Source organism: Mytilus californianus, unplaced genomic scaffold (genome assembly GCF_021869535.1).
Source record: "Mytilus californianus isolate M0D057914Y unplaced genomic scaffold, xbMytCali1.0.p SCAF_2, whole genome shotgun sequence".
NCBI classification, from domain to species: Eukaryota; Metazoa; Mollusca; class Bivalvia; order Mytilida; family Mytilidae; genus Mytilus; species Mytilus californianus.
In genome coordinates, this window is record NW_026262668.1 from 68,872,097 (window position 1) to 68,944,185 (window position 72,089).

The 72,089-nt window shown below is 33.1% G+C and overlaps 2 protein-coding genes across 2 annotated transcripts; both read right to left on the reverse strand.

Annotated features, from left to right (window-relative positions):
- Positions 1–1,309: 1,309 nt before the first annotated feature.
- On the reverse strand, positions 1,310–5,319 carry LOC127728131 (protein HEXIM1-like). Its single transcript, XM_052235372.1, has one exon. The coding sequence runs from the start codon at positions 5,206–5,208 to the stop codon at positions 4,357–4,359; it is 852 nt and encodes a 283-aa protein (XP_052091332.1). The 5' UTR covers positions 5,209–5,319; the 3' UTR covers positions 1,310–4,356.
- A 22,400-nt stretch (positions 5,320–27,719) lies between these two features.
- Positions 27,720–57,774, reverse strand: LOC127728043 (suppressor of tumorigenicity 14 protein-like). The gene is made up of 17 exons (XM_052235216.1): positions 57,135–57,774; positions 53,799–53,985; positions 53,154–53,341; positions 51,976–52,107; positions 51,208–51,330; positions 49,789–49,928; positions 48,483–48,588; positions 46,228–46,353; positions 44,685–45,086; positions 43,619–43,794; positions 40,848–41,064; positions 38,165–38,275; positions 36,566–36,755; positions 35,773–36,032; positions 30,555–30,694; positions 28,855–28,939; positions 27,720–27,891 (listed from the first exon to the last, which is right to left on the reverse strand). The coding sequence occupies exons 1-17, from the start codon at positions 57,184–57,186 to the stop codon at positions 27,809–27,811; spliced, it is 2,718 nt and encodes a 905-aa protein (XP_052091176.1). The 5' UTR covers positions 57,187–57,774; the 3' UTR covers positions 27,720–27,808.
- Positions 57,775–72,089: the final 14,315 nt, after the last annotated feature.

Below are 72,089 nucleotides of genomic sequence, written 5' to 3' on the forward strand. Positions count from 1 at the left end.
CATTCTATACAACAAATATAATATTATTCAAGATATGGACCTAACCAGGAAAACTAAACATTGTCTAGTGAACTGACAGATGGACATGTACACCTACCAATTATTCCACACCAAACTTCGTTGACCTATTGCTTACAATATCTAAGAGACGGATTTGACTGAAAAACAGATCACTGATCCATGAAATGAGGTCAAGGTTAGGTGAACCCTGATTAATAGACCTGGTGACCTTGCAGGGGTTCCATATACCAAATTGTTATAGAACTCACAAGTGAGAAATTCACAATTAAATATAATCAGAAACATTGGCTAAACCAAGAAAATGAGGTCAAGGACAATGCACATGACAAACACACACAAACCATTATGCATCTATATACAAGATATGAAGTATCCAAGTCTTTAACCTTAGAAAGAATAAAGCTTTCTACAAATTGTTTACACCATCGATGGACTAGCATCTCCGTCATGGGTTTTTGTGTCATTAGATTGCAGACTCATTGACGTATACCCAACATCTCCTTGTATTCATAAGCTTATTGAACAATAAAAACCTTGAGCCACCGGCTTCTCACAATTTTTACATTTCAATCATTTAGCCACGAGATATATTAATCCTGCTATTCCATAAATCAATCCAGTCTAGAGCAAAGTATAAGGAACATAATACCTGTATTTACTGATTCTGAAGCAGTATTTTGGCAGAATTTCACTAGTCTCCCATTATGGCATATATTTTATCACAATTTTTCTAGACTTGTGGCGATAAGAGCATGACATACTGTTTGACGACTGTTCAAGGATGTCTTTTGGGTATTTTCGTTGTTGGATTACTCTCATTGACATATACCCCACATTTCCTTTTATTTATATTTTAAATGAATGAAATTGTCCTTATACATTTTTTTGCCATAGAACTTCTATCAAGGATTAAAAGTTGTGCATCCACTATGCTACCAACATCTTTTCTCCAGATAATTTGGTTTACTAAAAATGACATGCATTGTTTCACATTTCTGATGTTGAGCCTTTTATAGCAGACTACAGGGTATGGGGTTTTCTAATTGTTGAAGGTGGTACAGTGACCTGTACATGTAATTGCTTTTATCTTTGTCATTTGAACTCTGGTGGATATAATAATCTCATTGGCAATCATATCACATCTCTTTATTGTTATATACTATTATTTCAATTAAGGTAAAAAATGGTTGTACATTAAAATAGTTTTTTTTGCTGGATATGGAAATGATATGAAACAAACGCATTCCTTGTCCGTGTCCAATAGGATTCATAAAATAATAACACAGTATTCCTTGGTTATATTATAACTTTATAATAAAACTTTAACAGTGTAAATTGTAAACATTTTGCCATAACAAAAAAGACAAAACATCACAAAAAGGTTGTCATGATGACAGATGGAGGTGCAATGGGTATGTTTTTCTTTCTTATTTACTTCATTTAACCATGACTTAAATAGCTGCCCAAAAAATGAAATGAACATGAAATAATTCAGCAATTATAAGTTTTAAAGAAATGTTCATACAAAACAATGACATTTAAATGTATTGTCCTTTTTTATTTAGATAACAAGTAAGTAAAAGACAGTACTTTTGCATAGATTTTGATTGGCATTTTCTCCCACATTGGGCCTCCATTGAAAACTATTTTTATTCATGTTTGTAGACATCAATTTCCATCCTGGTATTTTTGACATGTTTTTAGTATTATATGTTTAGAATTTGATTCTATAAGTAAAAGCTGAGCACACCAAAGGCAAGTTAACTTAGTTTGTAATTCATACATTTGTACTTTCTTTCTCTTTGAACTTCAAATTCATTATTAAATTTTCTCAAACCATAAAAGCTATAAAATGGTTTAAAATACATGTATACTGATATTGAATTTATAACTGTCAATATCAAGGCAGCTGCAACCTACAGTGTATATCTAAATCTCCCTTACACTGGTGGTGTAATTGGCATTTTTATAAATACAATTTCATGTGTTATGTTAAATAACATGTGAAATTACTAAAATTTTGAATCAAAAGTGATGACAAGTTTAATGAAATACTAAAAATATTTTCAGTTTGTAAATATTGTGATATTTATGAAAAGATTTCAAAATAGGAAACATTGAAGTGAAACAGGGTCTTATTTTCTTTTGAAGGTTTTTTTTTTTTTAATACTAAAAGTAACTTTGTCTTCTGGATGTTAAAAATATTTGAATATCTTTTATACCATGACAGCCTTCTTTTTTATCATTAATCAAACCTTGAGAAAATATCTGTAATATGGTGAATCCTTACACTTATTTATCAGGCTTTATGAAGTTTGTATAGAATATGTTTAGATACATATAAAGTAACCACTTAACTTGCCCCTATTGCAAGTCTGTGAAAAAGTTTAACATGAAGACAGTATGTTTGACATACAGGATGGCATCAACCATAGATCTGATGCTACATGATCATTGATGTTCAACTTCATTCAATTAAAAAAGACATAACAAACAATGTAGTGCAACAAGTATGATATAGTATGTACATGTACAAAACGACATAAACAGAAAATAAACAAACTAACTACAAAAATGTTTTGATTCCCTCTATTTAGATATTCAACTTTTATTAAAAAAAGTTCTCTAATTTTTGAACCAGGAATCCTATTTTAGTTCTAATCAAGAATTTGGTATGTTTATCTTTGTCTTTTAAATGTTTTCCTTTATCATGTTTATTTCTCATGTGTTTGTTTATTTTAAACAATATTTTAAGAGTTACATTTGTAATCATGACATGATATTAATTATCAACCAAACTTGCACAAAGGTTCTAGTACATGTATTTTACCTGGACATTAATTAAAATGTGCCAAATAAAGAAGTTTAAATCAAACTTGACATTAAGAAAAAACGAAATGTATTTTGGGATTTTCTGATGAAAAAAAAACCTCAAGCACTGTACAAGAGACCGCTGTAATATTTTTCAATAAATTTCCTTTTATCACAATCTCTGTTACAAGTTACTTGAACGAAGCCAAAGAAAGTATGCATAATGTAAAATTATTGTTTTTTTTTGCTTTTGCACATGGACAATCTATCACTTTATCCAAAAATATTAACATTATTCCAAATTCCATATTGTAAATTGGCAGGGATATTTTATTACGTGATGACACCAGCCAAAATGATAATTCTTCCACTAAAAAATCAAATAGTCATACATATATGTATATTATTTTAAAAAAAATAGCTATAAGAAACAAGGTCAAGATGTCAAGAAACTAATAAAAAAAAAATCGCATACAAATATGTTCATGGACATGATTGAAAAAGGAAAGACTAAATGGCAATGTATGAGTACACAAATATGTGCGAAAATATATAAAAATAAAATTTGTCAAAAGACAATAAATGCAACACCTAATAATTTTTCAAATTTAAATAACAATCTACATGCACATGTTTTAAAAAAAATGGAATTCTAGGAATTATTCCAAGATACATGTATCGCAATGTAACTCAATTTAATTGTTGACTCAGTTTAATTTGTAATTGTAAGCCAAAAAATTGCATTTTAAAATTTTGCTGAGATTTTTTTTGTAAGCATTAAGTACACACTTATTTTTAACATTTGGGAAGATTATTTTTTACATTTGGGAAGAAAAATTTTTAATTCAAATATTAACAGAGTCAACAATTTCAAAATTGTAACTACATTGATGGCACTATTTGCTGGATCATTATTATTACCAACTTTCCCTTTTCAACATTTTAGTATATGTATATACATGTATAGTAATGCCCATATAATTTAAAATAATAAAATAATAAAACCCCCTTTGGACTAGATTTAGCCCTAAAGAAGCAATATTACATGTACAAATGTACACATCCATATGTATACACATCAAATAAACAATATTAAACTCAATAAAGCATCATACAATAACATGTTATAAGAGTAAAATCTTATCTGAGACAGACAGAGTGAACAGAATTTTCCAATAGTTACTAATTATCATTTTAAAAAATTGAACACCTAATTTGTTTCCATAAATTTTAAAGTAACTAAAAATTTCTGAAGAAATTTTTTTTATTAAAAATGTTTCAATCTTTTACCATTGGCATTGCATTTATAGAAAAAAAAGCTGATGAAACAAATTTTAACATAGAAATATATCGGCAATATTTTCTAGTCATCTATGTCTGAACTTATCTATTTAAAATTCAAAGATAATCGTTAAAAATTTGATAAAATATACTCAAAAGAGGAAAATCTACAAATTTATACATAAAATTTATCAGCACCTCGAGAGTTCCTTCTTCTTAACTCACAAGTCAAAATCTTCAGTTTTAATTAGATCCATGATCTGATAACTTTCCAATTTCTTTTTTTAACAGTTCATTTTCTTCCTTTAATCTTCGGTTTTCTTCTTGAAATTTTTTTACTTCATCAAAATCCATAAACTCCTCTCCCCCAGAACTGAGCGAACCCGAACTTTCACCACTTTTGGAACGCATCTGACGCCTTCTGTACCTTTTTTCCAGTCGATCAAGTTTAGATTCAAGTTCAACATAATCTTTGATTAATTCATCTTTGCTCATATTTCTTAATCTTTCTGCTGCCATATTATCATATGTCTCAGTGAATTGATGTTCCTGATAAGAACTGTCGTTTTCAATTTCTTCATCTTCTGTAGAAGTAAATGATTCTTCGGAAGAATCAGTGCCCCCACCGGAACCTTCTCGTGACTCTCTAGAATTAATTCTATGACAGTGTCCTTCTAAATGCAAATCTGGATTAATTTCCTCATTTTTAATATGATCCTCCATTAAATATTGGGTAGTATTGTACGGTGCAACTGGATGTCCGTGTTTAAATGCATCCTCCCTTTTCTGATTTGCACGAACTGCTTCCTTTTCTTCCAAATCCCGTCTTTCACTCCAACTTAATTTGTCATAAGGTTTGTATTTCTTATGTTTCATACCACCCTTCGGACGCCTCCTTCGTTTCTTCTTTTTCTCGCATATGTCAATATTTTCAGAGTGGTTCCCGTCCACTGCCCCAACTCCATGGGGCGCCCCACAGGAGTTTCGATTTTCCTTTTCCCCCTCTGGGACTTCTCTTAGCGGATTTATTGTTTCCATTTTTTCGTCACCCCGTGAAAAGTCCGCTTCCATCATCGCTGAGCCGTTGACATTCATAGACGTAGAGAATTTTATCAAAACTAATAATTTTAGAAAAGTCAAAGATCATATTAGCGTGAAGTTCTTCGTCTGCTGTCTACGCGACAACTACCCGCTGATCAGCAACGTTGATATTTATATGAGTCAACAAAATATCCATCCGATATAAAATGTAAATCTTACAATCTAATTATCGAACGATTTCCCTATGAATACGTTTTATTTTGCAACAACATATATTCCTCGAGATTAATTGTCAATATAGGAACAAAGCTGCTACAATGATTACTTAAAATATCAATTAAAATCTGTATTCCAGAAAAAATCTGTAGTGTTTATTGTTGGAAGAAAGTAGTGCAAAAATATATACGCGAATGGATATCATTGAGGGGAGAACACTCTAACTCGTAAACAACTAATTTGCCGTTTTATGGAAGGGAGTGTCATTTTCTTATTTTTTTATCGGGAGTTATCTTTGGGTCAGCTTAAAACCCTTTTAAAACATATTTTTTTTAACATAAATACAAATACTGTATTTGTGCAACCTCACAAAAAAAAGGTATATATGTCGGGATAATAATTAAGACAGGTCTATAGCACATACTTGTCTAATATAGCCAGACACGGTACATGACAATATATCATATTATTAAAATATTTCCGATCTTATTTAAAGGTTATAGAGAGAAGAAGTGTCTGGTAATTGGACAGAGAACAGACCAAGTTTCACTTCGTTTTAGAACATACTGAGATAACTAGAATAGTTCAGGAATTTATAACGACTAACTTGACAATAAACTTACTATTTTGAGACACTGAGAGCGAGGGACCAGTGATTATTTATAAATACAGTAAAGTATAAACAAATATCGACTTAGTCTTCAGGATCATACATGAAGTTGACACAAGTTAACTAAATGAATCATCTGGGACTAACACACGAAATCATGTATTTACACTCCAACGAAACTAGTAGAAAGAAAGAAAGTTAGCGATATGTATATATATATGTAGGCCGACTCGGAGGTGCGATGGGGACACTGAAGTGCGATGGTCACGCTGAAGTGCAATGATCCGCGCCGAAGTACGATGGTCCTTTCGCTGAAGTGCGATGGTTTGCATGACGCTTGAATGATGTGACGTTTTCAGATACAACGTTTCTTTGAATACAACCTGAATTCGCGACAGGAGGATACGATTTTGTAAATAAAGATTTCATGCAAACGAAGGATAGGAAAGGAAAGGAAAAAGAAAGTAACGAACGATTCAAATCCCGAATAGTTATGAGCAGTGCATGCAGGTGGAGGTTACAAAAATATTTAAAACCAAGTCAGGCAGTAAATCGTGGGGAGCAAAGCGGCTTAAAGATGAACTTGGTCTGCAGATGGGCTAACCAGTGTCCGGAAGTATACCACAAACTTTTTGTACGACAAATAAATTATATTGATCTAAATATAATTATTGACTTCTCTTCAAGTATGCTTCACATGATTTTATGTGGACATTTAGGTAATAAAGTTAATAATAAGCAATGTTTTTGTTATATTAAGTTGATATAATTTTGTTTTATCCCTGAGATAAATCCTGCTTTGTAAGAAAACCGGCACTCTAGCCTAATTTTATTGTGGTTACAGTGTTTATCTCCTACCACTAGTTAACTTAGGCCGAAATAAACCCGACTAGTCCCTACTTGTACTTCCCAATTTCTCCTGCTCAGCGTAGAAGCACCTAATTTTTAAGTTTTCGGTGGAACACGTGACACGTCTCGACATAAGTCAAGCATAAATGTACTTGGCGGTTTTTCTCTCTTGAAAACTGTTACGACATTAGATAAATGGACGAATGATTGTTGTGAGTAATTTCTCAGCTATGACATGACGAAAACAAGTTACATTTGATAAAATGAGATGGACCCTGCTTAGTACTATAGACCGACACGCTTATTTTTTTTACCGCACTTGAACACTCAATATAAAGACATGTCCTCCCAGTCGAAGCCATTATACTTAATCTGAGCCATCCAGTCTATTTTCTTGCTCCATACTGCTGCATGCTAGGTGGAAAATTAGATAATTTAAGTTTTAAAATCTTTGGTTTCACCTGACCAGAAATCAAAATCGACCTTCCAAATGCGAGGCTAACACGCTAACCACTACACCACTACATTAAATATGTGGTTCTTACTTCAGACCATTGCATTTTAGCTAGTATACACCATTGCACTTCTTCGTAACAATCAACGTCAACGTCACAGTTAGACCATCACACTTCAGCGTAACAGCGCGGACCATCGCACTTCAGCGTGATCATCGCGGTTCGGAGTACCATCGCGGTTCAGAGTCCTACATATATATATATATATATATATATATATATATATATATATATATATATATATATATATAACCAGTCTTAAAGGGTACAACATCACCAAAAAATGACAATAAACGAACAAATGTAACTATAAATATTTCGGATAACAGATATCCTTCATCAGTATGAGCACGATGTAAAATGAATCAGATCAATCTATTCTGATTATTAAACTATAGCAATCTTGAATTATATACAATAAAAAAAAGTGAAACAGTTTCACCCGAACATCATATGTAGAGACGCTAATAAACTTTTAAAATTTCCAAAAAACGACTCAAAGACATGCCTAAAATGAAAATAGTAATTAGAGATATGAACTGGCACAACTCTAAAATTCCAAAAAAAAAAACAGCACTGATCGATATAAGCTGGTAAAATATGTCAAACAGAGGCTTTTATCATCCCAAATAAATAGCAGTTGTATAATGAAAAGAAAAAAAAATAGTAAATTTGGGATAAGGTTAAAAAATTGGACGTGGATGCGTACTTGTACATCCCTACCAAATGAAAAGAACCCTGGTATTTAAACTAGTAAAACTCAAAAAATTCCAAAAGAATCCTTAAAACTGTAAGGGTCAAGTAAGGAAGCCGGAGTAACTGGAAACAAATGATGTCAGGAAAAGAGTGATGGTAGGGAAAATTAGTGACTCATTCTATGTTTTTTCATTAATGCCCTCTGGGGAAACTGTCCTTAGCTTTCTTATCCAAAACCTTTCCCGAGCAAGTCTTTCGGCCCCTGACCAACCCTCGTTGTGGTCTATGATTGTGATTGTAAGGTTTTTGAGATCAGCTTGGGCGTGCCCAGGTGATCTCAAATGACGACTTACGGGGAGGTCGGGCTTGCAGGTGTAGTCACTTCGATAACCATTCATGCGTTTGTTGAATGGCTGTTCTGTCTCGCCAATATACTGCATGCCACATCGACACTGAAGAAGGTATACAACATTCTGTGTTTTGCAAGTTACATTATAAAATATAGTGTACACAGACCCAGTGGAGTGGCAAGTAAATGTTTGAGTATTCAGTATTTGTTGGCAAGTCAGACATCGTCTGTTACCACACGACTTGCACCATCCTGCAGTTGAACAGCTTTTATTAGAAGAGACGTCAGCTTTCACAAATAAGTCTTTCAGACTTGCTGGTCTCCGAAAAGCTAAGACAGGAGGATTGGGAAAGATCTTGGACAATTTTGGGTGCTTGGCAATAGTTTGCCAATTGGCACGGATCAAACGTGAAAGGTTAGTAAAGGCGGGATTGTATGTTAAAACAAACGGAACTATTTTGCTGCGCCTCTTCTGTTTGTACTGTAATAGGTCATTGCGGCTGTTGTTATTAGCACGCGCAAATCCCTTATCTATGTCCAATTTCTTATAACCTCGTTTGGTCAAAAACCGCGAAGTTCCTGTAACCGTTTAGTGACAGCCTCCTCAGAGGAGCAAATCCGCTTTACTCTGATATATATATATATATATAAGCAGCATTTCCCATTTACAGATAGTCATTGATCTGTCAATTGTGCTATATATTCTCTTATTATACATATCATTTATAGTTTGACCAAAAACAAAAAATTCAAAACAATATATCATGAAAATTCGTTTCAAATGTAAATTCACATTTCAATCTCGTTTTTATCGCTGAAAAAATATGGAAAGCCGGGTTTTCTGTTGATAATAGTCCAATTACCGATTTTGTTAAATTTGTTTTATTCATGATAGAAATTTAAAAAATGCTTCTGATATGAAAAATGTGTTTACACTATTAAATAATTTTTCATCGCAAGGCTGTACAGGCAATGATTTTGGAAAGATAACTATACACAATTGGTTTTACAGTAACATTGGTTACAGCAGAATGCATTGAGTGTAGGCAAAGGTAGAATATTTGGTTAGCTTGCTTGCTGAACCGTGAAGTCATTATTAGGTTAGGTATACTACCCTCCTTTCGGAGTAGTCTAGTCCTACAGACAGATAGATTGGTTATCTGTCGGATAGTCTATTCTTAAAGGAGGGTAGTTTACCTAACATAATAATGACTTCACGGTTCAGCTAGCAAGCAAGCTAACCAAAAATATTACCTTTACCTACACACTCAATGCATTTTGCTGAAAATGTCTAATGTTGCCTATTTTGTCCAATATTGTCTATGATTACACATCCTTGCATATCGTTATTTTGCTTTTAAAGAATGAATACTTATTACGATAATCGGAATACCAGACAGGTTGAAGTTGTCGTGTTGTTTTACATTTACACGCACGATTTTGCGTCTGAAGTGCGAGACTATTATTGATAAAATAAACACAAAACAACACCAGAGTAGTCATTTTCGAGGTGTTTAACAATTAGGGGAATAACGGGTCGAGAACACAGGGACTCGGTTAGCAGATTAAAAAAAAAATTAATCAATGTTTTTTAATTTTTTTTCAGTATTTCCTGACTATTTGCATTACTTTATTTACGTATTTGACGATAGCTTCAATATTTCTTTGTTTTCTAGCAATGTGCAGTTTACTATCCATATCCGTATACTGAAACATCCTATGGATAGTGAACTGCACATTGCTAGAAAACAAAGAAATATTGATGCCATCGTCAAATACGTTAATAAAGTAATACAAATATACAGGAAATATTAACAAAAACTTTAAAAAAACATTGATTGAAATTTGTTTAATCTGCTAACCGAGTCCCTGTGTTCGGGAACAATAAAAAATATTTCTTCTCGCCATTAAGGTACACTTATGATATCAACTTGCACAGCCGAGGAACGTCTTGACCTTCACAGTGCAACACATCAGATCATTATTGAAGATTTTCAAGTAAACGTTAAGATGAAATGCAGCAATAAAATCGTTGTTTATTTTACAGTATTTTATGCATGAGATCACTGTTTCGTTTACATTATACTGGTTACCATAGGTATAGGGCCAAACAATCTCCATGGAAATGAGATGTGCCCAATATAAAACATATGCATGCAAAATGTCAGTGACCTAACACTAGTGGTTCCCCCTAAATTAACCTTATCACAAACTAATACATGTAAACTGAGCAAAAGTTTCAGTCAATAGACCATGACTGAGGGGGCGGGGTCAAACTATCTCCTTGAAAATGAGTTGTGCCAATGTTAATACAACTGCATACCAAATGTCATTGACCTACAACTATTAGTTCCTCATAATCTGACCTAACCACGAATTAAAACATGCAAACTAAGCAAAAGTTTCAAAGTCAATAGACCATGACTGAGGGGACTGAGCCAAATAATCTCCATGGAAATGAGATGTGCCAATGCTAATACATGTGCATATTAAATATCATTGACCCACCACTAGGGCCAAAAAAATCCCATGGAAATAAGATGTGTCAATGCTAATACTGCAACTGCATATACCAAATATCTTTGAATTACCACTAGTGGTTCCTCATAAACAACATAATCACAAACTAATACATTGTTGATGCCGCCGACGCCACCGACACTGAAAACAGCATACCGGGTAAATATATCTGGCTTTTTTAATTGACTCTAAAATAATAAAATTAATAAATAGAATGTTTACATCTATAAATAAATTGACATAATCACCAGCTGCAATATATTTCAACTATATGTGTATGTATATTGCCACAGGGAGGTCATGTGACATGTTTCATATCAATTTGGTGTTGTTTAAAGATCAATCTACTTTATCCGGGGCCTTTTTATGGGTCCATGACACATTCTTTACTATCTTCTTTTCACGTTATATGGATGGCACATGTATTGATTATTATGTTGTTTTGGCTAATTTCTATAACTGTTGATTAAAATCTGTCCCATTTCTATGTTCCCTTTCCCAATGATTATTCAGTATCGATGACCCGTGACAGATTGTGTATAAACAGCTTTCAAAATACAGTTACGAAGTGTTAAACATTCAGCGGACATCAAACATATTTCAACACTGACATTAATGCAACAAAGCTAGTCATGTAAAACACAATACACTTCCATTATACCAAGAAAATATGTAAGGTGCCATGAAGGAGCATTCTCGCAATATCCTCATACGATGACAACTCATGCGATGGTATCTGTTGCCACGGACCATTGCAACCGCAGTTGTTCAGGAGGATCAGTGCTGTGGAAAATTTATGTAATCAAATAAAAAGCGACATACAAGAGCAGCTTGTGGCAGACATTCAAGTCTGTGAAATGTTTTGGTGTTAGAAAATAGTGCTATATAACTTATATTTCCCTGCATACCAAATATAACTAGCCGTTTCTTGTTTAGACTATTGTTCATGCTGTTGGGTAGCTGGACTGTGCAGGTTTTTAAAGTGTATGTTTTTATAACACACTATCTCTCTCCCTTTTGATCCCTTAATTGATATACAATTTTTTGTATTTTTATTCAATTGAGTACATCATTGTTATAAATTGATTTTTGCTATTCATGGACCCTTTCGGTTGCAATAAAAGATTCGTTACGACATATGGTTAGATAAGAGGTTTGTGTGCACAAAAAACTGGTTTACTCCCACCACATTTAGAGCCACCTAGTGACCAAGTCAGACTATATATACGGACCATGTTTGTTGTTGTTGTCTTTAATGTTTGTATGCCTATGTCGGATGTTTTTAACATTTATTTGGTTGGTGTGGAGGTGAAGGTCCAATAGTTTCGGCAATTCATGTTATCCTCTTTATGTATTGTATCAACAAAAAGTCAAAATTTATGTTTTTGGGAGGGGCCTGAAATTATTATTGATTTTCATTCAGAATATATTATTATAGAGAGGCGAGTAAGGGAAATTTCAAACTCTTATTGAATTGTTAGCCGGAAAACTTAATAAATAACACAATACCAGAATAACCGAACAAGGCTCACGATAGCAGTCAATTTACCGTCGGTGACGTTTGTAAATATAATATATATCAGATTCTATTTGCCATGATTTGAATTATTCCCCATTATGACCCTCGGTTAATAAATGCATCGAGCCCCACTTGACACCTGGTCATTATATCTTCGGCTAGTGTCCTTATGCATTGCGAAAAAAGAATCACCACCCTTCTCCTTAAATGGAAAGCAAGTTATGTTAAGTGTCTCATATATATCTTTACTGTTTTCAAAACATAACCACGTAACTGATCTTGACCTCAATTATTATTTGTAAATAGAATCAGGGTACACCGAGGGGAAACCTTTCCCACTTTCTGTGACAAAAACTATGAAAAACATAAAACTGTCATACATGCAAACTGTTGTGGTATTATTTAATGTTTTTATTTACTTCTCTGTTGTACAGAAGAAACGAACGATATTGTTACATGTGAAAACATGTGGCAACCCAAACATTACCCAAGAAATAAATCGGTCAACGTATAGTTTGTTCTCGATAAACCATGAAATAATACCTTCCGTTTCATGAAATGTTTAAATAAAATATATACGCAATGACAGCCATTAACTTGTCAAATTTATTGCCTGTATACGTCCGTACAGTTAGGCCATTTTTGAGATAATGATGAACAATGCATAACATACTTAAAATGACATGTGTTTACATTAAATTATTGCATACAGGTATTATTTATGTTGACCCCTTATTAATTCATAAGCCAACAACATAATATCCCCAAAAGGCGCTCGAAGTGTACGTGCGTATATACGATGTTCAGCAATATGTACATATCTTTACCATTTGCCCCTAGTAAGCTGTGTAATTAAACACGTACGGTGTTTAGGGAGCTACCATTTGATTTTTATGGGGGGGGGGGGGGGGGGCGGGCTAGGATGAAATTTGAAAAAAAGGCAGGACAGGAGTTTGAGTAAAAAAAAAGGCAGGATGAGCAACTTGGCAAAAAAAAAAAAAAGGCAGGTGTACAATTTATGTAAAAAAAAGTCAGGATAAACTAATAAAAAAAAAGGCAGGACCGAATAGAGTGAAAAATAAAAAGGCAGGACAGAGATTACAACTAAAAAAAAATGCAGGACAAAATTTTTCATCCTAGCCCCCCCCCATAAAAATCAAATGGTAGCTCCCTTAGCAATATGCAAATGTCTATGCCATATGCAAATTAAACAGAGATTATCAATTAAATAACAGATCTAAATGAAAAGTTAATTATATAATTTGCTTGGAGAAACATGGTTTTTGAGGAGATTTCATGTTATTCCGAGCCAACATAATCAGGAATTCATTAAAATGGGACAGACTGGTTTGATAATGTCTTTGTGTTCAAATATTTTACCAATCATGAGGTATTTGTTAAATATATAATAATTGATCATAACTCCCCCTAAAAGCAAATATAAAAATAGTGTTATAAAATTATATAAACTGTGTAACCTCGATATTGCTACCAATTGTGAAACCGCTGGTGGTGGATTGTTAGCCGGTCCCCCGCGTACTCAGTCCTGGTACATCCGGTTTTCAATAGGTACTAGCAATTAAGATCTAATTAATGCATCTTGTTTCAAATGAGGTAAAGCCAACTTTTCCTTATTTTTTTTCAACTACGGATCAAAATCCGAAATTTGTCAAAACACTTTTGAAATTTGAATTTTATAGTATACTTTAATTCTTTTGTAACCATTTACATGTCCATTCAACCAAAGTGTTATTCTTGGCAATACATTGCTGTTGAAGACATGTTGAAGACAATTTTGACAAGATATTTTATAAAATTGAGAATGGAAATGGGGAATGTGTCAAAGAAACAACAACCTAACCAAAGAGCAGAAAACAGCCGAAGACCACCAATGCCGGGGTCTTCAACACAGCGAGAAAATCCCGCACCCGGAGGCGGGCTTCAGCTGGCCCCTAAACAAAAATGTGTACTAGTTCAATGAAAATGGACGTCACACTAAACTCCAAAACATAGAAATGAACTAAATTAAAAAAAAAACATACAAGACTAACAAAGGCCAGAGGCTCCTGACTTGGGACAGGCGCAAAAATGCAGTGGGGTTAAACATGTTTTGTGAGATCTCAACCCTCCCCCTATACCTCTAGCCAATGTCGAATAAACATGTAAAATATTCTATCGAATTATGGACAAAAAGAAATCACGTGATAAATTCTTAATAATTAAAAAAAATATGAAATATAATATTTATGTTTCTCTCAGGCTTAACTAAATGATACCCTGAAAGTTGCTCGTGTCCTAATGGGAGTTGCAAGTTTTAAGTTATCTAGCTGGAAGTTGAACAGGTGGTTATCCAGTTATAATTTCTAACCTGTCCTTCCGCGAAATATGTATATGCTTTTAAAATGTTGTATTGATTTTCGAAAATTTGCCATGACAATTAACAATCGGGCAATAATTTCAAGTAGTAAAAAGGTACATGACATATTAAATGATGATGATAAGGTAGGAAATACATGTATCAATCTTTTCAGTTACAGTTGAAAGCTGGCTATTAAATTGCTCCAAATGCACACAACCCTAATTCAATCAGAATTTGACAGGGACTCTCTGAACATAGCATAATTTTCTCGACCTAGGGGTATAAACCTATAAAACTGCTGAACATATTAGAACGGTCTGCAGAACAGTACATATAACCCCCATTTCCAATTTTTGTTAACCCCCAAATCTCTATCAAATGTTTTTTTTTTACAATAATCATTATGATAGGCATGTTAATGTAGATTTCTGTTATCTGTTCATCAATGCTGAAAAGTATAAACCAAATCTAAATTCCAAGGACATAACTCGAGGATTTGTCACCGTACCAGGATGTCATAATAACATGCACATCTTCATATTAAGATTTTATAAAGTACAAACTTTCATGAATATCCGATGAAGTATGAATGAGGAGTTGCCGGCTCTGAATAGCATACACAATTTCTAAGTACAAAGTGGCATAACTCTGATTTGTCAATGGACCAGGATGTCCTACTAGTATGCATTTTCATGTAAGGACCTTACAATGCACAAAGTTTCACGAACAACAGATGAATCATTTCGGAGGAGCTGAGTCCACAAAGTGCATACTGAATATTAAGAAATACTCTAAATTCAGGGGGAATCATTCCGGGAATACTAAATAGAGAAAAAAAAATCGTAAAGTGATGCAAAATTGATCATAATCGGTAATTGTACAACATTTCAAATTGGTTTAAATTAGTTAGTTAGTTTAAACATATTTATTTATAGTGGATTGGGACACAAGTTATTGCAACTTATATTAATCCCTTTCCACTTTGCGGGCGAAATTAGTTAGTTCGGACAGGCAGACAGACTGATTCCTATATAACCCAAACAAATTCATTTCCAGGGTATAACAAACATTGAGTATGACAATTAAATTTCATAGGAAAGTATTTGAAACCAAAGTTGAGATGAATCTTTTTTGGAACCCTATACAAAAACAAGAAAAGCAGGTTTTTCAATATACAACTTCTTGTGGAATGGGAGAAGGCATAATACTTCAAACATAAATTTTATACATTATTTGTAACCTCCTTTGATCACATTAAATTCTAGAGAACAGCTTTTGGAATCGTATTACCCTCCCCAAAAATAGATGTACTGCCTTACTATCACTATGTCAGATCGAGATTAACCCAACATAGGCTAATTCAGATCTGAAACTGATTTACCTTTTCCGTTTCAGTTGTACTAGTCGTTTCAGAAATTTAAAAAAAAGGGTTACTAACTTTCAACAACAACGAACGACGGATGTCTAATGATGAAGTAGCTGAATTAGGCATACGGGACTTGGTGAGCAGAAAGTAAAAGAATCATTGGCGTTAATGAATATGTCAAAGGAAAATATCTTTATGTTGAAGTGTTCTCATTTGTGATTATCCACTTTAATATCACTATCTAAAAAATTACTCCTGGAAAACCTAGTTATATCATGGATATTTGGTGAACGAACCAGTAGACGTATTTTAGAAAAAAAGTATGGCGGTTCCTTATCGTTTTATTTTACTCAAACATGTACTACAAATAGAGATCAGAATTGTACCAAGAAAGACGAATACATACAATTGAAGATACGACTTAGACACAATGAATCACAGACATGCGTACAAGTAACCACAGACATGCGTACAAGTAACCACAGACAAATATGACAATCAAAGTTTTGGTACTGCGACCAAAGATACATAAGATTGATAACGGATTTTGCTGGAGGGTATCAAATTAAATACAGAAACAAACCAACAAATTGTGAGTTAAATTAATCGGAATCGCACGAACCTCAAACGGAGTGAGAACACTTGAGTCAAAACAGCATCGGCATTTTCTCTATATGCTTGCATCACCTACATTTAATTCCAGAGACATTTTCAAAAGCAAATGTTAAAGCACAGTAAATGATAAATCTGACAAAAATATCGAATGAACAATAGTGAACATGTGGAATCTATAATAGAGTAACATAACCTAAAAATGTCAACAGAAAGCAGGTTCTCTTGTCTACATTTAGTTTTGAATAAATTTTGCAGTCGTCTGGCAGAAATGTACTGTAAGTCTGTTTGAATACCATTCCACTATACTTAACAGAAAATATGTGGTTCAAAAAGTCTGCAGTTTGATGATTGCTATTTCGGGGTGATTATTGAAAACAACGTAGTTCTTGGCATAATATAATTTTCAAGTATACTCATCAACAGATTACATTAAGTTTAAAATTCTTATTAACTTTACTGGAGTATGCGATATTTCGTGCATTAAACTACATGTCACCGTATGGCATTCAATAATGAGCAAACCTTACACCGTACAGTATGCTATAAAAGACCCAACATATCATAATGTGAAACAATACAGAATAGCCAACGCAGATACACATATCTTGTTTTAAGAAGGGACAAATCATAATTTGGGAAAAACAACTCTGATTCCAGCAGAAAGTTCACTGAAACTGTCATCTTCAAAATGCTGGATTAGTTTATTAACAACATATTTGTTACATTTGAAGGACAACGTTTTTCCATAGATAATCTGTATTTCTATGGGAACCAAATGTGTCCCTCTGTTTGCCGAATGGTTCTTTTATTCTTTTGAGGCAGACTTCATACAGAATTTCTCAAGAAAAATTAGAAAAAGCTGGCTTTATCCTTTTATTTCACTTTCCGCTATATAAATGATGTCCTTTCACTGAATACTTGAACATGTTGTGACTATATAAAAATAAGAAGATGTGGTATGATTGCCAATGAGACAACTGTCCACTAATGATTAAAAGAAGTGGATGTATGTTGACTGCATCTTTACCAATGTACTTGGAATAAAGGATATAACAGATACATGCACTTGTGTCTGCCTCATATCTTGACTTACATCTATAAAAGAACAATGATGGTCGGCTAAGAATTAAACTTTACGACAAAGAATGATTATTAATTTTCGAATTGTGATCTTTTCATTTCCTTGTGGCACATTCCAGCAGCGCCTGCATACGGAGTATATATTTATACCATGTGTCAGGGATTGCGTTTCATAATATGATTTCCTGTATAGAGGGTAACTGCTTAAAAGGAAGCTATTGCAACAAGAGTTCTAAGTAGTAAAGTTGAAGTCATCCATTCGGAAGTTTTACGGACACCATCATTGTTTGGCGACCTTTATGGAATATCTGTCACATATGCATGACTACGGTAACGTTATGTTCCACACACTTTTCGTAACCATAATATCGCACTCATCTTCATTGTAACATTATAGAAAGCGACTTATTACCGTAATTTTATTTGCTTGACCAACACGACAGGTGCCACATGTAAAACAGGAACTGCTTACCCTTCCGGAGCACATGAGTTCACCGCCGGATTTTTAGTGCGGTTCGTGGTTACTCAGTCATTTAGTTTTCTATGTAATGTTATGTTATTGTCCTTTCGTTGTTTTTATGTTTGGCCATGGTATTGTCTGTTTTTATTGGACTTGAATTTTTGAATGCCCCTTAGTATTTTCTCTCTCTTTTTTTATACAACAGAAAAAACACACTACCTGGTTGAAGTTAATTACTAGTACATAATACGAAAAACAATTATGACAAACCCCACCTAGAGACATAAACGTCAGTATTGACAAGAAAATACGGATATGGTTTTATTGAAATTTTCTGTTACAAACTTAAGAAATGATTTGAAATTAGGGAATGTATCTCCATCATACAATAGCTCTGATTTATCGGTTAGATCAGAGTGTCAATGTTTGTATTTGTATTTTAATTTCCAACTATTTTGGCCTCCAGTATAAATGAAAAGATATCAATTGTCAAAATGCGCACATAAATTACAAAAGTGTGTTTACAAACAACGTTACATTGCTGGGTCTGCCAAATGCTACACGAAATGTCTTTCCACAATATTAAATCTATTTTATCAGCAATCAAAACCGGGTATCAGAGTTACTGTTAACTGCCTACTCCAAGGACGATGGGAATTAGATGTGGATACTACAAAGTTCAAAAGATCTGTTAGGATATACAAACAATCTAAGTCCCTCTTCTCGTACAATAGTATTGAAAATCTTACTTCCATTTACACAAGTATTCCTTATTCTAAACTTACGTTTTATTCATATAGCTCCAAACGTTTCTACTATACTTTTGGCGTGGCTCGGTATTTATACATTCCGCCATTGTGTTATGGTGCTATGGTAATTTTTTGAATTCTTGTCTTTCAATTTTGCTAATTTACTTTGTCCATAGAGTGTCTATATGCCATTTTTGTTTTTCTTTTTTGAAATAGTTTTTGTTTTTATAGTGATTATGTTTATAACACAATGGTGACTGCTGTACCCCAATTTTGACATTTTTACCTATTGTGTATGTTTGTTTTGCTCACACATTGATGTCAATATAATGGTTTTCTAGAAGTCAGGAATATGACAGTTGTTTTCCATTAGTTTGATGTGTTTAAGTTTTTGATTTTGCCATTTGACTTTCCGTTTTTAATTTTCCTTGGAGTTCGGTAATTTTGATATTTTACCTTTTTTTCAACATTAAACATTCAACATTAATACAACAACAAAAAAGCGACGAAAACTTCATACATAGACATTATGTGAAAGAATAAGTAGTCGGTTAACATAATTTTGATGAGCGATGAAGTTCCTGAGAAAAATTCGAGAAAACTTCATTCATTATGTGAAAGAATACACACGTTTGGGGCAAACATGAAGTTGACAAACGATGAATATGAAGATGCATCACACAGTACAGAGCCATCCCCCCAGTACAGCATGCTCACATAAAACTTGATACCAAATTTCAGGAAACTCTAATTTGTAGTTCCAGACAAAAAATGTGGCTAAATTATGGGCGGTTGAACGGATGATAGGACGCACAGGCGTAAACCAGTAAAGCCCCTACTTTGAGAGGGGGTATATGTCAAACTATGTACAATCATCTTGGTTAGAATAGGATAAATTAAACTTAGTAAAAAAACGTTCTTATTTAAACAAAAGATATCTGCAACTGACATCATTAAGATGCCTGATTTTTTTTATTGTCTACAAATTTTTCCGTTTGGAGATTGTGTTTTTCCATAGACAATCAGCATTCATTTAGCCTTTACTGTATTCATCATGCTCCTTTATCCGTACGAGGCATACTTTGAACATGCCCTTCTCAAGAAGAATGAAAATAAGTTTGCATTTTTCTAAATCTCCACGTTCCGCTCTATAGATGATGTCCACTCACTAAATAGTTCTATGTTTGGTTACTATATGTTGATTGCATCGATCGCATTGAACTTGATAGAAAAGATCCCATAGATACAGTTATGTCCACTTCATATATTGACTAACATTTAGAAATTGACAATGAAGGTCGGCGGAGAACTAAAATATACGACAAAACATATGATTTCCATTCTTTCATTGTGACATTTTCATTTCCCTTTAGCAACACAACAACATCGCCTGTATAAGGACTATACATTTCTTAGTTGATAGATATTCAAGGCATTTGTTTCCCATCATGATTTCTTTGATATTCGGTTGTTTCTTATCAATTAGCTATTTTGCAAGGAATCCAAAAGGTAAAGTTGGAGTCATAATATCGAAAGTTTTACTGACACCATCATTAGTTGGTTGATCATCTGTGTCACGGATGATTACGGATATGTTCTAATTTACCAGCCACAATCCGGCCCTCAATTTGTGGTTCACAAATGCGACTTGTCACCCCGAATTTTCACTTGCAGCGATAAACATGACATGTGCTACAAGTGGAGCAGACATTGCTTATCCTTCCGTATCAATTACATTTCCCGGAGTTTCGTTTACAAGGGATTCTTGTTGCTTTTGCGTTGGTTTCAGTGTTGTATTTTTCTCTTATTTTATTTTCAAATGTCTATGATCTACCTGTCCTGAGAACCGTGTTTCATTTTCATATTCGGTCAAGTTTAGGTATGGAAAATTCAGTTGTGTCGATGGTTTATGCGTATAGTGAGAAGTCATGGTGAGACAAGAGACATCCACCAATCAACTATTATACAATGTATTATGTCTCATCAACATATTCCAACAAGAGTAAAAAGGCGAATGAAACTAGTAGAACAGGTACCACCTGGAGCACATGCATTCACCGAGGTTTTTGGTGGGGTTCGTTTGAGTTTTATGTTTAGTGTTTTGTGGACTGTTGTTTGTCGTTTTTCATTTTGGACATGGTGTTATCTGTTTTTACTTCGACTTATGGTTTTTTAATGTTCCCATGGTATCCTCTCCCTCTTTTTGTGATCGCTCAATGCTATAACTAACATGAAACAGTACTGTAACAGCAAAACATTAGATTAAAACATAAACATCAGTTGGAAAGGACTTGATTCATCAAGCATTTTCTAAATTTAGGCAATTTATAAAATGCCTAACCTTGACAGGCATTATATAAAATAATTAAAATACCTAGTCATTTTGTAGTGACTGAAATTTTGAAACAGAATTCAACAAATTCAGATTCAGGTAACTTATAAAAAAAAAGGATTATTATCCTTGTGTTGCATATGACCAAAACCCAATATCTTGCAAGGAAAATAACCAATGATTCGGTAAAATTGAGGTTATTCTTCAAAAACCAGCTGGGAAAGTTTGTATTCTTTTTAGTGAAACTACGTTAAGTATGTACTAACTCTGTATTTCAGATAGTACTTTAATGATCTTCTTGTCATGATGGCAGAAAGACGAATTGTTCTTACAATAGAAGAAAGTTTACAAACAGATTTTTTATAAAATATAGATTCAAAACAGAAGTGTGTAATACATAAAGCAGAGAAAAAGAAGAATGTTTTTTAATTGACTGATTGTTGTTTGTCGCATTCAGTTGCAAATATTTCAAGCATATTTAAGACGAGAACAAATTGATAATAAATCAAAGGGGTAAATTCTGCAATAGATTGACCCGGATAAAGGACGGGAATTTTGACTGCCGCTTAAAATGAAGGTACGTTGGAGAAGGACAGCAAAGTTGCCTCGAATTTATACATACTGCACAGCCAAACAGATTTCCCTCTATATAAAGGATGGGTTCCGCCATACAGGGCCGTGTTTGGTTGTGATGCAGAGATATGAGCATCTCCATTTTCACTGCCTCAAGTGATTGTTTGGTCTTTACAATCTGATGAATTGATGCGACAGTAGGTAATAGTGGTTAAAATCTCAAAAATCGACCTTAGAAGAGACAAATAAAGGTGCATCAACCGTGTGAGCGTCTCCTGCTATGGATGCATCACCCAACATGCGTATATCTGCTCATCCTGTTAAATGTTCTGATAAGCAAAAAGATGTCAGTCAACCTAATCATGCTAATATGACTTTGAATCTGTTGCGAACACATGAAAAAGAAGACATTCGTATATGTGTGCGTTTTGCAAAATCCAATGTTGAACGTTTTAAAAGTGCTTTATCAGAAAAAGTTTTGACAAAGCTGAATGTGTAATGGTCCGGGTTTCAACAAATGTGGTTGTAGTGCTAATACCAGATTTTACGCCAAACCATGTATTTGCAAAAAGATCAGGACAAAATTTAATGTTTAATAGATCCTGCCATCCAAACATAATATGAAATAATAAATAATATTCGGTGCTTGTCGAAATGTTAAATCAGTAATTTTATTTTTTAATTATCTAAATTCTTAATATCAAACTTTTAAAATTCCGTTATTATCATAGATAAAAATGCTCTGCTGCTCGATACTTCGAATTGCTCAGTTTTTGTGAATAGGTCATTCTATAAAATAATTTCAGGCAATTTAGCAATGCCTAAACTTTTCAGGCATTTTACAAAATGCCTAAATTAAAAAAAAAAATGCACCTAACATATATATGTCTATTCTCTTAAACCAAAGTACAGTGGTATAAAGACAGATCGGTTCTAAACAACAACAACAAAAAAAACAAAAAAAAAACTAACGAAAATACAAAAGGAGCAAAGTATGTTTGTATATAACGTCGAAAAAGAGCAAAGTTTGGATTTAATGTCCTCAAGATTCAGGATTGCTAAAGCCTTTAATGATCAAATTTTTTGGGTGTTAAATATTTAGTGTAGGTATACGAAATCAGAAACCATTGATTTTAACTTTTGAAGTATGACAAGCTAGTTATTTAGCTATAATAGTTAAACTATTGGAAAAAAGTCACGGATGAAAAGTCACTGGAAAAAAAGTTACAGGAAAAAGATCACAGGAAATAAAGTCACAGTTAAAAAACAAAACAATTTTAGTAAATTTAGTATATATTGCCAAGTATTCAGTCAAATGTAACCAATAGTTCTGCTATATTTCTGGGTTTTTATGATAGAAATATTATTGTTGTAAGTATTTCAATTCTAAAAGATAGCTAAATGATCAGAACATTACTTTTTTACTCGAAATCAACTTGCTCACTGGAGGTGTCTTATCAACTGAATAGCATTTCAACATCTTTTAATGGAAAGAAAATTGAAAGAATCGTTTGCAAATCATATTTGGTTTGGTACCAGTAATCTTATTTATTTCATACAAATTGTGATAAAAAAAATTCTTTTCTCTGAATGAACTAATTAAATTAGAATACAGGGGTGTGGTATTTCAATTTTTGTGTTTATTGCAAATGATTTATTTTCCAAGATTATAAACAAAATGTTGTTCAGTAAATGTCAAGTTTTTAAAGAGTCATAAGCTGTCAAATTCATGTTCACCGATTTCAAAATCTTATGTTTTATTTATAACACACAAAAACGTCTATCCAAATAACAAAAAAGTCATATAGAAACTTTTTTCAATACTAGGACTCGTCATAATGAATCAACATTTCGTGTGTATTTTAGAATACTAGTAGACGCCATCCAATTAACCATCGAGATGATCTCCGAAGAATTCCGTAGGTCATATGACCTGATGTAACCATAAATATAGACATAAATATGCAGGCAAGCACGTGCAATCGTATAATGATGATATTTCTAGGTCTGTTTGATTTCATGCCATAGATAAAAAAAAAAATATGTAGATGATAGTTTTACCTGTGTTTGAATGATTTTGTAAGAGCAGAATCAGTCAACGAAAAGGATTTTCCAGGTGGTTGTCTTGTTTCACTTTTCAATGTTGATTTTTTTTCTTTTTGATAAATAAACATGCTTAGCCCATGCGTAACCTACTCCTAAATTAAGGATGTTTTGAAGCTTATTTGACAAAATTGATCCAAGCTGACCGCTAATAGCCAAACTATTATTTCACAATTCCACTTTTATAAACGTTTGAAACAAAAACAAAATATCTTGAATATTTGTCAACTTCGTAGCTAATGACACCTCAAAAGATTTCAACAGACAATTATCAAAGGGGCATTCGTAGCCAAAAATTGAAAATGTTTTTGTTTGTTTCAAACATTTATAAATGCGGAATATAGAAATAGTATTTCGCTAAGAGCAGTCAGGTTGGTTCAATTTAGTCAAAGTAAGCTATAAACGTCGCTAATGTATTATTGGCTTAACTCATTTGAATCCGTATTCATGCAACCTTTAATTTTAACTTTACTGGAAAAGGTTGAGCATGTGTTTAGCATGTGATTCATTCATTAAAATGAAAAGAATGTCAACATTGAAAAGGGAAACATGCCAGGGAGATACCAGGAATAACAAATTCGTTGATAAATCTGGTCCACAAAAATGCATTCTTGTAGAGGTAAAACGATGATAAACATATATTTTTAATCTATAACATGAAGTCAAACAGACCTTGAAAAATCGTCATTATGATATAGCACGTGCTTGTCTGTTTATTTATATTTATGTTTATATCGAGTTATATGACCTTCGGTAGTCTTTGGAGGTCATCTCGATGGATAATTATATGGCGTCTAGTCTAAAGTATGCACTAAATGCTGATACATCATAATGAGCCCATGCATTGTTAAGTGTTTCTTTTGGACTTTTTGTAATTTGAATACATTTAGTATGTTATAAATCAAATATGAGAATTTGGGTCAAATTGGTGAACATGAATTTGACAGTTAATGCCCTTTTAACTAATTAACTGCCTTCAATATTCTATTTACATTTCCTGTCATTCGTCTTATGTCAGGACAGATTATAACGCTATACAAAAATAAAGATGTCGTTTTAAAATTTTATATCATTCATTTACTATAAAAGATCCATAGAACTTTTAAAAAGGAGAAAAGCAATTAAATTAAATACTACTAATCATTTTATACAAAAAAATGGACATTATTTTCTATCAGATTTGTTATTTTTTTCCGACATTTATCAAATGTGTAACTTTTTGTCCTTCTCAATTTTTACCTTTTTTCTTATGACTTTTTCTTGTTTACCGTACACAACATTTTAAGAGCAATTTCGGAATAAATGATTGATAAAGCGTTTAAGTTTCTCAACCATCTAGTAACATATCAACTCATTCAACGATCGCATATGTCTGATGACAGTCTGAACAAAATGATAGTTTTATAATGTTTCTACCTTTGACACTTACAACTGGATGTGAATTTGCAATCAAGTGAGGAGTGATGCGTGTATAGTAGAAGACGCACCTTTTGTCTAACTCCGTTTGTAGTTCGTGCGAGTTTAGAAATATTTACTGAATATCGTTAAACTACCTTTATATATTCCCTTACACTTATTTATGTAAAATTATTTAATTTCATATTTCGATATTCCATGGATTTATTTTCTAGCATGCATATGTGATTGAGGGTTGATGCTTACAGGGAAGCCATTGAACCAAGAGTTCATAAAGGTAAAGTTGAAGTAGTCTCTTCAAAATTCCTGATTTTGTTGACAATTATGGAATATTTGTGTCACAAATGACTACTTAAATGTTCCATTTGTCGTTGCCAGTATCACGTTCACCTTCATGACATTACCGAATACGAATTATCTCTGGATGTTTACTTGGTATAAAGAACACAACGTGTGACACTAGTGGAACAGGAACTGTCTCCCTTCAAGAGAACACGAATACACCCTCGTTGTTTTTGTGTGGTCCGTGTTGACCAATCTTTGGTTTGTGTAGTTTTTTGTAGACACATGTTGTCTTTTGGCAATGCTTATGTCTCTTTTTTGACGGATGATTTTTGACTACCCTCTTGGTACCTTCTTTCCTTAATTAAAAAAAAAATTGTCAGTTACTTTCTTTGTTTATATCGTAGTGCTTCTTTCTTTAAGGAAAGTTGTTTTGATTGCAGATTTAAGTTTTTTCCAGGGCGATTTAAAATCAGGCCGAAGATGGACAAGACGAAGCAAACTAAAAATTTAGCAACACAAATCACACCAAAAAACCGGAGGTGATCACGGGGTAAGCAGATCCTGCTCCACATGTACCGACCGTTGTGTTGATCATGGCAAATATAAATTCGGTGATAAATCACATTTAGTGTTGTTACAATCGAGGAAAAGAAGACGGGATTGTGGCTACGATTAAGAAGCTAAAACCCTTTTTTTTGTTTTTTGTCGTTAAGTTTTTTTTTCTCAATCGACCCTCATTGTCAATTTCTAGATGTAAGTCAAGATATGAGTAAGATGTAACTGTATCTGTTGTATTCCTATTTCATGTTCGAAGGGATGTGTTGACTATCGTCATCACTCACTTTGAATAATTATAAAGCGGGACGTGAAGCTAAAGTATAATGCTACCTTCTTTTCATTCTTCCTCAGAAGCTCCTGTATGAAGTCCGACTTATATAAATAAAGGTACAAGTCGACAAGAAGAGGGACACATTTGGTTCCTACGGGAATGCCGATTGTTGTTGAAACATAGTCCTCCAAACGTTGTCAATCAAGAAATCAAGCATCTTCATAATGTAACTTCCGATAAAATCTTGTTTAAATCAGAGTGTACTACAAAAGATCTTTGGAATAGTTTAGTATACACGTCTGAATCACACCGCCCCCATAGTAGATAGTTTCACAATAACTCTGAAGCTAGGCTTAGATTGCTGATAAATTGATGTTTATAGTTTAGAAAGAGGATTTATGGAGCACTTGGAAGACCCAGCAACATAACGTTGTTAGTAAGGACACTTGTGTAATTTAGGTATCCAAAACAGAAAAGGAAGAACCAGTTCTTCATCTTTGATTGAAATTCCAGTGGAACATACGACAGACCTATGATTATTTTGGATGTCCTCTTGGGAAAGTGTCGTCGGGGTATATGAGTTTCCGAGTAAATTGTCAATACCCTATTCCTTTACTAAGCTGTTTATGTTTAGAAAAGATAGGAAATGGTGTATTGATTAATGGCACAAAATACCCACACACAAGAACAAAATCCAACAACAAAGGTACATGGCCTTAATAGTTGTTCTTGATTTCAAAGTGAGGACTTTGATACGGAGCAAAAGTTCACACCTCACTGCAAGATTAATCAACTAGCTAGCTCCGGTTTATGCAGATAATTATTTCCTAGATGTCGATGAATTTACATATGTACACTAAACGTAAATGCAGGTAGCATCAACAAATTCGAACCTATAACCTATAACCTACAAATAAATCAACTAATACTGTCAATTTGGAAACAAAAACTACACAAAAATTTATACCAGCACGGGGCACATCAAGATGTTTCTTAGATAATTTACAAAGAAATCATATATTTCAGGGGCTAATAATACATATTGACATTATAACAATTTCAAAGTAATGATAAATAAGAACACGACAACAAGAAAGAAAAAAAAAAACAAGGACAAACAAAAATTCGGAGCATATTAATATATTCAAACTCTTCCTATTATAATGTGTGAGCTTGCATCCAATCGATGTTTTTCATTTACAAAGAAATGCTATTAAGGTGTATGCGCTGCTATATTCTGTTGAATCCACTTGACGAAATTCAAAACATTTGAATAGGTTCCAGGTTTATGTGCCTCTGTAAAAAGAAGCAAATTATTTCATTAATAAATGCAGCACCTTCATTAATAATAATCTTATAATATCCACACGCTACACGAGAGTATTAACAATAACGAGCATGCATTCACTCCCCAAATAGTTGTCAGTGCTTAAGCAACTGGCATACTTTATTACATACATAAAATTTCCAACGGACAAACTTCAGTAAATTAAAGAAGTTTCAATATTCCGTCAGTCAAAGGTGACTGTTCAAGGTTTCGGTCATTCTTTTGTCTAAGCTCTCTTTTATTTAAATACTTTCTATATTTTTAAACATATATTACAAACTATGAAAACTCTTTGAAGCAAAGTAATTCTGTGTGTTTAATTCATCCTATGATACAATCTCCTGCTTGCGAAAAACATTCCATGAACAATAACATATTAACCAAAACCTAAAATTAAAATTGCAGATGCAACAAAGCCTCTTGTATGATTTCAGGTGCTAGGTACCGACTAAGACCCATAGTTATGTTTACAAACAACAGTCACCATATTGAAAGGTTGTATGTCCCTTTCCCCAATCACTAAGATAAATTCATCGAGTTTTACGATATAAGCAATCTTATTATAATATAGATCATTTATCCATGCCGGCTTTACTTACAAGCGAAGTGCGGACAAAGATCTCCGTTTCAATCAGACTGAAAATGATTGTTACGAACATGAAACATTGGTAGCTTGGCATTACAAACTTCTTTTAAATTTAATTTCAGCCCAAAGTAAAATGTAGGAAATTAATAGCTGACAAAAGTTTTTAAAGGGTTAATTCAACAAAGTCACAAACCACATTTGTAAAATGCACATCTGACAATGTGGTATCTTGTGTAGAGTTTCAGATCAATCAAAGTTTACTGATTTTCATACACGTACAATCACACAGATAATGCACATGTCTCTATCTTTATAAACATGTCTTAACATTTATTTGTGTACGTACTTGCACAACCATTACCCCACGATACAACTCCATGCTGGTACCACTGATTTGATGACTTACACACAAACGGGCCTCCACTATCACCCTACAAAAATGTATATCAGCATACCGACAAACAATGTCATGTTAAAATTGAATTTGAAATGTCATAATGATTTACTGTAAATTTTTGTTTATAAACGATCAAAATATGACAATATTCATACATTTCATTTTTCGAAAAAACATATGTTAGCACATGTTATTCGGTTTTAATATGCAATGTATTGATGGTCTCTGACAAAGGTTTTACTAAATCATGAATTTTTCATTTGTTCAAACATGAAATGTAGTCATGACAGTATGTGTAGTATAAGTAATACCTTACGAGAAAAATCCTTGTAAACGAAGATATGAATGTTGTGAGGTAATTGCATTTTGATATGTTTCTACGACAAGATACATTCAAAATAATAATATAAACTTTCTGATATTAGATTAGTATAACCAAATATATCCTACTAGTATTTAGTTTGCAAACAAACTCAATACCTCATTGGGCCTTCTTCATACATTTACTTACACTTTGTAATTGATAGTAAGGGTCATTCGAGAACCTAACTTACGACAGGAAAAATTGCATCATATTTCGATGGAAAATTGCTGCTTTCAGGAAAGCTATACCGAACCAAGAGTGTTTAACTACATATAATTAAGTCACCCCTTCGATCGCTTTACAAACATCATAATTCGTTGACCGTTACGGAATATCCGATTCATAAATTATTACGGATATGACCAATTATTCGTATCCATCATCCTGACTTCCATTTTTCATATGTGACTCATCACAGGATTTTTGCTTGTCCAGAACAACAAGATGTGTACCAAGTGCATGTGGTTGTGATTGAGTTTGTTTTACTAAATTTGAAGTTTCTGTGTGGTGTTGGGATGACTGATGTTTGTCTTTTAGCTTTTTTTTCATTCACAAATGGTATTTGAATCCCGACTTAAATCAATTGCCTCCTTTTTTTCTTCTTTTATTTTTGCATGTCATTGGATGGTAAATTGTGGTTTCCAATATAATGCGGACAACCCTTCAAGATGTGGGCAAACATTTGCAATCCGGTATATCATATCACTTGAAATTCTAGAATTAATTCTGGATTTCTTTATTTTATTTAAATGTTGCAGAATTGAAAACATTCTTTGATATCTGAATCAAAAACACAGATCAATATACATTATTGCGAACATAATCTTATCGTCGACACTGAGTCGTAATATCTATTTCATAGTTCGCCTCCATTAAACAACATTTGCTGAAATACGTTATTTCATCAGTAAGGATACATTTAATCATCACAGATAACGTTTTTCTTTTATACAGACACAGCTTTTATCGACATATTTTGTTTTCATGGAACAATTTCCTACAGAAAAACAGTATAGGTATATGTTTAAAATATTCTCTTGGACACATCATACTCCCGTTCTAATTTATATATTGATTGCATACCTTACCACTCAATATTATTTGCCACATACATTAAATGTATAAATGAAATGAAGTATTTGTTCTGTTGAAAGCACAAATACACAACAATTAGTTCCTTTCCAAAATGTACAATTATTTCAACACTATCGCGATGCAGTATCGCAACTTTACTTTGTTAATTTTTTTCCCATTTTATATATTATGTTTCCATTAATATGCTTACTTGACAGGAATCATGACCACCTTGCTCAAATCCAGCACATATCATATTATTTGTAACTTCCCCGTTATTAGATTCGTTACATTTTTGATGGTTATATATAGGTAAAGCTGCCTGTTTTAGTAAACCTTTACAGCATGTTTCTGTGAATAAAACAAGAGATAAGAGTAAGAAATATTGCAAAATTTAAAATACACTGATCTTTATTCTGATTCAGCTCTAAGTTTTCGGAATGCATTGGTTTTCTCCGCTCTACTGTTGTAACTAAACCTTTACAATGTTGTTTTGAACGGAACCATTTTTAAAAATCTACACAACAATGCCCCATGCTCATTTGAAAGATAGACTACATTTTTTACATTAAAATTGCCTAGGAACCGTAGATACAAATTTCTTGATATCATCAAAATCCTTGACTGTTTTTTATCAACAACATATTTGTTGAGTTTGACGGATTCACATTTACATTCCGATGGGTTCGAATTGTGCACCCTTATGGCCGACTTTGCCAAGCTCTTTAATTTTACTATGAGACGTGTTACGAAATGGTATATACTCGACGCTGAGGTTGACAAATTGGACTTTAAATGCGGGTATCGTATCAAAACACAAAAGTGATTTCAAGATTTAAATTACCTGTTTACCAATTAAATCTTGTGTTTAAACTGCATAGTACTGATGTCCACGTATATTTGTTCCTTATAACAGACGTCCTTTTGATTTCTTTATTGTGGACATTTCATTATAAATATTCATAACGGAACAAAAAGTCCATAACAACAATTCCTTGAGGAATAAAAATGATGAATCCCATAATATTTCTTCCTTTTTGAATACTGACTTTTTGCTTGTCCAGAACAACAAGATGTGTACCAAGTGCATGTGGTTGTGATTGAGTTTGTTTTACTAAATTTGAAGTTTCTGTGTGGTGTTGGGATGACTGATGTTTGTCTTTTAGCTTTTTTTTCATTCACAAATGGTATTTGATTCCCGACTTAAATCAATTGCCTCCTTTTTTTCTTCTTTTATTTTTGCATGTCATTGGATGGTAAATTGTCAAGATTTAAATTACCTGTTTACCAATTAAATCTTGTGTTTAAACTGCATAGTACTGATGTCCACGTTTATTTGTTCCTTATAACAGACGTCCTTTTGATCTCTTTATTGTGGACATTTCATTATAAATATTCATAACGGAACAAAAAGTCCATAACAACAATTCCTTGAGGAATAAAAATGATGAATCCCATAATATTTCTTCCTTTTGGAATACTGACTTTTTGCTTGTCCAGAACAACAAGATGTGTACCAAGTGCATGTGCTTGTGATTGAGTTTGTTTTACTAAATTTGAAGTTTCTGTGTGGTGTTGGGATGACTGATGTCATCAATTCAACAATTCATAACAACAATTCCTTGAGGAATAAAAATGATGAATCCCATAATATTTCTTCCTTTTGGAATACTGACAGGAGGGAAGAGTATTGCAGAAATGATAAAAAATCCAGAAGAAAAGAGAGAAAGAAAGCCGAGAAAAAGAAGTAATAGATGAGAGAAACAACCCCTACCCCCCACCAACCCTTATAAATTAAATCAATATTTACTTGCTATTTTTAATTTTTTAATTTTACGAAATCAGCAGCGACGGACCATTTAACTCAAAGGTGTGTTTACCCGAGGTCAGAACTTTTGGACGTGTTGCAAACAATGCAGAACCGACTTATTTTATAATATGATAAAAGTCCAGCTGGCGGGCGCGCGGATCAGCAGGCGAGCGGGAGAAGAGGGTACCCGTTTTGAGTAATAAACTCCTAATCTATGAGCTTCTAAACTTTGTACAATGCCGCGGTATTTATATACATAGAAAATGTGCAACTCCTTTTATGGATTCATTTTGAATATAGTTTGCCTTTTTTTCGGAGTTTGAACTTTCGTGAATTTTTGGCAATTGTACATATCATGCATATGACCAACATGACACCGCTATAGCCTCGCTTGCCCTTATTAGACCTTGGGAATGATTTTATAATATAATAATCTGTTAATGTCTACTCAGGAAAAGCTTAGTTTCCCTTATATTATTTTCATGTAAAATGTTACTGGTTCGACCTAACGAAATGAGAATCTTTAGAAAAAGTCATCCTATATGGAGACATCCGAGCTGGCATGTCAGTAACTGCTAGTAGTCCCTTGTTAATTTATGTATCATTGTTATTTTGCTAAGTTTCTTAAGTTACCTATTCTGACATCGAACTCGGACTTCTTTTAAACTGAGTTTTACTGTGCGTATTACTGTGTGTTAATTTATTCTACATTGGCTAGAGGTATAGGGGGAGGGTTGAGATCTCACAAAACATGTTTAACCCCGCCGCATTTTTGCGCCTGTCCCAAGTCAGGAGCCTCTGGCCTTTGTTAGTCTTGTATGTTTTTTAATTTTAGTTCATTTATATGTTTTGAAGTTTAGTGTGACGTCCATTTTCATTGAACTAGTACACATTTTGTTAAGGGGCCAGCTGAAGCCCGACTCCGGGTGCGGGATTTTCTCGCTGTGTTGAAGACCCATTGGTGGCCGTCGGCTGTTTTCTGCTGTTTGGTCGGGTTGTTGTCTCTTTGACACATTCCCCATTTCCATTCTCACTTTTATCCTATATATATTCATGCACAGTTTTTAAACAATTCGAATTGTAGTCTGAAATTGTCGTACCCGTTTGACCAGCCTTTCAAACAATCCGAAAAGTCTAAGGCATGTTGTTTCTTTGTTTATTTCTTTTACTTTAACTTTAACTAAGTCTTAGGAAATAAAGGTTTAAAATGAAATTGTAATTCCTCTTGTAAGGGTTCTATGTCAAATGTGACTCGTTTTTCGCCTGTTTGACATCCTCAATACATATTTCAGCACATTTCCCTTTGATGTTTCTGTTCATGCTTGAAGTGCACAATACATGCTTAGATACCAATTCTTTGTGAAATCTATACACTAAATACTTCTTAGACGACCGTAGAAAAATTGCGATAACTACGTGGCTGGTGGCATAAAATGCCCACACCGTTAGGGGGAATTGACAGCAATTGTCATGCCATTTACAGACCACACACAGAGCCTCGGACACAATTTTATTCCAGATGCCGGCATTGCATACATACGCATGTTTTTGTGGACAATATATAGGAATTATGTGCATTATATTTTTAAAATTCACAGTTTCATAGAACAACAGGATGATGCTCAACAGTTTAATTTACTGCCTTCAATTGACCAGGTATGGATTAAGATTTCCCCCAGGATTTTGTTATTTTAGGTAATAAAATATACCGCATGTCGTTCTCTGCTTATTACCCTCTATAGCGTCGTAAACTTAGAGCTACATGTAGACTAAGAGCAGAAAGAATATAATGTAAAAAGTGAACTTGCGATTATCGTTCGGGATTTCGGATATATGTTGAACACGCTATTAGCCGCTTAAAAACTTTCAAACTCAAAATCAACCAGACCAGACTGTGGAGCTTTGTGCGGGTTTAGTAGAGATCGATTGATTGTTGTTTGTTGTTCGTCCAGTGACAAATAGTTCATGCTTTTTCGGGACGAGGTTAATCAGTGGAGTGTCAGATTGATAATTATGCTCAAAGAACAGTAATTAATATAAAAAAAATCAAACTAGCTTATTATGTGATTTTTTTCAAATCTAGAAGTGCATACTTAGGCAATGGGGATACTTACCATCAACCCCTTCCCCCGCACACACGTACACCTTTCCCGTCCTATAATCATAAGCAATGATATCAGAATATAATCTTTCTAAATTAATATAATTTCAATTGAACGAAAGAAGTGTGTAGGATACCTGGTTAACATCACGCAAATTGAATTTTACCTGTTTTAATCGATAATCAATGTTTTGACAGTCCCCACATTAAAAGTCTAATTTGTCAACCTCAGCATCGAGTATGTACCTTTTCGTTACATGTCTAATAATGATGTCATGTCACACCATTACATACATTTCAGTTAGTGCTTGCATTTCACATATCGCAGTGAACTTGACATTAAGGATACTGCTGAAACTAGAAAGTCTGCTTCTTATTTTGATCTTTTTCTTTTTTATATTTATTTTATTTTTTCAAAACACATAATGCATAATCATGATAATATACAAAGGTATATAAATTATTCTTTACAGTGCAGATAATACAATGTCAGATAATTATAATTAAGTTAATTTTAACAATTCTTACAATCAATTACTAATTCTTAAGAACAGTTTGAGTTTTCTGCTGCAAACTAATTTGTCTATGTTTTGTTTTATTTCTATAGTAAAATTTTGAAGAAGAAAAAAAATTGAGAGAGGAAATTAAAAGAAAAAAAACCCCAAAAATTTGTTTTTTTTGTTTTTTTTTGATATTGACACAGATGGACGACATATTAGGATCTATGAAAAACGTGGCGATTCTAGCTTTCCCATTGCCAACTTTCCATTTTTCAGCAGTAACCTGGCGTTTACATATCTCTGTCTGAGTTGTGTCCTATTCCTTATTGTGGCATTTTTTGATTGAGTGTTGACTCGCATGGTGGGTGATCAATAAATCTAATTTCAAAAGGAAACACAACAGTAGATTTGTGTTTAAAGACATTCACTGATATTGGATTTTTGAATTTTACTTTGACCAGAGGGAAAACAAAAGGATAGAACTAATTATCTATTCAAAACTAATTTTTGAGGAACGATGAATGGAAGATTGTATCTGAAAAAAATCTTATTTCGTACAAATCATACGGCAAACTTGCTTCTGAATGCAATTCCTAATTTTGATGAGGTATTTTATTATGTATTTATATGAAATTTCATCTCTTTTGTTCAATAAGTGGATTTTTATGAATGGTCTGTTATACGGTATATGTGAAGGATAATGGGGTTTACCAATAAACACTGGTACTACAGTAAGAAATGCCTCACGCTCTATTAAGAGATAGTGATTGTATTTTTTTTAAAATTATTTTAAATTAAGGAACATATCTCCTTCATGCAAAGCTCTGATTCCTTGCTTGGCTTTGGCTATACTTTTTGTCCATTTAGGTATATAAGCTCTTCATTTTTTTAATAAGTTTTGGATTTTAAAATATTTTGGCCTCGTGCATCACTGAAGAGAAATTTATTGTTGAAATGCGCATCTGGTGCAGAAGTATTGGTACCGTTAATGTTATTTGAAGAAAAACATGAATAGTACCTTGAACGTCACCCCATCCTGTTACTATACACATTTGGCCATCGGGAGCGTCATGTTGTGGTAAACAGACTGGTTTTATATAGTCATTAAATTGTAGAGGCGAATCAAGTTTAAGAAGAGTGACATCAGTATCAATTAAATCCATGTCATATTGGTCATGTATCAATATTTTAGATATATTCCGAACTTGTTCATGAGGATCCGTTTTGTTGTCATGGTGCTTTCCTGCAGATACTGTCCATAATTCATTGAACCTGTCTCTGAAACATAGCAAAGTGAAATGACATGTTTAATAATAAATTTAATAAGCAAATTACTGATATCAAAGACATAGTTGTGATAAACAAGGATTATTGTTGAATACAATTTTAAAGTTATATCTTTCTAGAAGAAATATAAAAGACAGTAATTTACATAGGAAATTCAAATATGGGATCTTTAAAGCTCAATTTCGATACTCACTAGGAGTCAAATGTGCAGAAAACGCAAATATGTATCCTCTATTCAGAGTTACATCAGGAAAACAGAAGTATCCACTTGTTCAAAAGCTGTCAAATATTTAATGAGCAATCATAATATGACGTACGAGCGCACTTTGTTTCAGGAATAGCATTCGTCTGGTAGGATCGTGACAAACATTCGGAGGCAAAACATAAAGTGCTTGTTGAATGCATAAACCAAAAAGGGCACATGTTTAAACTGCTTAATAGGAAAGTTACAAAAAATGTAGCATTCAATCATGTGTATACCGAATCACTGCCAGCTTATGTTATTTCATTAAATAAAAACTCACGTTTCAAAGCAGTGAGAAGCAGTTAAGATCCATTGTGGATGAATAACAGAACCGCCACACGTGTGACCTCCATTCAAACGAAGTGATACTTGCCAAGGCCAGCTATTAGGTATTGCTTCCCGGCCACCAACTATTCTAGTATTAGTTTCTGCAGGCTTGAATGTTGGTGTGCCACAAGTGCTACTCTTTGCTACAAGGACACAGCTTCGTTTCGTGTATTATCAAACATAAGTAGACAAAATTATTTAAACCTTTACTGTAATAAAGGTATTAACAAAAATACCGAATTCTAAGGTAAATTCCAAACGGGGAAGTAAAAAACTGACAAAATCAAACGTTATCAACCAACGGAACAAATGGAAACCAACTACCATATTCCTCAATTAGTACATGCATTTTCCGAAGAAGGAAAAGGATGGTGATTATGTTTGAACTAGTTTAGGACATATGTTTTAAAGACATAGAAAAGTTAGTGTTCATCAATATCCTTTAAACATTTAATCATTTGAAATAATAGAACTGTTATTATATGCTTAGTTTGAAACCTTAAGCTCGAACAATACTATCGTCATGAAAAGAAATCAATAATTCTTCCAATAATAAGGCTGTTTCAAGATAGGATATCCTCTAACATTGAAACAAAATAAAAAAAAAACACGCAAAACAGAAAATAATAGAAAAAAACGAGTATACAACAGACACATCTCGAGATGATGAACATTAAATTTAACTTAATTTGCATGCGGATTTCGCTCTTATAACTTCGATGAGTTATCGAGTAAGGTTAGATCATTTAAATTCTATAAATTCTCCATGCTATATGTTTGTTTGGTTGATAGGTACTTCAGTTGGAATATTTCTTATTTAAGATTAAGCTTTATTATTTGAGTAATGTGTTTTTTTAAATTTCATTTTTTCCGTTGGTACAAAGTGAAAAAGAACATGTGTTTGTCGATAGAAATATTTTTATTTGTGTGGTTAGATTGCTGTCTCAATGATGCATATCCAAAATATCCTGTTATTCATTGCAGCATTAAAAGTTAAGTTTCTTTCTATTCAAATGCAGATTTTCATATAATTGTTTCACTAAAACAATCAATAACTTTTTGAGTCCTTATTAGTTGCACTCATTGTTGAGGGTTCACAAGCTTCATCGTTATCTTTCAAACAAACAATTTATCTTAGGTGGCTTCCATTCGTTCTAGTTATGTTCAGCTATTTTTGTTTATATGACCTCGATTTCCCATCTACATTTGACAACATTCAACACTAGGAAATGTGCAATGTGCGATGATATTTCTACCATAGCTAGAACAATGATTGTATTTGAATATTTCAAAATCAATTAGAAAAAAGCACATCCTAGCACTGGCTATCGGTTCTTTAAATGCAAAATGAAACAACGACCAAAATGTGCTTTACACGATTGCAAAGGCATTCGGAACGAAAGACAAAAAACCTGATGTACACAATAGCAAAGTTAACGTAATTGTATTGAATAGCAATCGGGAACACACACTAGCATTCTATTTAATATGCTCTGCTATAGTGATAGCAGGTAATAGGGTGTGTATAGTAGATGTACTAATGAATACTTACGACAAACTTGTTCATCCGTTCCATCTCCACAGTCATCTTTCCCATTACAAACTAAGGTGTACTCGATACACTTAATGTTTCCACAACGGAATTGTGACGGCGTGCATTCTCCTACGATAAAGCAACATATATTTCTGAGGTTCGTTGTAAATTAAATCACCATTTTTCAACTGATATTTATAGTTTGTTCTTATGTTGTGCTGTTACACCACTGTCCCAGGTTAGGGGAGGGGTGAGAGCTCACAAACATATGTTTAACCCCGTCACATTCTTTACGTGCCTGTCCCAAGTCAGGAGCCTGTAGTTCAGTGGTTGTCGTTGATTTTCCTTAATTGTTTTGTTATCAATTAGACCGTAAGTTTTCTCATTTGGATTGTTTCATATTTTTCAAGTCGGGGTCTTTTATAGCTAGACGGTATGGAGTTTTCTCATTGTTGAAGGCCGTACGGTTGGCTTACATCCACTTTATTTGAACTTTGGTGGATAGTTGTCTCATTGGCAATCATACCATTTCTCCTTATCTTTATATGGTATTATTATATAGACAATCGAGAGTAAAGCACTTCGTATATTGTCCTTTTAAGAGAGGAAAATGTTGTATAACTGTATGAAATAGTTAAAAGAGATTTTTAAGTTAACAAATAATGTACCCTGATATATAATCGTAATATGATACTACTGACAACTATATTACTTCCACTACTATGTTCATATGTCTTGTCGCCAGAAATCTCGGGAAAACATGACGAAGAACTATGTTCAATATAGAATTAATCATCGCAGATCTTTACATCGAAGTCTACATCAGTAGCAGTATCAGCAAAGTCTTATGTAACTAAACACAATATCTTATATATATCCCAATGAAGTTGCGATTAAGGTCACTATCAGAATAGAATTTCTGTGTCATATCTTGATCTTTTCGGCAATAATGACAAAGATGTACCACTTCAAAATAGAACCTTTAACAAACGTGATGATTTCATCTTTCAATTTGTCAACTTTCCATTTATCATCACTAGCATACTCTGTGCCCCATCCTAAGACGTTTACATATCTCAGTTAATACATTACGTTCAGGCATGTTCACACTATATGGATTTCATTACAGGGGTACGGTCCTTACATAAAAACTGCTCCAACAGTTTTATGAGGAGAAACGACTAAAATCGTCACTAAATAAATTTTACGGTCAGCATCACGAATTTATTTACCGAAACGATGTGATAGTGTCTCAATTCACTAGCGACATGTTTTCGCGGTCTAAGATCTTTAGATACAAAAATACTCGTCGGCTCTGTTACTTCACGGATTATATCCTATTGCCGATTGTGACATTGTAAGGTCTGTGGATTCGCTTGGCCGGTGATGCATAAACAACTGGAGACGCTTATCCTGTCGACGCGTCCAGTATAGCTATTTTTGGAGTTATCCAATTCCCTCATTTTGTTTTTGTTTGTTACTTTGATTTGTATCTTTTAAATAGGTTTATGAGATTTTAACATCGGTAAACTACTATTATCTAATTTTAGATATATTACGCGTTTTTAATAATTCTTTAAATCCGTTGCCAACTATCATCAGTGACTTCCGACATTTACTCACAATCTTATCAAACAAAATGGTTCTTCTTTAATCAAATGTTCCTTCGAAAACGTGATTGCAGATATATTTGCTACAATCTTTATTTAGCTAACTGAGGTAATGAAAAATAAGTTTCCAAGATATACTCACTGGAACTGTGATGAAATGCTAATTTTCTTCTTGAAAAATTTAATCCCGATAACAGTATATCGGCCGGTTGAATATGGGTATGGATGGGATGTCCCTTGTACCTGTCATATTCACATTTCAGCGTTCAAAGTTTGCTGATTTTGGAACTCAACTATAAGATTGTTATCATCACTAAGAAAGTTCAATTTTAAAAATATTGATTTGGTTCATGACATTCGCCTAGGATCTTCGGTTTTTTTTTAGTATCTCGCTTCGTTTGTAGTTCTTGCCATTCTCTCATTCTTTTTCTTTTGTCTGGTATATTCCAAATACGATTGCGATTTTTAAAAATGGGTAAAATACTATTGCCTCTTATTTAGTATGTTGATTTCGTGTGTTTTCCTTATATTAAATATATCATGGTATTTTGAGAGATATTTTGAAATATGGTTGATATATCTACAAATATTTGTTGTTATTATGCATACCAAAAACTAACAATAGTTATCACAAAGTCATATTGGAACAATTAGATATATGTCACATACTTTGAAAGACCTCCTTTTAATTTCCTATCAAATTTTTAAATCGATTTCTTTTCTGAAACATTTGTAATCTTAAATTGTTTGGAAGATATCTTAAGTTCTCTTTTATTGTAATTTTCAAAATGCATACAGGCTTGCATTCAATAATGTCAAATCAAATCAATGTATATGTGTAACATGTACCCAAACAAACTTTTATATGATAAGGGTTACTTGTCTTATCGTTTTCTTTGAAAAAAATTAGGGAAACGTTTTTGAATAATTCATGTTATTGATTAGTACCCACCCCTATCGATTTTTTAAAAATATTTTACGTTCATTGAATTATCAATATGAGGGTTTATACGGATCTCGACCCCAGGGAGTCGATAATTTTGCTAGGAAAAAAATTTAACAGCTATCTTATTTCCAAATGGTATACTTACTAACATGGTCGTGAATAGTATAATGTAATTTGAATCCAAATCCACCTAGTACTTCGTCAGAGACAAATCTGATGAACATATCGCGACTTTTACTTGTGACAGACTCGGGGTATATCATTCCACACACTTTTGTCAGTAAATTTCCGTGAATATTTTTTCCGTCGTAAGCAGAGAGATAATCAGATAAGCAGTTAGTATTATCTTCTAAGTCAAACATCTGCAATGTATGTTAATAGCATCTACATGTTAAGCACACTTATTATGGGTGACGTTTTAAATACAATGTTTCAAGGTATAATAATAATGAGAAAACCATCATGAATGACAGTGAACTTTGAAAAATGTTTATTTAAATATTTTCTTTCAGGGTATCCGTCTACTACTGTATATATGAGATTCGCTTAATTTCCTAATTAGACCCAAAATATCCTTTGCATTCTAATGAATGCTTCAGTAAGTAAACACATCAAATTCACCAAGAAGCATCACGAATGGTACATTTTGAGAACTGAACTGATTTCTACAGTTTATTCTTAAGTTGTGCTGTTACACCACTGTACCATGTTAGCGTAGGGTTGAGCACTCATAAACATGTTAAACCCGTCACATTCTTTATGTGCCTGTCTCAAGTCAGGAGCCTGTAGTACAGTGGTTGTCATTGGTTCATGTTTGCCATATTTGTTTTTCGCAAATTGATTTGTCATATCTTTGGCCGTTAGTTTCTCGTTTGAATTGTTTCACATTTTTCATGTCTGAGCCTTTATAGCCAATTATACGGTATGGGTTTTTCTCATTGTGGAAGGCCGTACGGTGGCCTATTGCTTACTACCACTTCATTTTATTCTCTAGTGGATAGTTTTCTGATTGGCAATCATACCGTGTCTCCTTATTTCTATATCAGATGAAAAGTTATTCATGTTGGTGTTATGTACAAATTACAAATGTATGATGTTAATGGTTATTTTTTATAGAATTTTGAAATCAATGTATGCAAATGGCAGACTGTGTGTAAGGGTTGATGATAAAATGACAGAGTTTTTCACATCTGAGGTCGGAGTAAGACAGGGCGATGTTCTAAGCCCTAGTCTTTTTACGATATTTTTAAATGATCTCCCCACCATCATTGATCATAAAACAGATTCAGTCACTTTGTATGGCGAGAAGATTCCTTGCCTTTTATATGCAGATGATCTATTATTATTTTCAGACACCAAAAAAGGTCTTCAACAAAAGCTAGATATTTTAAATAACTATTGTACTAAATGGTGTATAGAAGTTAATGTAAATAAGACAAAGGTAATCATTTTTAACAAAACTGGAAGGCTTATGACTGACATGTTTCATATTGAAACTGATACTCTAGAATGTGTCAAACAATATAAGTATTTAAGGCTTATAATTGAAAACACTGGAAAGTTTAATGAAGCCAAAAAACAACTGTTTCAAAAGGGAATGAAAGCAAGTTTCAAATTATATAGATATATGAAATCTTCAGATTCATCTATTAAAACCCTTTTACATATTTTGATCATTTCATTCAACCCGTTGTATTGTATGGTTGTGAGAACTGGGGAGTTATTAACATTACTCAAAAAAGAAAAAAATCTTTCTTTATTTGATATTTTCAAAGATTGGGAAATGGAAAAGCTTAACTTAAAATTCTGTAAACACATTATGGGTGTTACTAAACTCTGTACAAACATAGCAGTCCTTTCAGAACTTGGGAGATATCCATTATATTTAGATTTGTTAAAACAAATATTTTTGTACTGGTATAGACTTGAGCTGAGCACTCCCCACCTGATCTGTTGAGCAGAGCCTATAATGAATATAAATCTAGCAATAACCAGTCAAATAACTCATGGTATTCTAATATACTGTTTTACAGTGAAAAACTGGATATTAACCTATCTATCTGCAAAAAACTTAGTAAAATTAAATTTAAATTGTATTTGAAAAAATGTCTCCAGAAGAACTTTCTTAAGACATGGCTAGACATAAAAAAATAGCTATTCAAAAGATACTGGAAAACTCAGCTCATATTTTAAATTAAAATTTGCTTTCAATTATGAAAGTTACATAAATATAAAAAATTTTAACAGCAGAAGAACATTAACAAAACTTAGACTGAGTAACCACAGTTTGAGAAAAGAAACTGGTAGACATGAAACTAAATACATTTTCAGGAAAACTTGAAATTTTGTCCAGATGTGAAAGGCTTTGTCAACACTGTTCACTTAATTTGATAGAAAAAGAGCTTCATTTTGTTTTAGAGTGCCCTCTATATAGCTCACCAAGATTAGAATTCTCACAAAATTTATTTCAAAAGTTTCCAAATCTGTAAAACATAAATTTAGAAAATCTCTTTATCTGGATAATGACAAATGAAGATTTAGTTTTTAATACAGATTTTAGTTTGTACCTAAATAAAAATTTCCAGATCAGACAGGAAAAAAAGAGACAAAAGTTAAGATGAACAAATAGAGTTATTCCTCTTTGTACTGGCTCTCTCCCATCATGTGCATATTTTCATAATCATGTTTCCATATTTGTTCTAAATCATATTTAATTATTAACAATCAGTATGTATGTTAGATTGCATGTGTTGTTTGTGTGGATATTGTATGAACTTTCTGATTTGTGTTGATTTATATGCTCTTTATGGGCCCTCTGATTAGGAATAAAGATATTTAAATTTGAAATTGAAAAGCAGTGATTTGTAATCTCTTAAATTCTATAGGATTTAAAGAGTATGATAAAATAGAAATTACATCAAAATACAGGGTAATGACTTTCCCTCTAGGTGCATGTATGTGCCATCTGCAGTTTAGGTCTGAAGGATATTCCGTTGCTCCATCGTAATGATCAGACAGAATTACCCCTGTAGTCTTAGTTAAAAGCGTCGGTGTCTCATCAGTGCACGCTGGTAAATCGGCTTCGGTTTTCGCTGTGGAAATAAGAATTTCAGAGATGTGTGATCCAAATGAACTAATTTAACCTTACATGGTTTTGGCTTTTCTTTCAAGGTTCATTTCGGTCATATAGCACCTCAAGTATTTATACAACCTTGGCTTTCAAATTGTTGGTTTTGGTAAATTAAGTAAAGGTCTCCGGCTGGACAAAATGTATAAAGTGTTAGTTTTAGGCATTGACTTTTGGTTTTGTGAGCTTTTCGAACGTATTATTGCTGTTTTTTTTTAATTTTCATTTTGGACGTTAATAGCAAGTTTTGTACATGGCCACTTAATTTTACTTAAATATGCTTCTGAAAAATATGCAACCATTACAACACATTAAACTAGGCATATAACATGATCTATTTATTCTGTTGTATACAAACGATCAGTAACAAATCAAGACTTTTTACTTTATTTAGATCCTCTAGAACTAATTTCCCATGCATGCAACAAAATTTCTGCACATTTGGGTTCTTTTCATAAAGACTAATTTACATACTGGTGCAGTAATATTGGTACCGTTAATGTTATTACTACCACTGGGTTGATACCTCTGCTCGTGGACTGTTAGTCCCCTAAGTTATCACCAGCCTAGAAGCCAGTACTTCGGTACTGGCATTCAATAGGGATATTGTTTGATTGACATTTACTGTTATAAAATTTTGGAAATCATTTTAAACTAAGGAATAAACCTCCCTCATGAAAAGCTCTGATTCCTTGTCCGGATTTGTCTATACTCTGGGTCGTTTTTGGTTTTATCAGCTCTTCAACGTTTGTATTAGGATTTTGATTTTTGATTATTTTGGCATCATTAAAGAGACGATAATTGTCAAATGCGCATCTAATGGAGTAAAATTGGTATCGTTAATAACATACTTACGCCTTGCATTCACTGTTTCATATGTAGCTAGCACACCTTTACTATGCAATCCGCTATCGGAATAGAATACTATCATAACTTCATTTGATTTACTGTATTCGTCATGAGGATGTTTAGTTCCACAAACAGTTGCCACTTCATCATCACCAGCACTAGGACCGTCATATATAACAACGCCATCGTATTTACACTCGTGAGTCAATTCAGTACTAAAGCTGTTGAAATGAATCTTAAAAACTGTTCCTACTGGACCAAAGATCCGCCATACACATCTGGTGCCATCTGGATATTGACCATCTTTGTCTGCAGGAGTTGCTATCATTCCTTTCCCAGAATAATTGATCCATCTGTCACACTTTGAGATACCAGAAGAATGGTTATTCCTAGCTGGAGCACTTCCAGCTGAAAGGCATCTGACATGTACAACGGTTGAATAGAAATATACATCCATTTACATTGATAACAAATACCGTTTATCATTATTAAAAAAGGGTATTTAATATAATAATTCCGGGTAAACATGTGTAACAAAACCTTTCTCCGTATAATTTAAATCTAATAACGATAAGATTATACTAATTTGAAATGTGTGTGTCGCTCGAAAATCGATTAGGAAATCAAAGGTCTAGAAAAAGACAAAAAAGAGTACATTAGACTAATTTCTCCACAAGTATCATGCAGCCTTCATACAGGGCTTCTCAAGAAGAGCAAAATAAAGATAGAATTGTACTTAACTTAACGTTCAACTATATGATTTATGTCTTAATTCTTACTAGTTGAACGTTTGTTGACTATGTTAATTGCGACTGTCCTATCGAACTTACAATAAGGATAAAACAGATATAATTTATTCTGTTTCATATCATGACTAACATCTAGAAATTGACAATGAGGGCAGATGACAAACTAAAACTTCAATTTTCCAATTGTAAGCTTTCTATTTTTGCTTGGCAACATTCCAGAAGTACCTGCATATTGAGTACATATCTCCCAGTTGATACAATATTCCAACGAATCATCCAGATTTCTTTTAAAGAGGCTAACAAAGTAGTATTGAAGGCAATAGGTTTTTTGATGGTAAATATGAGGTCATCTCTTTGACAAATTTTCCTTCGTATTTATATTTAAAATCAATGTAATAAAAATAATAACTTATGACCAAACAAAATATTAATTTACGAAATATGGCGAATTTTGGAGTTAAAAATCCCAAATAATTCACTTTTGTCACATTACAAAAAGTTTATAACATTTATAACTGTAAATTTCCTGCATAATTTATGTTGTGAAATTGCTTCTGCATTTGAGAAACAACAAACTAAATGTAACCTATCTTAAGTATTAAACAATTTTATAAAAAAAAATAAACAATTTTATAAAAAAAAATTGAAGATGTGCAGATAAATCCATTCTAAAATCAAAATAAATAGATGAAAATAGTAAAAACATACAAGTGATTTGGCAATATTTCTAAAGGATCAGTTGACTCACGATCAACAGCTTTAGAAAAATTTCTAAATTTCTGAATGACCAGTTTACTCACGATCAACAGCTTCCCAATTCAGTCGGAAACCATCATTACTTTCTCCTTCATCTGTTGAAAATTTAACTATTGCATGGTTGCTATTCACAAATATTGGTGCCGGTCGTTTGTTACCACAATATTCCCCTGGAAAATATTTTAAGATAGTATAACATGATAGAGACTGGACTGGTCAGGTACAAAAGGTGATAAATGGTACCAAGGGACAAACAAATATGATTTTGTTATCTGGAGAATTTGTACAACAATTATCATTTACGACAAAAAATAACTCCAATTTTCCGTTGTAAACATTCAATTTCCGTGCAAAAACATTCCGGTAGCATACACATGCTTATGGGGTACATATTTCCAAGTTTAAGATATTCCAGAGCATGTGTTCACTATAAGGATTTCCCTTTGTAGAGAATTCTCTGTCCACAAGGAAGCTATCAAACCAAAACTTGTAAATGGTAAAGTTGAAATTATATCTTAGAAACTTTTAAGAACACCATCAGGGCTTTTTTTTACAGTTCCTTCTGTAAGTGTTTTGTGGAATTTTCGTCGTTGTTTCGTTAGGCCGCCTTAATTGTTGTCCTTCTCGGACTGATTTTTGATGCGTCCTTTGTATATCATCTAGCTTTTTGAAGTACCTCGCATACGTTCCCGTAAAATTTACGCTACCATACAAAAGTGATTGTTTTATGGCATCAATACAGTTGGTACTAGTATTGTAAAACCTAATGTCAAGTGTTGCAGAATCCCAAATTGCAATATGGGGTATTGTCCCAGGTCAGGTAAATCGAACAGATAAACTACTCCATCATATCATCTAGGTCCAAAACAAATCCAGAATGTGCTTTGTGTTTGACCTATATGATGACATTAAATACAATATGGTTTGTCATTCTTTTTTTATACATCTTTTTTCATCATCATAAATGCTTTTAAAATATATCAACAGATTTAGTACTTTGAACTCACTTTCAGATTAAAGTAATATTGAAAAGAGTTTCGGACGCATAAAAATAACAAAATGTTATTTTTGTTTTCTAGTACTGAATCGATACTGCTGCTGGTGGACTATTATTCCACGAGGGTATCATCATTTGTCAGTGATTAGGTTCTGACATGGTAAAGTCGACCGGCTGTTATTTTAGGACCATTTTGGTCATATAGCTCTTCACTTGTCCAGTACTTATGCAGTTTCTTATAAAGTTAAATCAAGAAAAAGCTCTTCGAACGCATACAATTAACAAAGTGTTATTTCCACAACTCCAAGCATTCTTTAATCCTATAATGTTTATTATTGCATGGTTTTATTCCAAGGGTGACTGGGGAATAGAAATATGGCCACTTTTGGTCTTCTTCCGACCAACAGTAGAAGGCTTGCCAAAGTAGGGCGTCCGTTTGGTTGTGCGGTATGTATGAATAAACAACCACGTCCGGTCAGAATTGGGCCGTTAATTCCGATGCCTCGTATAGAGAGAGTACCACGCTATGTGCATTTTAAGAACCCTTGCAACAACTCTTAGGGGCTAGTAGGTGGCCTATTACAAGGCTAACTTGCTGTCCCTCTCCATTTTACCGTCATTTTCCAGTGCAATCTAAATTTCCCGCCATCATCACGGCCGCTCCCCATTGCAGGACCTACCTATTGTATTCATTGTAAATTTGTTTTCGTCCTGAACATGCAGGAAATGTGCTACTGGGCGTTAATCAAACAACAATCAATCGATCATTTTATTGATTTGTCGTTTGTAATATTGATATGATTGTTTGAAGTTTTTTTTTATAAACTGAATTTGTGTGTGCGTTGTGCGTCAGTATCCACAAAGTTGTTTAACACAGCTTGTATTTCTTTGATATTCTCTATCCAATTCATTCACAGTAGAACATATAAACATGGAACGATATAGCTAACATATCGGTACGAACACTTCTTTTTTAAACATGGGCAATTGATATCTTGGACAAAAAAACAAAAATATTCTGATCACACAATTTTTAATAGGGTTGAAACTGTTGCAAATAAAAAAGTCATTCTATGTAATGACAGATCACTGCCGGTTGGCGTAGGGGTGAATAAAGCTAGGAACATAAAAATACATAAAACAAAATTAAACAAAAGTTTTAACTACATAACAAAAATAGGCAGTCGACATTTGCAGTAAATATCAGTACATTTGTTATTGAGAAGAAATTGTCATGTTGTTTTTCCAATAAAGAATACTCTTCGCTTGCAAATTTCAAAGAACTATGATACTAGTACAAACCTATAAATTCGTGAGTCTTCCCGTTATAAATTGTAAGCCTGTCAAATTCACATGCACCAAAGCCATCCTCTATGTCAAAGTCTCCAGAAAAGGTAATTTTTATATGCTGTAAAAACAATCATCAATCTTTTATCGAGGCGTGAGAAGAAGCGATTTTTGTAAACCGGACTAAATGGGTGACGGAGCATTTTTATATTAGAGTTGTCTTCCTTCTACCGGAAATAAATCTAATACATTACGTATAAAAAAAAAGGTGATGTGGTATGATTGCCAATGAGACAACAATCCACCAAAGTTCAAATGAATAGGATGTAAGCAATTAGAGGCAACTGTACGGCAATGAGAAAAACCCATACCTATCGAAAACTCTTTTTTATCAAGTTGATCTGATTAAAACCGATGTTGTAATACGCTATGCTCTCTCTAAATTACTTTAGATATCGTAGCGAAAACTAACAGCTGATTTTAATGAGATTGTAATCAAGTCATATAAAAAAAAGGGTATCATAAGCTTTGCTTTTCGATGCTAATGTTTTGTGAACTCAAATAATAAAGTTAATAAAGTTTCTAGAAACTTACTAGAATTTGATGCGCATTTCAACAATGAATGTCTCTAATTGCGCGAGGCCACAATGTTTGAAAGAACAAATCCTAAATGCAAACGTTGAAGTAATAGAATTCGACAGCCTGTTTAAAACAATACATGAGCCACAAGTTGATAATTCGACCAAAGCTATAACTTTGAGACCTGTGTGATTTTATACATTCAATGTTATAGCTCTTTATAATCAGTCATTTCATAAATCCAGAATTTACTCTAAAATCATATCTAGGAAACAAGTACTTTTTCCCTGCAAGCTCAGAGCTATTGTAAATATTTAATAAAAAACAACATTCAGTTTAACGATACTATACTACTAGTATTATTTCCAGCATCACATTCAAACTGGATTACAAGTTTGTAAGTGATTTATAAAACAAACTATCACCTGGAAATTGACGAAGAATGAAATGGCAGGATTTTACTTTTAAACGTAGCTCTGAACAGGTCCTTTTCTTTAGTCTCACTAGATTAAAAAAATTATGATACCATATATTAAGCCAGCATGTGTAAAGTCTTATTTTTTAATTTAAGTTAAGAAGTTTATAGTTGTAAAACTACTGTTGATCCCGAAGATAAGTCCTGATGTTTATCATTCCAGAGAACAAAAAGTCATTTCTTTGAAGGAATGTAACTCATATCAACATGCTATTTTTTAGCAACTTCTGAATAAATTATATATCTTAAGAAGAGCTAAAGTTTTACCTTGTCTTGTGGAACATTTATATCCCAGTGGCAATCTGTGTCGTTATTATATTCAGTTAAATTGCTGCCTGTATAGTTTGCGCTTGTGAATGTCCCAGATGTTCCATTCTGCCATCCTGGATTTCCACAACCCGATGTTCCTGAAAATTGGTTCATATGAATATGATTAACTTAATCAACCATTTTATTTTTGCCTTGAATCTCATTTACAATCCCGTTTTGATACTACTGTGGGATTGCTTCGCCTTTCAGCAAATGTTACGCTTCGACAAACAATTCCAAAATATCCGAAAATTCAACAATTAAACAATTCAGTTAACGGGTTTTCCGTTAACTATACGAAATGTTTACACAAATTTGCAATTGTAAGAAATCAAACAGCAAACGACAAAAAACTGAAATACTTTTAAAAAGATACTTGACATGTAAGCAATACACTCATTATAGATACCAGGATTTAAATTTTGTACGCCAGACGTGCGTTTCTTCTACAAAAGATTCATTAGTGACCCTCGAATAAAATAATTTAAACAGGCCAAATAAAGTACGAAGTTGAAGAGCATTGGGGACTAAAAATTCCTAAAGGTTTTGCCAAATAAAGCAAGGTAATCTTTTCATGGGGTAGAAAATCCTGAAGCAACTGTTTTAAGCAAAAAAATTTAAATATTTTGCTGTCTGAATACAGATATTACTTATGACTACAGACATTATAGTTGCTTTTGACTCTCAAATGTTCAATGCCCTCGTCTTTTGTATGCCATTGTCTAAATGTCGCGTTGTGTGTCTTCTTTGTTAGAATCATATTACAAGTAACAGTAAGTGTACAGTAAGAATCACGCTGACAATCCTTCATTTTGTCCTCCACTGTAGTCGGACAAGATGCCCCATGTCACTTACCATGATGCATGTTAATAATTTATTGTTTCAGTGTCACTAACCATATGTCAAATTACTATTATCGAACCCTTGTAAATATAACCATCTTGGCCTGAACGATAGTCATTTTAGATACGCGTGTAACGTTATCTTGATAATGTTTAGTCAATTACCATGATCAATGGTTATCATTTTATCAATATCATGCTGTTACCAGGACGAGTATCAAATGCGGATTTAGGGGGACAGGGTGTCTGGACCACCCCCTCATGAAGCTACATATATGGTTAATACATAGGTTTTTAACGTGTCCCACTCCATTTTTCAGAATCATGGATCCGCATCTGAGTACCATACATAGGAAATATGATAATTACCATGTTGAGATTTTACAATGAAGTTCTTACTTACCATGTTGAGATTTACAATGAAGTTCTTACTTACCATGTTGAGATTTACAATGAAGTTCTTACTTACCATGTTGAGATTTACAATGAAGTTCTTACTTACCATGTTGAGATTTATAATGAAGTTCTTACTTACCATGTTGAGATTTACAATGTAGTTCATCAGTTCCGTCTACACAATCATCAGTTCCATCACACACCCATGTTTTGTTCACGCATCCTCCATCTCCACACAAGAATTCCCCATCCAAACATGATGCTGAAAAAAATAATTTATTTCATTAAAATGGGCAAATTAAAAAAAATCAGCCATATTGCCACTATTAGACGACCATCACGTAACAATGACGCCCCTTTAATTAAAGCCACAATGTACTTTTCAAACATGGTGTACGCGCGTTAACTTTAATTGTATTTTATGTAGGAAATTACTGATATTGCATTATAGCGCCATCCAGCCTCATTAAATGTTGGTGATCTCTTTTTAAACACGGTGTACGCGCGTTAACTTTAATTGTATTTTATGTAGGAATATACTGATATTGCATTATAGCGCCATCCAGCCTCATTAAATGTTGATCTCTTTTCAAACACGGTGTACGCGCGTTAACTTTAATTGTATTTTCACGTAGGAAATAGTAAGCATTAATAAGAATGTTGTTTAGAGACTGGTGAGATTGGTGACTAATTCACTATCTATGTGTAAGTTATGAAAAAAGAAACTTTGTGACTGATTCTCTTAATAGTTGCACAGCTGTGAATAACTAGTTCAGAATTGTTGGACCGGATTTATCTTCATGAAAGTCGTCCCCGGGTATCTTGCGCAGAGTTGTGTAAAATAATCTAGACTTTGACCGACAAAAACACACAAAATGATCTAAAGCATTTGGATAGAATTACTTACAAGACTTCTGTGATTGGCACATCTTTGGTCGCTCGTCCGAGCTATCACCACAGTCATCTTCAGAATCACACAGGAAGTCACGGGCTATGCACAAATGAGTGTCGCATTTATAAAGATGTTTGCCGCAACCAGCTTAAATGTAATATATGTATCGTGGTGTATTTTATTTATTTTGGTTGTTTACATTCAACTGAATAAATACAAAAAAAAAAAAAAAAAATCTCATGTGTTACATTCGCTTGATCATTTGAATTAATGTATGAATTTTCGATTGTTATCGTTATTGGTGTAAAAACTAGTATAGTATGTCACACATCATCATTTAGTTATAACGGAGTAAGAAAGTAAGGCTTAGATTGTTGAGTTAGCATCCATGTATTTCCTTAAATTGTTGACATGATACCGTGGATAAGTTCATCATCTGAAGCTTATCTGTGAATCAAATTTGGCACACATTTGGAGAGAAAATCTTTCCCTGAATACGTATCATTAAGTTTGATTATCAAAAATAGTTGCCATATAATTCTTGTTTCGATTACAATTATACATATAGAAGATACCTAGGTTGCTACGGTCAAATGTGAATTAAATATCGGAATCCAGAAAACAATGCGCGAACGGGACTGATTAAAAACAACAAAACATTTGCACCTTCTATGCGTTTTTTTCGGGCAGAGATGGTAAGATTGATTTTTCTCCCCAGTCAATAAAGTTTTTGGCAAGAATCTTGGTTTCTTAATTGTACCTTTAAATGTGAATTTGCACAGGGACTTAAACCATCGTTTTTTTTTGGAAATTCTGCTGTTGGTATTTCTGACATGCAGATAATAATCCTGAAGAATACCTTTGTCAAAATATATACATTAAAATTTTACTACATTCCTGGCAAAAAGCTTTAGTTAAACTGAAGCGGCGCTCTCTCTTAAAACGCATGTCTTCTCTCGAAGTTAGTGTTTATTTTCCTCAGGATTTCGATTTTCGATTCTCATATAGACGCGGATAGTTTTATTGACATCTTTAACATCCTGAGTAGGTCATGAATTACAATCGCGAATCTGTACGAGTCTGTATACACGTTTTTTTAGCATGTGTTTTTCTAATTTGTATTTTGTACAATTTTGAAAATTCCATTCTATAAAATTTGGAACAATCGGTCAAAGATTGTGATATTGACCTACCCGAAGCTTGCTGAAACTTGTATCTCATTCTGAACCCGTTAAACTGAGTACTGTCATCTGATACGAATTCCACAAACAGATATCTTCCTGACGACACTACCTCTACTTCATCACGGCCACAAAACTTGCCTATTAATTTGGAACTTTTACTAGATCCGTCGTAAACAGCCACAAAATCGTAGTCACAACTTGGAAAATGAAAAAGAACATTTGTATTAAAGAGAAAAAAATACGGGGTGAATGGTATCTTATAATTTTCTGAATAAACAAACAACAGTTATGACAGACGGAGTATATGCTTTGTAATGTGGTCGTACATTATAAAACTGAGACATTGCAGAAATTTGAAATTCTATATTAACAAGATCAATGCCAGTGTCCCTTTTTGAGAGTGGAAGAGTAATTGTCCCTCTTATTCCCCCTCTATGCAACAATCCTGGAAAGAACCAAATGAGTCTCAGGCGGTTTGTAGAATAGTACAGAATTTTGTTCTTTTATATTGTATGCATATCGCAGCATATAGGTTCTATTCATAGAAAAAATACCTTCATCTTGTAAAAACATAATTCCAGACAAAGTAGGTCTGATTAAAAATTCAAAAAGTCATAAATAATTGAACCCCAAAAGTTTATATTTGATCATTACTTGACATCATCTTCTATGTGAAATGCTGTTGCACTGAGTCGGACCACTTTTCCTGCTGATGCGTGTATCTTCCACGTACATTGAGAGTTTGGTCTATATTGAGCATGTCCATTATAATGTTGGGTAGCAAATGTTCCAGTCGGACGGTTTAATACACCTGCTCCACCGCAACCTGAATGCCCATAATCTATGCAAGAATAGAAACTATATTTCTTATGAATAAAGATGAGAAAGATTAATAAAATGCTCCGCTAGTCGCAACTGGATACGACCGCAGAGGTAGAACCCTTAACAGTTTGAGCAAGTATGAACACTACATTCAAGCTTGATACAACTCTGAATTTGGATTGTGATTAAATATTTGATACATCATATGTTTCTGTCACAGAACGAATGTGGTCAAAGAACTGAAAATTTGAAATTGGATATACCTATTATGGTCCAATATCCAAAATCTAAATACACGGTTAGATTCAGCATATCCAAGTACACCAAGAATTTAATTCATTTATTTATTAATGGACCATAATATCTTAGTACACCAAGAATTTAATTTATTTATTTGTTGATGGACAATATTAGCTAAGTTTTTAAAGGGGTTTGCTTCATAAAAAAAATATATAAAACATTCTGAAAATTAATTTATACAGAATAACAAACAAACCTACCACGAAGTTCTTCAAAAAATTTACAAAAAAAAATGAAAAAAAAAACAATTTCGAAAATATCATTCATCATTAATACTGTGTCTTTAAAAAATCTATAAAACTTACCTCTTTTCAAAATATCTAATAATGAACAGTAAATTTCAAACTATATTTAATTTCTAAAATTAGAATATGATGCTATATATCTATTTTTAAATATGACTCAACTTCAAATTTCTAACAATTGTGCAATACAGCTCTAAATTTAGATTCTGATTAAATACTTGATATAGCATAGTTTCTGACACAGAATGAATGTGGTCTAAGTACTTGAATAATTTAAAATTGGACATTTACCAATTATGGTCCAATATCCAATTTCTAAATACATGGTTGGAATCAGCATATCAAAAAAACCCCAAGAATTAATTTTTTGAAAAAATCCAACAAACTTTTATTTTGGACCCTTTGGACCTCAATGTGGACCAATTTGATAACAGGACCCAAAATCCAAAATCTAAATACATACTTAAATTCAGCATATCAAAGAACCACATATATTCATTTTTTTGTTAAAATCAAACAAAGTTTAATTTTGGACCCCAATTTAAACCAACATGAAAACTGTGCCCAAAATAAAAAAAAAATATATGCTTAGATTCAGCATATCAAAGAACTTCAATAATTCATTTTTTGTTAAAATCAAACTAAGTTTAATTTTGGATACTTTGGACCTTAATGTGGACCAGTTTGAAAGATGGGCCCTAAATCTAAAATCTAAAACACTGTTGGATTGGGAACATCAAAGAACACCAATAAATCAATTTTTGATGAAATCAAAGAAAGTTTAATTTTGGACCAACTTGAATACTGTGCCCAAAATCAAAAATCTAAATACACACTTAGATTCAGCATATCAAAGAACACCAATAATTCAATTTTTGATGAAATCAAAGAAAGTTTAATTTTTGACCCTTCGGACCTTAATATGGATCAATTCAAAAACAGGGCACGAAATCCAAATTCTAAATACCCGGTTAGCTTCAGCATATTAAAGAACCCCAACAATTCAAGACTTTGAATTAAATAAACTCCATTGAAATTGGTCAAGAAATAAGCAATTTATACAAAGTATTACAAAAGTATTGTTTTTAGCCCCTTTTTCCTAAACCGTTAGTTTCATAACCCCCAAAATCAATCCCAATCTTTCTTTTATGGTAAAACACCTTGAGGCACAATTAAATAGCAATCCATAGAAATATACTCAAGTTATTGTCCAGAAACCTGAAAATCCTAGTTTTTTTCCTAAACGGTTTGGGCCATGACCCCCTAAAAATCAATCCCAACTTTCCTTTTGAAGTATGGAACCTTGTGGTAAAATTTCATAGAAATCTATACTCTTATACACAAATTATTGTCCTAAAACATGAAAAATGCTTGTTTTTGGCCCCTAATTACTAAACAGCTACGACAATAACCCCCAAAATAAATCCCAACCTTCCTATTGTGGTATGGAACCTTGTGCTAAAATTGAATAGAGATCCATACACTTATACTCAAGTTATTGTCTGTGAACCAAACAAATAATTGTTTTTTTAGGGCCCCTAATTCCTAAACATCTATGACAATAACCCCCAAAATTAATCCCAACCTTCCTATTGTGGTGTGGAACCTTGTGCTAAAATTTAATAGAGATATATACACTTATACTCAAGTTATTGTCTTAAAACCAGACAAATAATTGTTTTTGGCCCCTTTCTGGACCCTTATTACAAAACAGCTACGACAATAACCCCCAAAATCAATCCCTTCCCTCCTATTGTGGTATGGAACCTTGTGCTAAAATTTCATACAGATCCATACACTTGTACTAAAATTATTGTCTGCGAACCAATCTATTTTCTATGAACCAGTAAAACTGACCTTTTTGGCCCCTAATTACAAAACCGCTAGAACAATACCCTCCCCCTAAACAATCCCAACCATCCTTTAGTGGTGCTAAAATTTCATAGAGATTCATACACTTATACTCAAGTTATTGTCTGCGAACCAAAATGTCTTCGGACGCAGACGCAGACATCGCCATGACATAATACGGACGCAAAAAATTTTGCGGTCGTATAAAAACATAGTTCCCGAAATTTCAGTTTCATTGGTATTTTAACCTTTGATACAGATGTCAGTGTCCATGGCGAGTTTTTTGGAATCTAATTTTCACCAGTATATATAGATATGGATTAAGCATTTTTAGACTTTTGATATTTTTACTCGTTTAATGTGGTGATAGTACATTGCATACTTATGTAAGTTGAATATCACAAGTCCAGATAGAAAATGTGAGTGAAAACAAAAGAAGTGAGATTGGATTCGCCAACGGGATTAGCCAAATCTCCTGCTATGTGTGAAAGACCCCATATACGAGTTCAAAGTGAAATTTAGAAGCAAGTCTACTAGACGTTATAATGGGTTACAAAAACAAAGGCATTCAAAACAAATTCTAGCTTAGCTACATCTGCCCCGCCGGGTCAAAGCCTAAACCATGGTGACTTTTAATAATTGTGTACGATTGATTTTAACATTAGATATGTTTCCCATAGCCCAACAAAAGACAACCAATTAAAATACAACCCAACTAACACGAACACTTTTTTAGCACATAACTTATGTTATATAGTTTAAGTCGTTTTACCTGCATTTGAAAAACTTATAAGTCCAAATATACAAACAATAAGTTGTTTCATCGTGGCCCAGTAAATAAAACTAGTAAAGTATCTTTATATTAAATAATAATGTAACTTGACAAATAGATAAGGCACCACTTACAGGTCGTGTGGAGGACTACGTGCTATATAATAACGAGACGTCATTTCTGGACAAGATAGCAATGTAATATTACAAAGCGATATAGACCAATTCCATTTATACAACAATTTTTTTAAGCCGGTTTTCTTTTCTTTTTCGGAATGGTGGAATGCTTACCAATTCCCCTTTATTTTCGGAAATGTTTAAATTAGTTTATTTTTTACTGATTTTTTGGGGTTAAAATTTGAATGACCTAGTAACTGAGTTAATTCTGTTCTAATTTAAGGACTGTAAGTCAATGAATCTTCCTTTTGATTACAAAGTCTATTGCATAATAGTGGATTATGGGTCTAATACTTGGCTGAGGTCGTCTTATATTTGGCTAAGGTCGTCATATATGCGCTCAATTGTATAAACATAATTGCTGCATTTAATAAACTGTTAACATAGAGATACGTCTCGCCTTTTTGTTATTTTGATAGTAAAATGCATATGTTGAAATTAAAATAGCAATACTTCAACATGTAAGTTATGAAAAATTCAATGAACAATGACTGGAGGTACATATGGTAAAACAATCTCCATGAAAATAAGATGTGCCAATGCCAATACAACTGCATACCGAATATCATTGAACTACCACTAGTGGTTCCCCATAAACTGACCTAATCACAAACTAATACATGTAAACTAAGCGGGCGCATTACATTTGCGCGCAGCTTTTGATTACATTTGCGCTCATTCATTTTACAGGTAACACAGGTAAAAATAAAGATAATTCATAGTTATTATAAGATAAGATAAGATAAGATAAGAAAACTTTATTTTGATTCGGCATGGTTTAAAACATACAAACATGAGCTCTTGATAGCTTTTCACCGAATATATAAAACAAAACACATAACATAAAACAGATATACATACACATACAGACATAGAATGAATATGATATACATGCAAGGCAATCAAAGCATACATATATAAGCAGAACATATAAGCACACATAAAATGAATAGAATAGCCATGCAAAGCAATCAAAATCATTAAGCACTATAAGCAACTAAAAAGTAAATGAAAAAATTAAAAGCTATGAGAAAAAATTTAAAAAATACTACTTGCATGCACTACATCTACATTCTGATCCATTCCAGGACTGAATTAATGCTTTTAAACTGGGAGAAGTTATTTTCAGTCCTGAAATGGTCAGGCAAGATATTCCATAATGTAGGAGCTGCAAAACGAAAAGAGTATTTGCCAAAAGAAGAAGTTCTTACCCTTGGAATATCCAAAATGTTACTATACCTGAAAGAATAATTAATTTGTTTTTTATTTACCAGATTATTGAGACAAGAGGGAGCTAGATTGTTAAGAATTTTGAAAGTTTCCAATGCCATAGTCCTGATACGACGGATCTGTAGGGAAGACAGCTCAGCTCTCGGTAATAATTCCAAATATGACGAGGTGTAATCGTCATAGACAAAACGAAGTTTATGAAGTTTATGAATTTTGAACATATTTGTTAAATTGAATTATATATTTTTCATATTGAATTCTCCGTAATAACTTAAGACATACATGTAACTCAATTGAGGATTTTCCAGAGTAAATAATAATCTGTTTCCAAATTTTACCGATTATTGATCGATTTAGAAAAATAATTAAAGTTAGTTGGTAAAGTATCGTATAGGCCTAAAAATGGAGTTTCGTTTGTCAGAATTTTTTTTAATCTATTTATATTTCCAGGACTTAGTGCTTGTGCTTCATAAAACAGACTTATCCTGCTCGAAAATAATAGTTAGATAAATAAATAAGTATAATCTACCTGTATTTATCTGAGTTTACCTGTAAAATGAATGCGCGCAAATGTAATCAAAAGCTGCGCGCAAACGTAATTATTTTTGCGCGCAAATGTAATGCACCGAACTAAGCACAAGTTTCAAAGTCAATAGACCATGACTGAGGGGGCGGGCCAAATAATCTCCATGGAAATGAGATGTGGCAATGATAATACAACTGCATACCCAATATCATTGACCTACCACTAGTGGTTCCCCATAAACTGACATAATCACAAACTAATACATGTAAACTAAGCAAAAGATTCCAAGTCAGTAGACCATGAGGGGGCAAGGTCAAATAATCTCCATGGAAATGAAATGTGCCAATGCTAATACAACTCCAAACCAAATATCATTGACCTACCAATAGTGGTTTCCCATAAACTGACCTAATCACAAACTAATATAATGTTGACGCCGCCGCCGGAAACAGCATACCTATGTCTAGATTTTTGACACCGTCAAGGCGAGACAAAAACAGGAATTCGGTGCAATATCATTTATATTAGCCATTTTAGTAAAACAGAGAAAATTCTATATAATAGTTGTTCTCGATCATATCTAGGTCAAGAATCCTTCCACATACGAATAAAAAAATCAACCGTTTGCAAAATTTTGTTTTCCTGTATTAGAATGTGCATTTTTTCGTTAAATAATCAAGAACTTTCCAAATATACTGCCGAAATTTACCCAAAGGAAAAAAAAATTTAAATAAATCAAATATAAACAGTAATAACTGTCCTTTCCTAGATTTAGATATTTCAGTTTTACACTCTACACAAAAATTTACGACAAAAGGGACGATTTTGCTTTCCCTATTGTTTTTTTTTTTTTTTTATGGTAATGTTCCTTTGAAACCATCTTACGGTGTTTATATATCACAACTCGTTCGCTAGGCCTTTGTCTGTAGTGATGTTTTGGATTTCAATGAACGTAATCTATGCATTACTGGTAAATTATTTAGTCAGTGATTTCGTTACCGAAATTACTTAAAACCTTTACTTAATTCTTCCATGGATATAAAGATTTGGTTCGGAAGATTGGCTGTACCTGTAGAAAACTTATTTCAAACGGGATAGCACCTAGTAATGTTTACGAAGATGTTGTTTACCGAGCCCGGAAATTTAGATACGACCTAAACTTATCGATCCTTTAAATAAACTTATTCTAAAAGGTTACCAATTCAACCCTGTAATTAGATCTTTGAATATTGTTTTTATTGGTATAAATATTGATTTTGTGATCAGTAAATTAAAACCAAATTAATAGTATTGTTATGTACATATGTATATTCACAGTTCTACAATCTGTCGATACCTGTATTTTGGCATTACACAAGGTCATAATTTCTCCGACTGTTAATGACGTCTTTAGAGTAAATCCATTCGATGCTGGATGTGTACTGATTGATATTTTAGTCTAGATACATGATTTTTTTTATAAGTTGTTAATTGCTGTCAGCAACTGCGAGTACTCTCAGATCTGTACTTTTTAATAGGAAACAAGCCAATTATTCCATGTGTTTTCCTTCTCTTTTAAAAAAATCTGCATTAAAAAAATACGATAGTCAACTTAAGTTTAACTGATTTTGCTAAATATCTGTTTGATAGTCTTTCTGTGTAATTTATGAAAATAAAGAAAATTTACGACTGTTACACTACATTATGTATGAAAACTATTGCAGTTAATTTATCTTCTATACTTGCATATATGCAATTCCATAGGTTTTGACATTTTAAATATAAATTTTACCTGTCATGTTCCTTACACATTTTCACACACTGTCTATAATATTAAACGAGCAATACCTTACCAGAACTGAACATTTTCTCCGGGAATTGTATCATTAAAATCGAAATTATTAAAAATACACTGAGTTGACTGCACTAGAACAAGGAACTATTTTCAATGGCAGTGTCCATTTTTCGTCCTGAATAAAAAGGAAAAATTCAATTTGCCGGTCACAGCTGGTCCCGTGGAGTCATAATGCTCGTATTCCAGACTAAAAGATTCTCATTTGGTGGTGCTTTAAAATGAAACAACCGCTTGTGTCGAATGAATCAGTGAGGGAGATTTAATAAAGAGCTGAGCTATGAGCGCATGATTCGCCCGTCGCTTTTTCAAAGAATAAAGTTCCATAGCTCATCAATGTCATATCAGAAATTTATAAAAAAAACTAAAGGGAGGTTATTTAATAGATATAAACCAGTCACCAGAGTTTCATAAAAACTGCTCAAAGCACTTTTGTGTTATTGTCCGAAAACTCGAAAATCCCCCCCCCCCTTTTTTATGAATAAAATCTCACAACTCGGAAACATATAATCTAAAATTTATAAAAATCGAAAGGAAGCTCACAAACAATTCACTAAAGTTGCAAATTGGTTAAAGCGTTTTTGAGTTCTTGTCCGACATGTTGACGGCGGACAGACAGACGGACAGACAACGGTATACCATACTACGTCCCGTACACGGACGTATAAAAAGTCGAAATGTTGAAGTTTAAGTAAAAATTTCCAGATTTGAAAAGTTAAAATTCGAGATTAAGTCGAAATTTTAAGATTTTATATGTCAAAATTTTGAGTTTGAAATTTGTTTTAAGTGTAAATTTAATATTAATATGTCCTTAATACGCTTTGTACAGGAGCATCGTATGCGGCCGGCTTGTGCATATTGAAATAGTTGTCAGAATAAAATGGAATATTAGAAGGCATCTTCAAATTATTAGAAGTTAGTAAAATGGCTCTGTAGAAAAACTTGCATGAGGATGTCCTTCGGTGTACGAATATTGCCATATATCCCAACAGGTATAATTGTTTTGGTTGAAATTTTTTTTCAAAATGATCACGACGGTAGCAGACTACAATCCAAAACCCAACAATTGATAAAGCGGGGTCTTTCCTAGTTGATACCTTTGATTATGTATATAGTAGGGGCGAAGATCCAAACGAAGTATTTTTATTTCAAATACCATTATATATGTGAACTATATGGAAAAATCAACTTCAACAGCATTAAAGCGCCAGGAACCAACTGGACACAAAACCAACCTTTAAAACCATTTATCTTTTTAGTTATCTAAAGCACAGTAGCAGGGGGGACATATCAAATAAAATGAGAATCAAGATATCAAAGTACGGACCAGCCAGTTACGGAAGCGATGTCTTAATTTGTTTGCTAAAAAGTTCATTTTTGTTATGAATAAAAGGAAATGTGGTGTGTATGTGAATAAGACAGCAATCCAGCGATACCGAAAACAAACCAAAAGACGTCTATAGGATATATCTACGCATTACACGTTTTTCTAGAGTTACCTTCAAATACACCCGAGACGAAAAGTTTGGAAAGTAAAATTCATTAAATATCTTAAATAAAAGAACCTAAATAAAAGGTCCGAAAGCTAAACAGAACGTCCAAATTTGGCTAAGGTCAAAACTGTAATCTTTGACTGAGAAGGTAGCAACTTCGGTTTGCCTTAACAGTACCACCAAAGAGAGCATTCAAAAACAAGAGTCTTAACCGAAAGGCAAAACATTTCTAATGTCAAAATCATCATATTTGCCTCGGGAAGTTGTGGACCTAGTTTACCTAAGCAGAACGTACAAAAGGGCGTTAACAGAACGACTAAAATTATCCAATATTTGCTTGAGGAAGTTTGCCATAAACAGAACGAAAAAGAGCGAATAAGAAAAAAAAGGTCTAAACAGACCAAACTTATCTAAGGTCAAACTGTCATCATTGCCTTAGGAACAAAAAATAAGGAGTTGTAATACAGGTAAGGTTGCCAATGAGATAACTATCCAACAGAGTCTAAATAACAACGAATTAAGCAATTACATGTCATCATACGGCCTTCGACAATGAACAAAACCGATACCGTATAGTCGGGTATAAAAAACCCCAACAGGACAAAATGTGAAAAAACAGACAGCAACCAACGACAACCTCTGAATAATAAAGGCTTCAAAACAACCAAAATGCATATAACACTTAAGAGCCTGAACAGAACGACAAAACTTGTCTCTGGAAAAAGTATTATCTAGCCTGAGTAAGTTGCATTATTAGTTTGCAACATAAACAATAATGCCTAAACAGAATGGTCTAAAATATCCAAAGTCAAAACAGTCATCTCGCCTGCGGAAATTGCATTCTTAGTTTTATTGCAATTACCGTATCGAGTAACTGAAAATTATCATAAAATGAAATGAATAGACTGAAAAATTCATTATCATATGTGGGACATCGGCTGTATAAACATACATCTATAAAATAACAAATAACTTGATCAAACTCACAACAAAGTTTAATTATCATACATTCAAAATAATATCAATTCAACCTAAATTGGTGGCTACATTTGTTAGAACAATAATATTTATAGTACATATATAGAAAGAAATGAAGAACTTTGAACCACATACAGAGTTAAAGTCTTTATTTATATATATACCACTATCGGATGGAAGTTTGGTTTGTCCTCTAGACGTTTCGATTTATTCCTCATCTTTCAACATGGTTTATTTTCTATAATATTTGCTAAAATTTCGGTGCTCATAAAACCACTCAATTGCGTACATGTAATGACTAAAGTTAATAACATCAATTTACTGGACCTCCCGGGATCATTCCATTTTGTATACTTTTATGATTCCTTGATTTTATTGATAAGGTCACTTACAACTTTCAAATCTTCCTTGTGATATCTAGTTAAGTACTGAGGATGAAAATCCACGAGGTCTGAATTCTTTGCATTTTCATCGCCTTTCAGATTTCTTTCCCATCTACTGCCGACCATATCAATGAGACTTTCTTCTAAGTACCTTTGCGACATTCGTTCTTGACCAACATTTTGTGGATGGTGATGTTCTCGTTTGTAGTGGTCATCTAATGATTTTTTCCATGAGTCATTGTCGGTCATATGAACCCAGCGAACAGTATATCCTATAGCCTGAGAAAAGTCGTATTTGGAAAGATCGTGTTTTTCAGCATCCTCTTTCAGCATATTGGGGACGAAATCTTTGAGTCTGTTATAAGCTTTCTGCACAAAATGTCTATGTGAGTCTACTTGATTATAATGTTCTTTAATGTTAAATTCAATGAATAAAAGTTTATAATATTTGCTTTCCTCATTTCGATTTTTAGTATCATTTTCCGCCTGCAGCTTTTCTTCATCTGTCCAAATGTTTTCCCATAAATGACACACAGTTTCTGCAAGTCCCTTTTCACTAAACAAACTTTCAACTTCACTCTGTTTGTCTTCTGAAATACATGAACGAAGCAACTCCAGTTGTGACATTCTTAGGTTAAAACGAAAGTAGGTGTTGATATCAAAGCTATTTATAGATTGCTACTATAAATTTCTTGTTCTCTCTAACTCTGTACAGCGAAATATGGACAAATAACTGCTCTTATATACATATGCTTGGAAACTTTGTGATATCAAATACACTCATCATGACCGAAAACAAATGAAAAGTTTCGCAAGATGGAAATTGGGAATTTCCTAATTTTCAGGCGCGGTGTCGTGGGTAATTTATCCCATACAACTAATACAAACCACAAAGCCAATTTAAGGACTTTATAGTGCTATTAAAATCCATGGCAAAACTAAAAATATTTGTATTTTACAGTTTATGAGGAAAATAAGAGTTGAAATTCCTTTGTAAACAGTTTCACATTTGAAAATATTAAACAGGAATAAATAACTAAGAGACAAGGAAAAGATTTATAACAAAATATTTCCTCTTTCTACAAAAAAAAATTAATGACTTAGCTGAATTACACTTCATATTCCCACTCACCGAAGACGGCTTTTAAGTCTGGAACAAATACTATTGTTTAGTAACGGATTTCATTTTGTCTACTTATCTATTAATTCGTTGGAGGTTAATGGTTTTCGTTTTAATTTATGTCAGTTTCCATCAATTGTATATTATCCTTGTTAATGCACGTTTTTTCCTCTATGCAGTATTTGTTTTAGGAGGTTTTTATTTGTTGTTGGCTGGAACAGATAAAGCAAACTAAAATTAAAATGGGAAAAGAGTAAATAATAAGCAGCCGCCAGTGCGCCAAGAGCGCATGAAAGATATGATATGCCCTTTTGTGAATATTGAAATTGTTGCAAGAATAAAATTGGATAGATAGAAGGCGTTTTATCAGGAGCAAACAAAATTGCTCTATAGAAAAAAAACATGCACGTGGATTCATTAAGGCATATAAATATTGCGACAAATATGACTGTCAAAAGTCCCGTAACTTTTGAATGACAAACCAGAAAATTTTCAAAATCAAAATCATGTCTACATTCACCAATACCCAACATCAGTGTTACGTTAGTATAATTTAATCCAAGCATACTAGAGCTAACTATGGTGCATGACATTCAAATAATGCCTTTTACAATGTTTTAGTTGTCCGGTCAAACTCTCGAATGACATTTTAGATTTTTTTTTATGAAACGGTGTACGTGTTACGTTCATCAATTCCAACAAAAATGTAAATGTAATGCAGTTTTCATTAAATCAATCTGACCATACTCAAATTATGTCACACCATGTGAACAATTAACTTAAATCTGACAATCAAAGTCCCGAAACTCTGGAAGGAAAACCAGATTTTTTGTAAAAATCGAAAGGGAGCTTCCTTTTATCAATCCAAACAACTATGTAAAGTTTTGAGGAAATCAATCAAGGCATAATTGAGTTAATGCGCGATGTGCGAATGATTGCCTTAAATCTAACGGTTAAAGCCCCGTAACTCTGGAACGTCCACAGCAAAACAGTTTCATAATCGAAAGAGAGCTTTCTTCCGTCAATCCACATGAGCATTGGTTAAAGTATTTTTGAGTTATCGTACAAAGTGTTGACGGACGGACTACGGTATACCATAATTCCACAAGCACTTGTCTCTGAAAAAAATTAGTATATAAGTATTTTTTTCAGATACAAGTGCCTGAAAAGGTATTTAGGCATTCTTTCAGAGACAAGTCCCTGTGCATAATACGTCCGGTCTTCAACAGCCGTATACTGAAAATAACAATGAACCCAATGATATAACAGTTAAGATGTAAAAGTTACGCAATTAATATCTGACAATCTTTTTAATTTAAGTTTCTTGCTTAATTAGGGAAAAGATCAAAGACAATCATTGAACAACAGAGAAAATTGAAAAAAATAAACATAAAAAGTCAACAAAATACTACACAAAAAGCTATATGTTTTTTATACAAAAAGCAAGGGATAAAATGTGGGCAAACGGGGTGGGGTATTTGAGTTACTCCTACATTTGTTACCCGACGAGTAACCCATTTCATTTGTAAATAAGTGGAGAACGAACAAAAAGGAAGGGAAGATGTAGAATTCAAATCAACGGAATATTTATCAATGAATGCCTTCAGAAAAAAGCAGTAATAAAAAATTCCGAGGGATAAGTTAAACCCAACTGTCACAGTCTGAAATACATGTTAGCGTAGCTTCGTTCTACAACTCTCTATGCATAATATCCAGGTATGACATACCGGGTTTGAAATATAGTATTAAGTCGAAAATAAACATTTAATATACTGGTACTGTTGGAGTATTGGTGCAAGTCAAAAATGGAAAATACACAACGGGAATACTAAAATAAACACATTTAATTTTTGTACTAACTTTGATAGAAACTGTTTAATTCTTTATTACGAGTTCAGTGGTGTAACTGTCATCATATACTCACGTTCTAATTATTTAAAAGAGAGACATATAGTGTATACAGTGGTAAGTACAATTCATTGAAAGGGCCAACCTCCCGTTTTCCCTCTCGAGAATCCAATGTATGATGTTTGCCCCGTACTAAAAAAAAATACAAAATTGGGCTGAAAGACGTTAAACAATTAACACTTTCATTATAAAATTGCCTTATAACTTATAATATTCTGTATTTCCTTGTACTTTGCATGGTATATTTCCTTATTCAGAGCTCCAGATAAGAATTCACAAATTGGGGTTTTTACCCACCATTTTTTTATGTAATTGGGTGATAAAGTTTTTAAATTGCATTATCAATTCCAATTCACCCCTCAAGCAAATATCAAATTGGGTTTTCCACCAAGAAGCTCCTTAATGTATTGGGTTTTTTCATCAACACAATATTGAATGTTTAGGCATGTTATAATCACATTATATCAACCCCATGCAGATGTTTTTCCATCTTAAATGTGTTTCTTTCTTTGTATATATGCTAGCTCTTTTATTTGGTTTATTCACTGACGAGTAATTGTACGTTTAATTTGTTTCCGATTTTAAACGTTCTGCCAGTTTTGTATTTTCTCACAACTTATATAAACTGCAGCTGGTGTCACTAGTTGGACAGTTACTAATTACCTTTCCAGATCCCATATGATCACCCTACAGTTTAGTTGGGGTATGCGTGGCTAAGTGTTTAGATTTTTATGTAATATATGTGAAATTTAGGTGCTGTAAGAAAGTTTTGCCAGTCCTTTCATCTATTTGCCAGATCTACTTTTTAATAAAAATAATAAGTAGTTCCCAGATTTAAGATATACCCCAAAACCTTGACCAAGTTTATAGATTTAATGACGGAGACGACATTCAACTTAAATTTAAATTTACAAATAATTTTGCAACATCAAATAAATAAATGACAATGTTAAACTGCACTTGCCAATAAGACAACTATCATAAGCATACAGAGCAATAAGACCAAAACAAAGAAAGTGTCAAGATGCATTGACGTAAAAAACGGATATATATATATGTGTATTCACTCATCAACTTAAATGAAAAAAATAATATATAAACTAAAATTATACTTGAATGTTTTTGTTTAATTTAATTTACATAAATCTGGGTTAAGTTGTCCCAGCTGATTAGAACTTTTGGTTTCTGATGCTTTCCTACTACATATATCATGTCATAATTGATTTGGCCTTTCACTTTTTCCAACTGATTTCGTTCTTGACAAAACCCCGTGTTTATCGTTCTAGCAATGTTCTCGTTAAGGTACGCAAACGGGTCTTGTTATCATCATAAGCTGAAAACATGCTTCTATTCAATATTTTTATCGGATATTTACTTTCGTTTTAATTCATTGTATGTTGTGATAAATCCCGAGCAATTCGAAAAAAAATATGACAACAAGACAAACGTTAATTGGATAAACGCCGAGAAGATCGAAATGTTTTCATAAACACGTGTACCTTTTGAGCAACGGAAAATTCCAACAGGGACCCATTTCGGCTACTTGATGCAGGGCTCTATTTTTAGAACGAAAGCACATTTCCAAATTATAAATATTATAAAAATAGATTTACGCGACGACTGTAATCAGATGAGGGTAAATAACGCAAACGATAGCGAATAAAAGCGTTAAGAACTCATGGTTTTGGCATATAATTGGGTTTTTCCTTTGAATGAATTGGGTTTTTGAACCCTGCAATGGGCAATTGCATTGGGTTTTTAATTATTTGTATTGCGTGATCACGCAAATACGTGGGCAGCTTATCAGGAGCTCTGCTTATTATCTTGATACATAGATGTATAAACCCAAAGTCTATGATTTTATACATCTATGCTTGATATTGTAGTAACAAAAAGAAAGGAAGACGCAAATGATTTTATAAGAAGTTACACAACATGAAAAAGACACCTCATCAAATATTTACTGATGTTATAAATATCACCTATTCAAGCGATTTATCCTAACCATTGGAGCTGACAGTTTGCATCATTATTATACACCATCCATATTTCTGCGAACAATATAAAAATTAAAGAACCTTAGTGAGCGCGCTCACATACCCCACGTCCCCACATTGTCATTGGAGAAATAAAATATGTGCAACAAAAAAAAAATTGTATAAGAAAAAAAAAATTGAATCATAATTTCCTGTCAATATGCACATCTACATAGTATGTCCTTATTATCTACAAAGTTTCATGAAATTATGTTGTGTTGTTTCAGAGGAGTTGCGATGACAAACCGTTGCAGAAGTACATTGAAGCAAATAAGTTCAAATTTAGGGGCGTAACTCCTAGAAAAAAAATTGAATCATAATTTCTTGTCGATATGCACATCTACATAGTATTTCCTTATTATCTACAAAGTTTCATGAAATTATGTAGTGTGGTTTCAGAGGAGTTGCGATGACAAACTGTTGCAGAAGTACATTGAAGCAAATAAGTTCAAAGGGGCGTAACTCCTAGAAAAAAAATTGAATCATAATTTCCTGTCGATATGCGCATCTACATAGTATGTCCTTATTATCTACAAAGTTTCATGAAATTCTGTTGTGTGGTTTCAGAGAAGTTGTGATGACAAACTGTTGCAGTAGTACATTGAAGCAAATAAGTTCAAAGGGGCGTAACTCCTAGAAAAAAATTGAACCGTAATTTCCTGTCGATATGCACATCTACATAGTATGTCCTTATTATCTAAAAAGGTTTCATGAAATTCTGTTGTGTGGTTTCAGAGGAGTTGTGATGACAAGAAACAGGACTGACGGACTGACGGACTGACGGACTGACGGACGGACAGACGGACAGACGGACAGACGGACGGACGGGTAAAAAACATTATACCCTCCGCAACCCGTTGCGTGGGGTATCATAAGGAGATGTGGTATGATTGCCAACGAGAAAACTATATATATCCACCAAAGTTCAAATGTAATGGGTGTAAGCAATTATAGGCAACCGTACGGCCTTCAACAATGAGAAATACTCATACCGTATAGTCGGCTATAAAAGGCCCCGACATGAAGAATATGAAACAATTCAATCGAGAAAACTAACAGCCTAATTTATAACAAAACAATTTACGAAAAACAAATATGACAGACATGAACCAACGACAAGCCCATTTGTTCGTGTAGCTTTGATAAAGATCAAAATTATTTGTCTTTATCAATAATAATATCTCGACAAGAACTCATTGAAAATTAACAAGCATACTGGCTGGCCATTGGCTTACATGCAATTTGAAACATATCACATCTCCTTATTTTTAGTCCCCTACCGACGAAGTCGAAGGGGACTTTAGGTTTGCACTCCGTCCGTCTGTTCGTCTGTCCATCTGTCCGTCTGTCCATCCGTCAGTCCGGCAAATCAGCTTTCCACACATTTTTTTCTTCGTTCTTGAAGATATTGATTTGATATTTGGTATATAGTTTTATCATGACAAGTTATAGATCAAGTTCGAATTTTGTTCCGGTCTGATGATTTAGTCCAGTGTTATGGATCATAACTCTGGACCATATCTAATGTTAGAGTACTATATTAAACCATATTTATGTACAAATGGAGATAACTCATTTTTTAAAAGACATTCTTTGTTGAATTATTTGAAGAATTTTTTGGCAGGTTTATTTGTTATTTAGTATAAACTAATTTTCTGAATGCTATATATATATATAAAAAATATGAAGAGAAATCCTTTAATTACATAATAATCTATTTTTATTTAATGTATATATTTCAATACATTACATTGTGTAGATAAAAGTTGTTGACATTTTGTAGATAAGTTACAAATCTATATTAGTTTGTGACAAATGAAAGAAAAAATATTTGGAACTATTAATTATATTTGATTATAATTTGAAAATAGATATACACTGTATTACATCATATCTAATTTTAGAGAACTATTAATCATATCTAATGTTTTTTTCACTCATATAATCAGTTTTCCACACTGTTTTTAGTCATGCTTGAAGATATTGACATGATATTTACTTTTTGTTTACACAATGACAAGTTATAGAACAAGTTAGCATTTTGTTCCAGTAAAATGAATTTTAACCCGGTAGGGGACTATGTATTGCCATGCAATACTCTCAGAATGCTTTTTATATTAACTTTTTGTTGGGAATATTGCAGTTTGTATTGTTTTATCGAATCAACTGGTAGTTACGTTTAACAACTGAAATATTTATTACACTACCGAACTGATCACATAGCAAAAAATTCTCGATTGGGGAATAGGTTGTTTCCAGTGAATGAGAATATAGGTTTCCGGAGCCTGGTCAACTTTATCTTCATACCTGGAGAGCATGTACTTAAGATGAAACAATAGGTACTATGAGTAAGGTTACAAAAGATACGAAGTTTCCTTCGATTTCGTATCAAGTTGCAAGTTTGATAACGCTCTGTTAAACATGCATTACTGTGCGTACTGTTGTACGTTTGTTTTTTCTATATTGGCTAGAGGTATAGGGGGAGGGTAGAGATCTCAAAAAACATGTTTAACCCCGCCGCATTTTTGCGCCTGTACCAAGTCAGGAGCCTCTGGCCTTTGTTAGTCTTGTATCATTTTTAATTTTAGTTTCTTGTGAATAATTTGGAGTTTAGTATGACGTCCATTATCACTGAACTAGTATACATATTTATTTAGGGGCCAGCTGAAGGACGCCTGCGGGTGCGGGAGTTTCTCGCTGCATTGAAGACCCATTGGTGGCCTTCGGATGTTGTCTGCTCTATGGTCGGTTTGTTGTCTCTTTGACACATTCCCCATTTCCATTCTCAATTTTATGACTGAAATCACTTTTGTTTTCCTGCATACCAATGCATTAAATACTACCGTTGGTGAATTTTTATTAAAATCCATCAATCTGATTACTACGAATAGTTGTACCCATAGATGGTCAATAAATAATGATGAAATAAAAAAAAACGTACAATCAGTTTCATTTCCTTGAGATTAGTGTGCATTATCATATGCCTTCATATGGTGTACGATTCTTATAAATTATGCAGTTTCACTGAAATCCATAAAACAGTTCAGACTCTGCTGATGGCCATTTTGAATATCTGATCAGCACCAAAGTAACAACTCTAACTTGTTAAGAACTTTCAAAGAAATATGTCGGTTAAGTTTGGTTTCGATTTATTCACCAGTTCTGGAGAAGAAAACTTACAAATTTGGAAATGGTGGATAATATGGTTTATTTAAATACATATTACAATACATTTTTTGTAGATTTTTAATTACAAATGTATTATAATAAAAAG

Coding starts and splice junctions, on each gene's coding strand:
- LOC127728043 (XM_052235216.1), bottom strand. CDS start 57,186: ATGAAACAACTTATTGTTTGTATATTTGGACTTATAAGTTTTTCAAAT. Junction 49,929..51,207: donor ACATTGTAAATCTCAACATG/GTAAGTAAGAAC, acceptor ACCAATTTTCAG/GAACATCGGGTTGTGGAAAT. Junction 46,354..48,482: donor GAAGACTCACGAATTTATAG/GTTTGTACTAGT, acceptor AATATTTTCCAG/GGGAATATTGTGGTAACAAA.
- LOC127728131 (XM_052235372.1), bottom strand. CDS start 5,208: ATGAATGTCAACGGCTCAGCGATGATGGAAGCGGACTTTTCACGGGGT.